Consider the following 53,101-nt stretch of genomic DNA (forward strand, 5'->3'; position numbering starts at 1 on the left):
TTATATAGCGCCAAATACAACAAAAGTCATCTCAAGGCACTTAGATAATAAAGTCCAATTCAAGCCAATTGGAATTCAATTAATTGTAATCATAATTATTCATAAAATAATCCAATTTGTTCATATAGAGCCAATTCAAAAACAATTTCCTAGCTAAGGAAATTCACATTGCACTGAAACTTTGTTTTCGGTCCAATCTCCCGTCCTGAGCGTGCCAGATACAGATTCCAGATGTGCTTTTGGGGTGGAAACATCGCTCCTTTTTAAAATCGGATGGAAAACCTATTTTGAATGCTAGACAGGTGGCAGATCTTTTGGATGCTATTTTGTTGCCCAGACATATTTCTGTAGTTAAGTGTTCTGCACACACAGGACAGTTTGACTCTGTTTCTAGGGGGAATGCGGCAGCAGATTCAGCAGCTAAAGTTGCCGCTCTGAGACCTCTGAATGAAACTTTCTTCTCTCTAACTGATCCACGTGCTGTTACGGTCCCTGAACTGTAATCATTTGCTACCCCACGGGAAAAAGAACGATGGCGGAACGCTGGCTGTACTTTTGACAGCGGTTCTGGCTGGCATTTTTCTGATGGTAGGCCATGCCTGCCTAAACATTTGTTCCCTGGTTTGCTAAGTGGACGCACGGATTAGATCATGCGTCCAAAGGAGTGATGCAGGATATGGTTAAAAAACATTGATATTGGTTATGTTAACTTTTGTGGGAGCTCTAATAAAATAAATTAAAATACAGTCCATGCCCATGGTTCTATGAGATTAATTAAATTAATTTGGCAAAGTGAACTATTGATTAAAAATTCAAATGAAAGATATATTATCAGGGATATAACGAGGAAGAGAAGGAAGGAATAGAGGATGTGAAATTCTGGTTGATTCAAGCAGAAAAGAAAGAAGGAACTAGAGAAAGTAAACGCAGGGAAAGAAAAAGTCAAACCGAAGTGATGTTTCACAGAAAGGAAGATGATGAAATGGTGGTTTGTGCGCGGAGAATGCAAGTGGAGGAAGAAAGTGATGATTATGGAGATTATGATGGACAGATTGTTGTGAAAAGGAAAAAGGAATCAAGGAAGAAGACTTCTTTGTTCTCAAATGAGCTGGATCACCCCTTTATTGTTACAAATTAAATCTGCTAGAGAAAGATCCAGCTGGTACAGCCACAGCCTTTTTAACTGAAGGAAAGAATGTAGTTTCCAGATTACAAGACTATATGTCAGCAGAAGCCTTGCATGTTACTCTTTGGTATAAAAATACCCCAGGACCCGATGAAGATTATGAAAAACAATTAAAAAGAGTAACCCAGTAAAAATAATTTTGTTTCTCATGTATATGCGGATGAGAAATAGATCCAGAGCTAATTTGAGTCCTTTCGAATTCCTTTTTGGGAGACCCGCAAACACAGGAGGAGGACCCAATACTAACTTAAGCATGCTAACAACTGCTCATTTTGAACATTCCATGTTGGAATATTGTAAGGTTCTGTCACGTTCTGTTACTCTCTCTTATCAGACAGTGAAACCCTAACCCTAATCCTACCCCTAGTGGCTGATAGACCCCTGCACCAGTTCCAGCCAGGACAGTGGGTGCTGATCAAAGACACCAGGAGACGTCACTGGAGAGACAAATGGTGGAGAGGTCCTTTCCAGATTCTGCTGGTGACTCACACTGCCGTGAAGGTCCAGGGAAGAGACGCCTGGGTTCATTCAACGCACTGCAAAAGGTTCACTACACTATCTGAGAAGGATCCTGGTTCTGAATCCTCTACCTGAGAAGGATCCTGGTTCTGAACCCCCTACCTGAGAAGGATCCTGATTCTGAACCCCCTACCTGAGAAGGATCCTGGTTCTGAACCCCCTACCTGAGAAGGATCCTGGTTATAAACCCCTTAACTGAGAAGGATCCTGGTTCTGAACCCCCTACCTGAGAAGGATCCTGGTTCTGAACCCCCTACCTGAGAAGGATCCTGGTTCTGAACCCTCTACCTGAGAAGGATCCTGGTTCTGAACCCCCTACCCAGAGGGGCTTCCAACGACCGCCCACCTGCACCAGACTGGTAACAGGGCAGCTTGAAGCTTGAAGCCACTCAGGAGAGGCAGCAGAGATTATTTATTATTATTATTATATTGTTTTATGATAGTGTTTCTTCTGTTTTATTACAAGAAAGGGCATCCCACTCCGAGATTTGTTCTTTGTTCCCAACCTGAGGTTGAGATGACCCCCGCACTATATATTGGCTGTGTTGATTCTGTTCGATGCTCTGTTTTCTGACTGCTCAGACGGAGACTTCAAACGCTGTATGCCTTTGAATAAACTTAAGACAAAATGCCCCTCCAAAAATAAGTAGAAAAACAACAAATAAAAGACTTTTTTTGCTTGAAATAAGCAAAAAATCTGCCAATGGAACTAGTGAAAATTGGCTTGTCAAGATTTCTTGAAATAAGATGTGATATTTAGGACTTTTGAGATAAAAGTGACCTTGAAATTTGAAGCTTAAAAACCTCTTCAAATGTAAAAAAAAAGCTTGTTTCATATGATATGTGACTCAAAACAATTTGTTTTTAAGACTTTTTCATGTAACAAGATATTCCAGATGTATTGTCTTCAAACAAGTCCCTATATCTGGCTGAAATGGTAGTTGTTAGGCAGTTGTGTCTCATATTAAGTGTAATGAGATATTTTGACTGGAAATGAGACAAATATATTTGGTAAGACTTTGATTTTTTCCCGTGTATGCTTTAGATATTTCTGCTGGGATGAATCCTGAGCGGCTGAAGCAGGTCAAAGTTTACTTTCAGTTTTCCTCCTCACGTTCAGACAACAGTGACTCAGCCGTGCCTTCGAGGATTTAACTCGAGCAGTTTGTAGTCTGACAGACACTCTGAGTCACGGCTGCATTAATCCATAAATACCACAGAGCTAAATCAGTCACATATAACAGCTTCCTTCATTGTTCCTGCAGGTTGGAACAAGTCAAAGAGAAGGTGAGTAAACTCGGCTTTGTCTGACTCCACCGTTTCCTCTCAGGCGGTTTGCTGCTGAAAACAAACACGAATGAACATCGAATATTGACTCATGTCGTTTATTATCAGACAGTTTCTCTGGTCTCACACACATTAACCCTACATCATATAAAACATCACAGCACCGTGGAACACACACAGAGTGTTCATTCAGCCCAGAAAACATGCTGCCATGTTACGCTTTACTAACTGTGTATGTCTCTGACAGTTCTGCACAGAGCTGCTTCAGACTGTCGGGGAAACCAGTCAAAAACATGAAGCTAAGAGACCAGAAACACCAGCAATGGGAGGCCATCTGAAAACATGAAGCAAAGAGACCAGAAACACCAGCAATGGGAGGCCATCTGCCCCCCGATACCTGCTGCTTGGTGGGTTGGTAACACGGACCCAAAGTCCCTCCTGCATGTGACCCAAAAGTGAGAAAAGTAACATTAACAGGTGTGGAGCTATAATTCGATATTTTGTCACACCTAGAATCAAACGTAAACAGATAAGTACCCACCAGCCATGCTGGAGATTGTGTAACCACATGGATTCAGATCACACACACATCTTTTGGAAATGCAGAAATATACAGCCCTTCTGGGGGAATGTTCACTCAGTTCTCTGCAATGTGTTGGGATATGGGATTCCTAAATCCTGTCTTGTTTTGTACCTCGGACATTTGAATGGATCGGTGCATGTAGGAGACCAATATCTGGCAAAGATTCTACTGGTGGCTGGAGAGAAGACCACTACTAAAAACTGGCTCAAGACTGACACCCCTAGCAACAAACAATGGATGTCAATTATAGACGATATACTAGCGATGGAACATCTCACATATATGATGAAAGTGAAAGAAGACCTAAAATGGTTGTCATATAAGGAAAAACTTGATTTTATATAATTATATACAGGCTCTGTTGAGGCTATTACTGCCTTTTTGTTTGTTTGTTTGTTTGTTTGTTAGATTCTCTTTTTTTGTTTTCTTTTGTTTATTCTCTCTTTCCTACTCCGCAATTCAGAGTTAATTGTCTTGCATTGTATTGTCAATATTGTTAACTAAAACAAATAAATAAAAATTGTTAAAAAAAAAAAAGGTGTGGAGCTATGGTCCCATGGTTAAAAAAAGACATCAAATACCTGTAGTAAAGTGGTGATGATGATGAAGATAAAGATAGATATCTATGTTTGGTTCTCAGATGGCTGATGTCCAAAAGTTCAGTCTTTCCATTGTAAAGGTTTTCTACAGGAAGTGGTGGAAACAAGCGGAGTGCGTTGGATTTCAGGCACTTTTTATTTCCAGCTAAGACTAGCCAAACAGCACTTAGCCTCTCACTGCTAACAGGCTAACGGTTGCTGCAGACGGGCTTCATCAGTGCTTTAAAATGTAAAATCTGTGTTTGTTGATGTTCGTTTACTTTTAAAATAAAACTCTAATGAATGAGTTTCTGGAATCACATTCTGGACTGTGATTGGCTGCTGAGGGAGAAGACAAGCCTCTTCGTAGAGCGTCATCATCAGACAATAAAACTGCTGTTTGGGATCAAGTCTGCTGTTTTAAAGTGTCTGTGTCTGTGTCAAGTCCCTGAACGCATCACAACAAGGCTAATCGAATATAACCACTGAACAGAAACTACCCAGCAGTATTTAAGCCCCGCCCCCATTAGAAAATGGGCGGGGTTTTACTCCTCAGTGGGCGGAGCCTCTACAGGCTCCTGCTGATTGGGGTCGACGTAGTCCTGGTTGAAGGTGACGGAGTCAGCGCCCAGTTTGAACTTGTAGACGCCTAGAAGACCCTGCAGCGCCTGAAGAGACAGAAGAAGACCGGGTCACGTATGTAACACTAAGAGAGAACACGTGAAATATGTTAACATGTTAGTGAGAACACCTGAAATGTGTTAACATATCAGAGAGAACACGTAAAAGATGTTAACATGTCAGAGAGAACACGTGAAATATGTTAATATGTCAGAGAGAACACGTGAAAGATGTTAACATGTCAGAGAGAACACGTGAAAGATGTTAACATGTCAGAGAGAACACGTGAAAGATGTTAACATGTCAGAGAGAACATGTGAAATATGTTTACATGTCAGAGAGAACACGTGAAAGATGTTAACATGTCAGAGAGAACACGTGAAAGATGTTAACATGTCAGAGAGAACACGTGAAAGATGTTAACATGTTAGAGAGAACACCTGAAATATGTTTACATGTCAGAGAGAACACATGAAAGATGTTAACATGTCAGAGAGAACACGTCAAACATGTTAACATGTCAGAGAGAACACGAGAAAGATGTTAACATGTCAGAGAGAACATGTCAGAGAGAACATGTGAAAGATGTTAACATGTCAGAGAGAACATGTGAAAGATGTTAACATGTCAGAGAGAACATGTGAAAGATGTTAACATGTCAGAGAGAACATGTGAAATATGTTTACATGTCAGAGAGAACATGTGAAATATGTTTACATGTCAGAGAGAACACGTGAAAGATGTTAACATGTCAGAGAGAACACGTGAAAGATGTTAACATGTCAGAGAGAACACGTGAAAGATGTTAACATGTCAGAGAGAACATGTGAAAGATGTTAACATGTCAGAGAGAACATGTGAAATATGTTTACATGTCAGAGAGAACACGTGAAAGATGTTAACATGTCAGAGAGAACACGTGAAAGATGTTAACATGTCAGAGAGAACACGTGAAAGATGTTAACATGTCAGAGAGAACACGAGAAAGATGTTAACATGTCAGAGAGAACATGTCAGAGAGAACACGAGAAAGATGTTAACATGTCAGAGAGAACATGTCAGAGAGAACACGTGAAAGATGTTAACATGTCAGAGAGAACACGTGAAAGATGTTAACATGTCAGAGAGAACATGTGAAATATGTTTACATGTCAGAGAGAACACATGAAAGATGTTAACATGTCAGAGAGAACACGTGAAAGATGTTAACATGTCAGAGAGAACACGTGAAAGATGTTAACATGTCAGAGAGAACACGTGAAAGATGTTAACATGTCAGAGAGAACACGTGAAAGATGTTAACATGTAAGAGAGAACATGTGAAATATGTTTACATGTCAGAGAGAACACGTGAAAGATGTTAACATGTCAGAGAGAACACGTGAAAGATGTTAACATGTCAGAGAGAACATGTGAAAGATGTTAACATGTAAGAGAGAACACGAGAAAGATGTTAACATGTCAGAGAGAACACGTGAAAGATGTTAACATGTCAGAGAGAACATGTGAAATATGTTTACATGTCAGAGAGAACACGTGAAAGATGTTAACATGTCAGAGAGAACACGTGAAAGATGTTAACATGTCAGAGAGAACACGTGAAAGATGTTAACATGTCAGAGAGAACACGAGAAAGATGTTAACATGTCAGAGAGAACATGTCAGAGAGAACACGTGAAAGATGTTAACATGTCAGAGAGAACATGTCAGAGAGAACACGTGAAAGATGTTAACATGTCAGAGAGAACACGTGAAAGATGTTAACATGTCAGAGAGAACACGAGAAAGATGTTAACATGTCAGAGAGAACATGTCAGAGAGAACACGAGAAAGATGTTAACATGTCAGAGAGAACACGTGAAAGATGTTAACATGTCAGAGAGAACACGTGAAAGATGTTAACATGTCAGAGAGAATACGTGAAAGATGTTAACATGTCAGAGAGAACACGTGAAAGATGTTAACATGTCAGAGAGAACACGTGAAAGATGTTAACATGTCAGAGAGAACGCGTGACTTCGGTAGCTTACTGTGGCAGTCGTTCACTAAATCAGGACCAGGGTCAGGACCAGTACCAGATACTAAACCATAAGAACTCGTAGACCTGGACCCGATAAAACTGTGGGACATGCAAACAGGTACCGAGGTGCAGAAGTAAGATGTTTCAGATCCTGAGGAACGATTGGACGATGAGCACCAGGTGAGCAGATGGTTTCCAGGTAACTGCCGGACCACCTCTGGATGAATAAGGGTCTGACTGGACAGAACAGAAGAAGGGTGGTCCACCACTGAAGCTGACCACACTCAGGTTCTGAGAACCAACGGTTAGGGTTCTGCTGTTGGTTCAGTTTGTTGGGTTAGGGTTAGGGTTCTGCTGTTGGTTCCGTTAGTTGGGTTAGGGTTAGGGTTCTGCTGTTGGTTCCGTTGGTTGGGTTAGGGTTAGGGTTCTGCTGTTGGTTCCGTTAGTTGGGTTAGGGTTAGGGTTCTGCTGTTGGTTCCGTTGGTTGGGTTAGGGTTAGGGTTCTGCTGTTGGTTCCGTTGGTTGGGTTAGGGTTCTGCTGTTGGTTCCGTTGGTTGGGTTAGGGTTAGGGTTCTGCTGTTGGTTCCGTTGGTTGGGTTAGGGTTCTGCTGTTGGTTCCGTTGGTTGGGTTAGGGTTGGGGTTGGGGTTCTGCTGTTGGTTCCGTTGGTTGGGTTAGGGTTCTGCTGTTGGTTCCGTTGGTTGGGTTAGGTGTTAGGGTTAGGGTTCTCCTGTTGGTTCCGTTGGTTGGGTTACAGTTAGGGTTAGGGTTCTGCTGTTGGTTCCGTTGGTTGGGTTAGGGTTAGGGTTCTGCTGTTGGTTCCTTTGGTTGGGTTAGGGTTAGGGTGATCTGCAGGTTAGGGTTAGGGTTAACCCTAACCCCTACACTGTGATCACAGGTGGGTTTACCAGGTTAGGTTTAGGGTTCTGCTGTTTGTTGGTTGAACACTGAGGTCAGATCAGATGATGTGACAGTGACCTGTCGGCCAAGGTGTGCAGGTGATCGGCAGGTGATCTGCTCACTGAAGCATTTTAAGCAGCACACACTTCAACTGTTAATGGGTTTAATGTTTATGTTACATCATCATTACATCAGAACACAAGAGCATCAGCATTTCTTCACCGTAACACAACACTTTACAGACTGCATTTAGAAGATGGAAACTCCAGGGTCTGGTTCTACGGAGCAGGTTCAGCATGTCCAGGTTACCTGCTGGTTATCTGGCTTCACTAACCCTAACAGATGGGATCATAATGCTGGTTATCTACCTTCACTAACCCTAACAGATGGGATCATAATGCTGGTTATCTGGCTTCACTAACCCTAACAGATGGGATCATAATGCTGGTTATCTGCCTTCACTAACCCTAACAGATGGGATCATAATGCTGGTTATCTGCCTTCACTAACTGAACAGATGGGATCATAATGCTGGTTATCTGCCTTCACTAACCCTAACAGATGGGATCATAATGCTGGTTATCTGCCTTCACTAACTGAACAGATGGGATCATAATGCTGGTTATCTGGCTTCACTAACCCTAACAGATGGGATCATAATGCTGGTTATCTGGCTTCACTAACCCTAACAGATGGGATCATAATGCTGGTTATCTGCCTTCACTAACTGAACAGATGGGATCATAATGCTGGTTATCTGGCTTCACTAACCCTAACAGATGGGATCATAATGCTGGTTATCTGCCTTCACTAACTGAACAGATGGGATCATAATGCTGGTTATCTGGCTTCACTAACCCTAACAGATGGGATCATAATGCTGGTTATCTGCCTTCACTAACTGAACAGATGGGATCATAATGCTGGTTATCTGGCTTCACTAACCCTAACAGATGGGATCATAATGCTGGTTATCTGCCTTCACTAACTGAACAGATGGGATCATAATGCTGGTTATCTGGCTTCACTAACCCTAACAGATGGGATCATAATGATGGTTATCTGCCTTCACTAACTGAACAGATGGGATCATAATGCTGGTTATCTGGCTTCACTAACCCTAACAGATGGGATCATAATGCTGGTTATCTGCCTTCACTAACTGAACAGATGGGATCATAATGCTGGTTATCTGGCTTCACTAACCCTAACAGATGGGATCATAATGCTGGTTATCTGGCTTCACTAACCCTAACAGATGGGATCATAATGCTGGTTATCTGCCTTCACTAACTGAACAGATGGGATCATAATGCTGGTTATCTGGCTTCACTAACCCTAACAGATGGGATCATAATGCTGGTTATCTGCCTTCACTAACTGAACAGATGGGATCATAATGCTGGTTATCTGGCTTCACTAACCCTAACAGATGGGATCATAATGCTGGTTATCTGCCTTCACTAACTGAACAGATGGGATCATAATGCTGGTTATCTGGCTTCACTAACCCTAACAGATGGGATCATAATGCTGGTTATCTGCCTTCACTAACTGAACAGATGGGATCATAATGCTGGTTATCTGGCTTCACTAACCCTAACAGATGGGATCATAATGCTGGTTATCTGGCTTCACTAACCCTAACAGATGGGATCATAATGCTGGTTATCTGCCTTCACTAACTGAACAGATGGGATCATAATGCTGGTTATCTGCCTTCACTAACTGAACAGATGGGATCATAATGCTGGTTATCTGCCTTCACTAACTGAACAGATGGGATCATAATGCTGGTGATCTGGCTTCACTAACCCTAACAGATGGGATCATAATGCTGGTTATCTGCCTTCACTAACTGAACAGATGGGATCATAATGCTGGTTATCTGGCTTCACTAACCCTAACAGATGGGATCATAATGCTGGTTTCCAGCATCAGTTGCCACACACCTGTAAGAACCAGACCCTGGACTGATGATCCAAAAACCCACATTCTATCTTTTACAGGCAGACTGAAAGTCCAAGAAGCAGCATCGGCCTGTTACCATGGTAACAGGAAGGCACTTTGGGTGACAGGCACTTCGAACAGCCAATCACAGTCCACAGTGAGCTGATAAGGAACTGGGTGCAACAGCAGTGCTCTTCTCTGATTGCCAGGTTGTGTTTGTTTCAAGCAAGAGGAGCGATGCAGAGTTTGCTGTATTCTTCCTCAAATGAGACTCGCTTCAGCTGCTCCAGCAACAGCAGAGTGAGACCTGCCTGCACACAACACGCAACACAACATGCAACACAACACCCAACAAGCAACACAACAGGCAACACAACACGTAATACAACACGCAACATACAACACGCAACACAACATGCAACAAACAACACAACACGCAACACAACATGCAACACGTAATACAACACGCAACACGCAACACGCAACACGCAACACAACATGCAACACAACACGCAACACAACATGCAACACAACACGCAACACAACACACAACACAACACGCAACAAGCAACACAACACGCAACACAACACGTATTACAACACGCAACATACAACACGAAACACGCAACACAACATGCAACACAACACGCAACACAACACGCAACAAGCAACACAACACGCAACACAACACGCAACACAACATACAACACAACACGTCACACAACACGTCACACAACACGCAACACAACACGTAACATGCAATACAACATGCAACACAACACACAACATACAACACGCAACACGTAACACAACACGCAACACAACACAACACAACACGCAACACAACACGCAACACGTAACGCAACACGCAACACAACACAACACTCAACACAACATACAACACAACACGTCACACAACACGTCACACAACACGTAACATGCAATACAACACAATATGTCACACAACACACAACACGTAACATGCAACAAAACACGCAACACAACACGCAACACGTAACACACAACACAACATGCAACACAACACGCAACACAACACGTAACACGCAACACGCAACACAACATGCAGCACAATACGCAACACGCAACACACAACACGCAACACGCAACACAACACGCAACACAACACGCAACACAACACGCAACACGCCCGTGAAGACAACATGAACACCAGGGAAAAAGACATATATTCCAACATCATTAACCTGGTATTTGTGTGCTGTTGTTTTTAGCACCACCAGGTTTCCATATTTATTTTACTCTACATTTTTTTGCCATGTTGGCCAGTTTGTGTGTCTGTGTGTGCAGGTGTGGCTGTAACAGCACAGTTCCACCAGCAGGGGGCAGGTACGTACCCAGGTGAAGATGGAGAAGAAGGAAAAGACGATGGTTGCTCTGGCAGCGTCAGCTCCTTCATCCAGAGGGTTGTCCTCAGAGTTAGAAAACTGCCACTGATTGGCCAGAAAACAGAAGCCCACGAACCAGATGAGAGACCATAGAGCTGCAGGTTCAGAGGAGAGGGGTCACACACACAGGTACAGGTGGGTTTACCTGTGACCCGGTGGGTTTACCTGTGATCCGGTGGGTTTACCTGTGACACAGGTGGGTTTACCTGTGATCAGGTGGGTTTACCTATGATCAGGTGGCTTTACCTTTGATCAGGTGGCTTTACCTGTGATCACAGGTGGGTTTAACTATGATCAGGTGGCTTTACCTGTGACCAGGTCGGTTTACCTGAGATCACAGGTGGGTTTACCTGTGACCAGGTGGGTTTACCTGTGATCAGGTGAATTTACCTGTGATCAGGTGGGTTTACCTGAGATCACAGGAGGCTTTACCTGTGATCACAGGTGGGTTTACCTATGATCAGGTGGGTTTACCTGTGATCAGGTGGATTTACCTGTGATCAGGTGGGTTTACCTGAGATCACAGGTGGCTTTACCTGTGATCACAGGTGAGTTTAGCTATGATCAGGTGGCTTTACCTGTGACCAGGTGGGTTTACCTGTGATCAGGTGGGTTTACCTGTGATCACAGGTGGGTTTACCTGTGATCAGGTGGCTTTACCTGTGACCAGGTGGGTTTATCTGTGATCAGGTGGCTTTACCTGTGACCAGGTGGGTTTACCTGTGATCAGGTGGGTTTACCTGTGATCACAGGTAGGTTTACCTGTGACCAGGTGGGTTTACACCTGTGATCACAGGTGGGTTTACCTATGATCAGGTGGGTTTACACCTGTGATCACAGGTGGGTTTACCTATGATCAGGTGGGTTTACACCTGTGATCACAGGTGGGTTTACCTATGATCAGGTGGGTTTACCTGTGATCAGGTGGGTTTACACCTGTGATCACAGGTGGGTTTACCTGTGATCAGGTGGCTTTACCTGTGACCAGGTGGGTTTATCTGTGATCAGGTGGCTTTACCTGTGACCAGGTGGGTTTACCTGTGATCAGGTGGGTTTACCTGTGATCACAGGTGGGTTTACCTATGATCAGGTGGGTTTACACCTGTGATCACAGGTGGGTTTACCTATGATCAGGTGGGTTTACACCTGTGATCACAGGTGGGTTTACCTATGATCAGGTGGGTTTACCTGTGATCAGGTGGGTTTACACCTGTGATCACAGGTGGGTTTACCTGTGATCAGGTGGCTTTACCTGTGACCAGGTGGGTTTATCTGTGATCAGGTGGCTTTACCTGTGACCAGGTGGGTTTACCTGTGATCAGGTGGGTTTACCTGTGATCACAGGTGGGTTTACCTATGATCAGGTGGGTTTACACCTGTGATCACAGGTGGGTTTACCTATGATCAGGTGGGTTTACACCTGTGATCACAGGTGGGTTTACCTATGATCAGGTGGGTTTACCTGTGATCAGGTGGGTTTACACCTGTGATCAGGTGGCTTTACCTGTGATCAGGTGGATTTACCTGTGATCAGGTGGCTTTACCTGTGATCACAGGTGGGTTTACACCTGTGATCAGGTGGCTTTACCTGTGACCAGGTGGGTTTACCTGTGATCAGGTGGGTTTACCTGTGATGACAGGTGGGTTTACCTGTGATCAGGTGGGTTTACCTGTGATCACAAGTGGGTTTACCTATGATCAGGTGGGTTTACCTGTGACCAGGTGGGTTTACCTGTGATCAGGTGGGTTTACCTATGATCAGGTGGCTTTACCTGTGACCAGGTGGGTTTACCTGTGATCAGGTGGGTTTACCTGTGATGACAGGTGGGTTTACCTGTGATCAGGTGGGTTTACCTGTGATCACAAGTGGGTTTACCTATGATCAGGTGGGTTTACCTGTGACCAGGTGGGTTTACCTGTGATCACAGGTGGGTTTACCTATGATCAGGTGGGTTTACACCTGTGATCAGATGGGTTTACCTGTGATCAGGTGGATTTACCTGTGATCAGGTGGCTTTACCTATGATCAGGTGGGTTTACCTGTGATCAGGTGGGTTTACACCTGTGATCAGGTGGCTTTACCTGTGATCAGGTGGATTTACCTGTGATCAGGTGGCTTTACCTGTGATCACAGGTGGGTTTACACCTGTGATCAGGTGGCTTTACCTGTGACCAGGTGGGTTTACCTGTGATCAGGTGGGTTTACCTGTGATGACAGGTGGGTTTACCTGTGATCAGGTGGGTTTACCTGTGATCAGGTGGATTTACCTGTGATCACAAGTGGGTTTACCTATGATCAGGTGGGTTTACCTGTGACCAGGTGGGTTTACCTGTGATCAGGTGGGTTTACCTATGATCAGGTGGCTTTACCTGTGACCAGGTGGGTTTACCTGTGATCAGGTGGGTTTACCTGTGATGACAGGTGGGTTTACCTGTGATCAGGTGGGTTTACCTGTGATCACAAGTGGGTTTACCTATGATCAGGTGGGTTTACCTGTGACCAGGTGGGTTTACCTGTGATCACAGGTGGGTTTACCTGTGATCAGGTGGGTTTACACCTGTGATCACAGGTGTGTTTACCTATGATCAGGTGGGTTTACACCTGTGATCACAGGTGGGTTTACCTATGATCAGGTGGGTTTACACCTGTGATCAGATGGGTTTACCTGTGATCAGGTGGATTTACCTGTGATCAGGTGGCTTTACCTGTGATCACAGGTGGGTTTACACCTGTGATCAGGTGGCTTTATCTGTGATCACAGGTGGGTTTACCTGTGATCAGGTGGCTTTACCTGTGATCACAGGTGGCTTTACCTGTTATCAGGTGGCCTTACCTGTTATCAGGTGGCTTTACCTGTGATCAGGTGGATTTACCTGTGATCAGGTGGCTTTACCTGTGATCACAGGTGGGTTTACCTATGATCAGGTGGGTTTACCTGTGACCAGGTGGCTTTACCTGTGATCACAGGTGGGTTTACACCTGTGATCAGGTGGCTTTACCTGTGATCACAGGTGGGTTTACCTGAGATCACAGGTGGCTTTACCTGTGATCACAGGTGAGTTTAGCTATGATCAGGTGGCTTTACCTGTGACCAGGTGGGTTTACCTGTGATCAGGTGGGTTTACCTGAGATCACAGGTGGCTTTACCTGTGATCACAGGTGGGTTTACACCTGTGATCAGGTGGCTTTATCTGTGATCACAGGTGGGTTTACCTGTGATCAGGTGGCTTTACCTGTGATCACAGGTGGCTTTACCTGTTATCAGGTGGCTTTACCTGTTATCAGGTGGCTTTACCTGTGATCAGGTGGCTTTACCTGTGATCACAGGTGGGTTTACCTATGATCAGGTGGGTTTACACCTGTGATCAGAGGTGGGTTTACCTATGATCAGGTGGGTTTACCTGTGATCAGGTGGGTTTACCTGTGATCACAGGTGGGTTTACACCTGAGATCAGGTGGCTTTACCTGTGATCACAGGTGGGTTTACACCTGTGATCAGGTGGCTTTACCTGTGATCACAGGTGGGTTTACCTGTGATCAGGTGGCTTTACCTGTGATCAGGTGGATTTACCTGTGATCAGGTGGGTTTACCTGTGATCACAGGTGGGTTTACCTGTGATCAGGTGGGTTTACCTGTGATCACAGGTGGGTTTACACCTGTGATCAGGTGGCTTTACCTGTGATCACAGGTGGGTTTACCTGTGATCAGGTGGCTTTACCTGTGATCACAGGTGGCTTTACCTGTGATCAGGTGGGTTTACCTATGATCAGGTGGCTTTACCTGTGATCAGGTGGCTTTACCTGTGATCAGATGGGTTTACCTGTGATCAGGTGGGTTTACCTGTGATCAGATGGGTTTACCTGTGATCAGATGGGTTTACCTGTGATCACAGGTGGGTTTACCTGTGATCAGGTGGGTTTACCTGTGATCACAGGTGGGTTTACACCTGTGATCAGGTGGCTTTACCTGTGATCACAGGTGGGTTTACCTGTGATCAGGTGGCTTTACCTGTGATCACAGGTGGCTTTACCTGTGATCAGGTGGGTTTACCTATGATCAGGTGGCTTTACCTATGATCAGGTGGGTTTACCTGTGATCAGGTGGCTTTACCTGTGATCAGATGGGTTTACCTGTGATCAGGTGGCTTTACCTGTGATCACAGGTGGGTTTACCTGTGATCAGGTGGGTTTACCTATGATCAGGTGGCTTTACCTATGATCAGGTGGGTTTACCTGTGATCAGGTGGCTTTACCTGTGATCAGATGGGTTTACCTGTGATCAGGTGGGTTTACCTGTGATCAGATGGGTTTACCTGTGATCACAGGTGGGTTTACTTGTGATCAGGTGGGTTTACACCTGTGATCACAAGTGGGTTTACCTGTGATCAGGTGGGTTTACACCTGTGATCACAGGTGGATTTACCTATGATCAGTTGGGTTTACCTGTGACCAGATGGGTTTACCTGTGATCAGGTGGTTTTACCTGTGATCACAGGTGGCTTTACCTGTGATCAGGTGGCTTTACCTGTGTTCACAGATGGGTTTACCTGTGATCACAGGTGGGTTTACACCTGTGATCAGGTGGCTTTACCTGTGATCACAGGTGTGTTTACCTTTGACCAGGTGGGTTTACCTGTGATTACAGGTGGCTTTACCTGTGATCAGGTGGGTTTACCTATGATCAGGTGGCTTTACCTATGATCAGGTGGGTTTACCTGTGATCAGGTTGCTTTACCTGTGATCACAGGTGGGTTTACCTGTGATCAGGTGGGTTTACCTGTGACCAGATGGGTTTACCTGTGATCACAGGTGGGTTTACCTGTGATCAGATGGGTTTACCTGTGATCACAGGTGGCTTTACCTGTGATCACAGGTGGGTTTACACCTGTGATCAGGTGGGTTTACCTGTGATCACAGGTGGGTTTACCTGGGATCAGGTGGCTTTACCTGTGATCACAGGTGGGTTTACCTGTGATCAGGTGGGTTTACCTGTGATCACAGGTGGGTTTACCTATGATCAGGTGGCTTTACCTGTGATCACAGGTGGGTTTACCTGTGATCAGGTGGGTTTACCTGTGATCACAGGTGCGTTTACCTGTGATCAGGTGGGTTTACCTGTGATCACAGGTGGGTTTACACCTGTGATCAGGTGGCTTTACCTGTGATCACAGGTGGGTTTACCTGTGATCAGGTGGCTTTACCTGTGATCACAGGTGGGTTTACCTGTGATCAGGTGCAGACCAGCACAGCAGCAGTCTCACCTGACACCCCGATGTCGGCCATGACGGCCTTCTTCCGGTCATTCACTGCGCTGATCTGAGGAAAATAAACATCCAGCGCCAGGAAGCAAGAACTGCAGAGGAAGCACAGCGTTCCCATGGCAACCGCGTAGTTGCACGCATGCTGGTTGCGATTGAAGACGCAGAACTCCTCCACCTCCTCGGGCCGGTTAACGTAACCCTCGTTAGCGACGCAGGCCAGGATCACCATGGAGAAGAGCTGGACACAGGGAAGGGGCAGTTAGCTCGATGCTAACAGACAACACAGGGAAGGGGCAGTTAGCTCGATGCTAACAGAAAACACAGGGAAGGGGCAGTTAGCTCGATGCTAACAGACAACACAGGGAAGGCGCAGTTAGCTCGATGCTAACAGACAACACAGGGAAGGGGCCGTTAGCTCGATGCTAACAAACAACACAGGGAAGGGGCAGTTAGCTCGATGCTAACAGACAACACAGGGAAGGGGCAGCTAGCTCGATGCTAACAGACAACACAGGGAAGGGGCCGTTAGCTCGATGCTAACAAACAACACAGGGAAGGGGCAGTTAGCTCGATGCTAACAAACAACACAGGGAAGGGGCAGCTAGCTCGATGCTAACAAACAACACAGGAAAGGGGCAGTTAGCTCGATGCTAACAAACAACACAGGGAAGGGGCAGTTAGCTCGATGCTAACAAACAACACAGGGAAGGGGCAGTTAGCTCGATGCACTTCCCCAGGGGAACTGTTTCAGTCTGCATTCCCACATGAGTCAGACCTAATCGGGACTGATGCGGCGCAGCCGTCTGCGACAGCGACGTGTTACTTTAGCTCCCGTGTCAGTGCAGTCACATGAGCGCTTATTCAGGTCAGTCTTATGGACCAATCAGAGCAGCGGCAGCAGCCTGGAACAGCGAGCATTTGTTCCACCGGGCGGACGCTGAGCCTCAGGAATGTTAACGCCGGTCTCATGACCGCGAGACACCGAGCCTCCTCAGCAGATCTCTGAACCAACGCTCACTTCCCCCCACATCCTCCAGCTGTCATCCAACACTCAACCAGCCAATCAGGTGGCAGCCAATCAGGTGGCAGCAGAGCAGGTGGAGGTTCTACAGGTCCGGTTCCCCTTACAGAACCTTTCATTATAATTTCTGCAGGTAACTCTGGACCACCTGAGGTCCACCTCCTTCAGGTGGTTCAGGTTCCCTCAGAGGGACCTGTTGCCACCTGCAGGTAACTCTGGCCCACCTGAGGTCCAACTCCTTCAGGTGGTTCAGGTTCCCTCAGAGGGACCTGCTGCCACCTGCAGGTAACTCTGGCCCACCTGAGGTCCAACTCCTTCAGGTGGTTCAGGTTCCCTCAGAGGGACCTGCTGCCACCTGTAGGTAACTCTGGCCCACCTGAGGTCCAACTCCTTCAGGTGGTTCAGGTTCCCTCAGAGGGACCTGCTGCCACCTGCAGGTAACTCTGGCCCACCTGAGGTCCAACTCCTTCAGGTGGTTCAGGTTCCCTCAGAGGGACCTGCTGCCACCTGCAGATAACTCTGGCCCACCTGAGGTCCAACTCCTTCAGGTAACTCTGGACCACCTGAGGTCCAACTCCTTCAGGTGGTTCAGGTTCCCTCAGAGGGACCTGCTGCCACCTGCAGATAACTCTGGCCCACCTGAGGTCCAACTCCTTCAGGTGGTTCAGGTTCCCTCAGAGGGACCTGCTGCCACCTGCAGGTAACTCTGGCCCACCTGAGGTCCAACTCCTTCAGGTGGTTCAGGTTCCCTCAGAGGGACCTGCTGCCACCTGCAGGTAACTCTGGCCCACCTGAGGTCCAACTCCTTCAGGTGGTTCAGGTTCCCTCAGAGGGACCTGCTGCCACCTGCAGATAACTCTGGCCCACCTGAGTTCCAACTCCTTCAGGTAACTCTGGACCACCTGAGGTCCAACTCCTTCAGGTGGTTCAGGTTCCCTCAGAGGGACCTGCTGCCACCTGCAGGTAACTCTGGCCCACCTGAGGTCCAACTCCTTCAGGTAACTCTGGCCCACCTGAGGTCCAACTCCTTCAGGTAACTCTGGACCACCTGAGGTCCAACTCCTTCAGGTAACTCTGGACCACCTGAGGTCCAACTCCTTCAGGTAACTCTGGACCACCTGAGGTCCAACTCCTTCAGGTAACTCTGGACCACCTGAGGTCCAACTCCTTCAGGTAACTCTGGACCACCTGAGGTCCACCTGGACCAGAACCATCGTGTCTCTCAGCAGAAGTTCTTCTTGGACACTTAAAGGTTCTGAAGGTTCTGGAGGTTCTCCGTAACATCTGGTCCAATGAGAGCAGGAAGGCCAATCAGGGCTCTTCTTTCATCAAACACACATCATGTGACCAGCAGGTCAGAGCCAGACGACCCGAACAAACCAAAGAGTGAAAGTTTCTGACATCATGATGACATCATGAGGACATCATCAGACTCACCCAGCAGAGGATCCTCATCACGGTCTGAGGCTGCCTGATGAAGGTCAGCGGGTCGAAGGCTTGGCCGGCCTTCCCCGCCCCGTAGGCCTGGAACCCGTCCATCCAGCCCAGCTTCTGTCCCCAGACCGCTTCAGACTGCTTCAGACCGCTTCAGACTGCTTCAGACTGCTTCAGACCGCTTCAGACCACTTCAGCCCTGCTCCACCTTCCTCCGCCCACTGGTCCAGTTGGCCTCTGTGCCGGTGTGAGTGTTCTTCTTCTCTGCCGGTATAAACTGCTCTATAATCTGCACTAATCCTCTTCGTCCTCCCTGGCATCGAAGCTTTTAACCCTGAGCCTGATCTCACAGGTCGCAGAGTTTTACTCCACCAATCTCACAGGTCGCAGAGTTTTACTCCACCAATCTCACAGGTCGCAGAGTTTTACTCCACCAATCTCACAGGCCGCAGAGTTTTACTCCACCAATCATGCGTTCATATTCATCACAGTGGAGCTCACTGTCATCCAATCAGAGTGAAGGAGGCGGGATTAGAGTTCCTGAGAGGAGACACTGCCTGAGAGGCATGACTGAGGGTAGCAAAAACCCACAGACCATCAGCTGTCTTCTCAAGAGGTCCTTCCTTCCTTCCTTCCTTCCTTCATCACCTTCCCTCCTTCCTTCCTTCTTACCTTCCCTCCTTCCTTCATCACCTTCCCTCCTTCCTTCCTTCTTACCTTCCCTCCCTCCTTCCTTCATCACCTTCCCTCCTTCCTTCCTTCTTACCTTCCCTCCTTCCTTCATCACCTTCCCTCCTTCCTTCCTTCTTACCTTCCCTCCTTCCTTCCTTCATCACCTTCCCTCCTTCCTTCTTATTCCCTTACGTCCTTCCTTCCTTATTCCCTTACCTCCTTATTAACTTCCCTCTTCATCACCTTCCCTCCTTCCTTCCTTATTCCCTTCCTTCCTTCTCACCTTCCCTCCTTCCTTCCTTATTCCCTTCCCTCCCTCCTTCCTTCTTTATTCCCTTACCTCCTTATTCCCTTCCCTCATCATCACCTTCCCTCCTTCCTTCCTTATTCTCTTCCTTCCTTCTCACCTTCCCTCCTTCCCTCATCATCACCTTCCCTCCTTCCTTCCTTCTCACCTTCCCTCCTTCTTTCCTTATTCCCTTCCTTCCTTCTCACCTTCCCTCCTTCCTTCCTTACTCCCTTAGGTTAGGTCCGTTCTGTGTTGAAGGGTTGAACACATGATGTTCCGGTTCTGTCCAGCAGAGGGCAGCAGAGACTCTCTCATACTGAGCTCCTCTTCCAGAGAACAGCAGATAGGGTTAGGGTTAACCCTGATCAATAATCACTCTGATCCATGACTGGAGTCCCCTCAGTGAAACGTGTGACAGAGACAGAAATCTGGGCTGTCACTTGACATTAAACTGGGCATTGATTATTGGTTGTTGATAGATCATTTCTGAAATTTGTGTGTGTGTCTGTCCCCTCCTCTCTTCTGATTGGCTGAAGCTCTGCAGCAGCCTCCTTGCCGGCTGCACGCGCTGCTTGGTCCGTCAGTTTGCCCGGTTAGGGTTAGGATAAACCAGGATAAACCAGGATAAACCAGGATAAACCAGGATAGACCCGGATAAACCAGGATAAACCAGGATAGACCCAGACTGCCCTGGACCAGGATAGACCCGGCATGAAGTGGGAGCTGACCCGGACCAAAGCGCGCGGGACGCAGCTGTGAACCTCAGGAACGCGGCGTGCCAGAGCGCGTGCATCCAAGGGATGGATGAGTGACAGAAATGGAGCAAAAACTACTGAGTCAGGTTGGAGGGAGTGTTTGTAACGTGTTTACACCAGTGATGTGATGTGTGGTTTAGGTTCATATGTGGCCAGAGAAGAAGAACATCACTGAGTTAGGTTCATATGTGGCCAGAGAAGGAGAGCATCACTGAGTTAGGTTCATATGTGGCCAGAGAAGAAGAACATCACTGAGTTAGGTTCATATGTGGCCAGAGAAGAAGAACATCACTGAGTTAGGTTCATATGTGGCCAGAGAAGAAGAAGAACATCACTGAGTTAGGTTCATATGTGGCCAGAGAAGAAGAAGAACATCACTGAGTTAGGTTCATATGTGGCCAGAGAAGAAGAAGAACATCACTGAGTTAGGTTCATATGTGGCCAGAGAAGAAGAAGAACATCACTGAGTTAGGTTCATATGTGGCCAGAGAAGAAGAAGAACATCACTGAGTTAGGTTCATATGTGGCCAGAGAAGAAGAAGAGCATCACTGAGTTAGGTTCATATGTGGCCAGAGAAGAAGAACATCACTGAGTTAGGTTCATATGTGGCCAGAGAAGAAGAACATCACTGAGTTAGGTTCATATGTGGCCAGAGAAGAAGAGCATCACTGAGTTAGGTTCATATGTGGCCAGAGAAGAAGAAGAACATCACTGAGTTAGGTTCATATGTGGCCAGAGAAGAAGAAGAACATCACTGAGTTAGGTTCATATGTGGCCAGAGAAGAAGAAGAACATCACTGAGTTAGGTTCATATGTGGCCAGAGAAGAAGAAGAACATCACTGAGTTAGGTTCATATGTGGCCAGAGAAGAAGAACATCACTGAGTTAGGTTCATATGTGGCCAGAGAAGAAGAAGAACATCACTGAGTTAGGTTCATATGTGGCCAGAGAAGAAGAACATCACTGAGTTAGGTTCATATGTGGCCAGAGAAGAAGAAGAACATCACTGAGTTAGGTTCATATGTGGCCAGAGAAGAAGAAGAACATCACTGAGTTAGGTTCATATGTGGCCAGAGAAGAAGAAGAACATCACTGAGTTAGGTTCATATGTGGCCAGAGAAGAAGAAGAACATCACTGAGTTAGGTTCATATGTGGCCAGAGAAGAAGAAGAACATCACTGAGTTAAGTTCCTATGTGGCCAGACTGGTTTCTTGCTGATCCCAGACTGGTTAATACTGATGCTGGCGGGCTTCTAACTGAGGCGGGGATGTCTGAAATGTGTAGATTTACTGACATAGTTTCAGATTAAAGTGTGACACTGCAGGGCACAGCATTCACAGAATGAGCAGGCGTACTCAACAACGCACATGAATCAGCCAATCAGAGCAGAAGGTTGCCACGTTGGACATAAATCATCATGAGGGTCACACTGAGCAGATGTCACAACACAGCCACCTCCAACACAGCCACCTCCTGCTTCCATTCCTTCAGATCTTTGTTTAGATTTTTCTACCGTGCTGGATCTCTGTGTGTGGTTTAACTCGTTTCCAGAAGAGTGTGCTGCTTCAGGCTTTGACCTTCTGATTCAGACATACCTCCACGGACTGATGAACCAGCAGAAGGATTGAGAGTGGTGAGGATGATGCTGATGAAGCAGCACGGGGAACCTGCGATATTTAATCACAGAGCAGAGAATCTCAGTAAAATCCATCTTCCTATTTTACTCTGACCAAGAATCGGACTCACAGTTACCCAGCATTTTTGTTTCATTCTTGGTAGAAATGATGGTCCATGCCTTGTTTCATTCTTGGTAGAAATGATGGTCCATGCTTTGTTTCATTCTTGGTAAAAATGATGGTCCATGCTTTGTTTCGTCCTGTGGTGATTACTGTAATTCCCTTTTCACTTGTCTGAGCCGCACATCTCTGAACCGCCTACGAGCGGTCCAGCTGCCCGGCTGCTGACGAACACATCAGAAGCTCTCACACCGCCCACTCTTTGCTTCTTCACACTGGGTCCTATCATGTTCGGATTCCACTTTAAGATCCTGGATTCTTCCATCAAGACTGCTTCTGGTGCAGCACCAGCAGGACTCTGGCCAGATAGATACCCTGTGCGATTTAAACTCCTGGCCCAGATAAACTGGTGTTCAGGTTCAGACACTTTTAAAAGGCCTTTTAAATTTAACTATGAGGTTGTGTTTGAAACTACATACTACATACTACATACTGCATACTGCATACTGCATACTACATACTGCATACTAAATACTGCATACTACATACTGCATACTACATACTAAATACTACATACTGCATACTGCATACTAAATACAACATACTGCATACTGCATACTACATACTGCATACTGCATACTACATACTAAATACTACATACTGCATACTACATACTGCATACTAAATAATAAATACTACATACTGCATACTACATACTGCATACTGCATACTACATACTACATACTGCATACTAAATACTACATACTGCATACTAAATACTACATACTGCATACTGCATACTACATACTGCATACTACATACTACATACTGCATACTGCATACTACATACTGCATACTAAATACTACATACTGCATACTGCATACTACATACTAAATACTACATACTGCATACTACATACTAAATACTACATACTGCATACTAAATACTACATACTGCATACTGCATACTAAATACTATATACTGCATACTGCATACTACATACTGCATACTGCATACTACATACTGCATACTGCATACTACATACTGCATACTGCATACTAAATACTACATACTGCATACTAAATACTACATACTGCATACTGCATACTAAATACTACATACTGCATACTGCATACTGCATACTAAATACTACATACTGCATACTACATACTGCATACTGCATACTACATACTGCATACTAAATACTACATACTGCATACTGCATACTACATACTGCATACTAAATACTACATACTGCATACTACATACTGCATACTGCATACTACATACTGCATACTACATACTACATACTGCATACTACATACTGCATACTATATACTACATACTAAATACTACATACTGCATACTGCATACTACATACTGCATACTGCATACTACATACTGCATACTAAATGCTACATACTGCATACTACATACTGCATACTAAATACTACATACTGCATACTAAATACTACATACTGCATACTAAATACTACATACTGCATACTGCATATTAAATACTACATACTGCATACTGCATACTACATACTACATACTGCATACTGCATACTGCATACTACATACTGCATACTGCATACTGCATACTACATACTGCATACTGCATACTAAATACTACATACTGCATACTGCATACTACATACTGCATACTAAGTACTGCATACTGCATACTGCATACTACATAATGCACACTAAGTACTGCATACTGCATACTACATACTACATACTGCATACTAAATACTACATACTGCATACTAAATCCTACATACTGCATACTACATACTGCATACTGCATACTAAATACGATATACTGCATACTACATACTACATACTGCATACTACATACTGCATACTACATACTACATTCTACATACTACATACTGCATACTACATACTGCATTCTACATACTGCATACTACATACTACATACTGCATTCTACATACTGCATACTGCATACTGCATACTAAATACTACATACGGCATACTGCATACTGCATACTACATTCTACATACTGCATACTACATAATACACACTACATACTGCATACTACATACTGCATACTACATACTACACACTACATACTGCATACTGCATACTACACACTGCATACTGTATACTGCATACTAGTATACTGCATACTGCATACTACATACTGCATACTGCATACTACATACTACACACTGCATACTGCATACTACATACTGCATACTGCATAGTATATACGGCATACTGCATACTACGTACTACATACTGCATACTGCCTACTACATACTGCATACTACATACTACATACTGCATACTGCATACTACGTACTGCATACTGCATACTGCATACTACGTACTGCATACTACATACTACATACTTCATACTGCATACTACGTACTACATACTACATACTGCATACTGCCTACTACATACTGCATACTGCATACTGCATACTGCCTACTACATACTGCATACTGCATACTGCATATTTCATACTACATACTGCATACTGCATACTGCATACTACATACTGCATACTGCATACTTCCATACTGCATACTTCCATACTGCATACTACATACTAAATTCTACATACTACATACTACATACTGCATACTACATACTACATACTACATACTGCATACTACATACTGCATACTCCATTCTGCATACTACATACTACATACTGCATACTGCATACTACATACTGCATACTGCACACTGCATACTGCATACTGCATACTACATACTGCATATTGCATACTACATACTACATACTGCATACTACATGCTGCATACTACATGCTGCATACTGCATACTGCATACTGCATACTACATACTACATACTGCATACTGCACACTGCATACTACATACTGCATACTGCACACTGCATACTACATACTGCATATTGCATACTGCATACTACATACTGCATACTGCATACTACGTACTGCATACTACATACTGCATACTACGTACTACATACTACATACTGCATACTGCATACTACGTACTACGTACTGCATACTGCATACTGCATACTATGTACTGCATACTACATACTACATACTTCATACTGCATACTACGTACTACATACTGCACACTAAATACTGCATACTACATTCTACATACTACATACTGGATTCTACATACTACATACTGCATACTGCATACTACATACTGCATATTGCATACTGCATACTACATACTGCATACTACATACTGCATACTGCATACTGCGTACTACGTACTGCATACTGCATACTGCGTACTACGTACTGCATACTGCATACTGCATACTGCATACTACGTACTGCATACTACGTACTACATACTACATACTTCATACTGCATACTACGTACTACATACTACATACTGCATACTGCCTACTACATACTGCATACTGCATACTGCATACTACATATTGCATACTACATACTGCATACTGCATACTACATACTGCATACTGCATACTTCCAAACTGCATACTGCGTACTTCCATACTGCATACTACATACTAAATTCTACATACTACATACTACATACTGCATACTACATTCTACATACTACATACTGCATACTACATACTACATACTGCATACTCCATACTACATTCTGCATACTACATACTACATACTGCATACTACATACTACATGCTACATACTGCATACTGCATACTACATACTGCATACTGCACACTGCATACTACATACTGCATACTACATACTACATACTGCATATTGCATACTACATACTACATACTGCATACTCCATACTGGATACTACATACTACATACTGCATACTACATACTGCATACTGCATACTGCATACTACATACTGCATTCTGCATACTACATACTATATACTACATACTGCATACTGCATACTACGTACTACGTACTGCATACTGCATACTGCATACTACGTACTGCATACTACATACTACATACTACATACTTCATACTGCATACTACGTACTACATACTGCATACTACATACTAAATACTGCATACTACATTCTACATACTACATACTGGATTCTACATACTACATACTGCATACTACATACTACATACTCCATACCGCATACTGCATACTCCATACTCCATACTACATACTGCATACTACATACTGCATACTGCATACTACATACTGCATATTGCATACTGCATACTACATACTGCATACTACATACTACATACTGCATACTGCATACTACATACTACATACTGCATACTGCATACTACGTACTACATACTGCATACTGCATACTACGTACTGCATACTACATACTACATACTACATACTTCATACTGCATACTACGTACTACATACTACATACTGCATACTGCCTACTACATACTACATACTGCATACTAAATACTACATACTACATACTGCATACTGCATACTGCATACTACATACTACATACTGCATACTGCATACTTCCATACTGCATACTGCATACTACATACTACATACTGCATACTCTGTAAACTTTAGCAACATTTGAAACATTTTCAGGTGAGAAAGTAGACGTTTAGATCCCCAACGTGTTGAAAACCTGACAAAATACCGGCTGTTTACAATTTTATTCCCACGAATTCGGCGCTACTAAAGCTAGCCGCATTGAGCAACGCACTTCCGTTTATTTTCACAAAATAAAATACCCGTTGCCTTTTATCATAGGGAAAGCCATTATGATACAATTGGTGCTTTTGTTTTGAAAATAGGAAGTGAACCTACCCTCGTTTTAGCTAGCTTGAAACTGCCGTTTTGACAGGAAATGACGATTGGCGACGTCACGTTACATTGCATCTTGGGTAGTTTGAGTATGAGTAGTATTCTCATGATGCATACCCAACATTTAGGAGAATCTAGTATGCATCCGGGAACTTAAAAAAGTTGAAGTTAGTAGGAGAAGTAGGAGTAGTAGGCGGTTTCGTACACAGCCCGTGTTTTCTGTTTTTTTTATATCTGTCATTTGTTTATGTGTTTTTATCACTGAGTCGCTTTGTGAGGTTGGTTCTTCAGAATAAATCAGATTTACTGTGCTGAAGTCCCCGTATTTAACAACTACTGCTGTGGTAACTTATTAACTAAAAGAACCACGAAACACCGATTGCCGAGTTTTCACCTTTATCCAAGTGTAAGCCATTTAAACATACAGCACGGTTTCTGAGAGAACTGTCACAACTTGCCAACGTAACATCTGGTCTTTTCTTCTTCTAACTGGCTGCCCTCCTTAATACACCTCCATACCTTCTAGTGGTTCCCGAGCGCCACCTCTTGGTAATAATAAATATTTCCCATATTTACATCATTACAACAACTGCCATATAGTGGTCTGGTTAGAGATAACAACCCAGCAGCAACACACTGCATGTCCACCTGGAGGCTGATTACCTGATTACCTGCTGTCAGACACTGATTTCCATCAAAGCCACGCCTCTTCATCTTTTCATTTTTTAACGAGGTCTATGTTCGTTATGTGTTCCATGTGATCCCCTCAAACTTCTCCTGATGCAACATCCACTGGTCCCTCTACAAAGTGGTCCCTCCACTTTCTTCTTCTGCCTGTATTCTTCTTCTACACGTCATTTATGGTAGTAATATGACACAAACAGATATAAATAGTTCCTTCTTGGGTCATAAAAACCTGCTGAGAAGCTGTTAGATACCAACAGAAACAGTTCAAAGTCATCACTCCTCACGGATCTTTTTTTACATTGACCGTGATGTTCTTCTTCTATGGCCGTGATGTTCTTCTTCTATGGCCGTGATGTTCTTCTTCTATGACCGTGATGTTCTTCTTCTATGACCATGATGTTCTTCTTCTATGGCCGTGATGTTCTTCTTCTATGATCGTGATGTTCTTCTTCTATGACCGTGATGTTCTTCTTCTATGGCCGTGATGTTCTTCTTCTATGGCCGTGATGTTCTTCTTCTATGACCGTGATGTTCTTCTTCTATGGCCGTGATGTTGTGATGTTCTTCTTCTATGGCCGTGATGTTCTTCTTCTATGACCGTGATGTTCTTCTTCTATGACCGTGATGTTCTTCTTCTATGGCCGTGATGTTCTTCTTCTATGACCGTGATGTTCATCTTCTATGGCCGTGATGTTCTTCTTCTATGGCCGTGATGTTCTTCTTCTATGACCGTGATGTTCTTCTTCTATGGCCGTGATGTTCTTCTTCTATGGCCGTGATGTTCTTCTTCTATGACCGTGATGTTCTTCTTCTATGGCCGCGATGTTCTTCTTCTATGGCCGTGATGTTCTTCTTCTATGGCCGTGATGTTCTTCTTCTATGGCCGCGATGTTCTTCTTCTATGGCCGTGATGTTCTTCTTCTATGACCGTGATGTTCTTCTTCTATGACCGCAATGTTCTTCTTCTATGGCCGCGATGTTCTTCTTCTATGACCGCGATGCTCTTCTTCCATGGCCGTGATGTTCTTCTTCTATGGCCGTGATGTTCTTCTATGACCGTGATGTTCTTCTATGACCGCGATGTTCTTCTTCTATGGCCGCGATGTTCTTCTTCTATGACCGCGATGCTCTTCTTCTATGGCCGTGATGTTCTTCTATGACCGTGATGTTCTTCTATGGCCGCGATGTTCTTCTTCTATGGCCGCGATGTTCTTCTTCTATGACCGCGATGCTCTTCTTCCATGGCCGTGATGTTCTTCTTCTATGGCCGTGATGTTCTTCTATGACCGTGATGTTCTTCTATGACCGTGATGTTCTTCTTCTATGACCGTGATGTTCTTCTTCTATGACCGTGATGTTCTTCTTCTATGGCCGTGATGTTCTTCTTCTATGACCGTGATGTTCTTCTTCTATGACCGTGATGTTCTTCTTCTATGGCCGCGATGTTCTTCTTCTATGGCCGCGATGTTCTTCTTCTATGGCCGCGATGTTCTTCTTCTATGGCCGCGATGTTCTTCTTTGGCGTGTTTAATGACTCACTGGTTCTGGGTTTTCTTTGTGTCCTGTAGGTTTCACTCTCTAACCGATTCCTCCCCCCTGTTAAAGCTTTCTCTTCTGTACTGATGCTGCTGTAAATGAACGTTTTCTGTGTTTTCAGTGCCGTAAATGAACGTTTTCTGTGTTTTCAGTGCCATAAATGAACGTTTTCTGTGTTTTCAGTGCCGTAAATGAACGTTTTCTGTGTTGGCAGGTGCTCTGTGTGTGTCTGCTGCTCAGTGGAGGAGTCTCTCCAGTTGAATTAACCTGTGAAACTTTGATCCTTCTGTCCACCAACCTCACAGGTAACTTCCTGTCTCCATTTTTAGATCTCAAACATCAGAGAAACTGGTTAAAAGAACTGATTTATGCTTTTCTCTTTCTCTTTGTCTCTCAGCCAGGACGTTGGTGTTACTAAACCAGACATTCACCATCAGCAACTCCTCAGGTATGAAGCCCCTCAGCCCACCTCGGGCTGGGCTTCTTACTGTTACTGCCCTCCTGTGGGTTAGATGTTCACCCTGCCTGTACCTTTGGGACAGTGCTGATTAAAAGTATGTCCTACTATTCAGGTTAAGCACAAGAGTCCATGAGGTACAAAAGTTTACCTTGAATACAAAAATTGCTCTTTTAGGTTTCCAAAACTTAAAATCTATTATTTTCTGCAGCTTTTTACATAACTGGAGAAATCAAAGAACATGATCCTCACAGTCCAGAGTTGAAGATGGGAGATGAACTCTAGTGGGGCCTGAAAGGTGTTCACTTACTTACTGAGGGGCGCCGGTAACAGTGACTGTGTTCGAAACCGCCTACTACATACTGCATACTACATACTGCATACTACATACTGCATACTACATACTATATACTGCATACTACATACTACATACTACATACTGCATACTACATACTGCATACTACATACTGCATACTACATACTGCATACTGCATACTGCATACTGCATACTGCATACTACATACTGCATACTACATACTGCATACTGCATACTCATCGATCAGACAGTATGCAGAGCGTTTACCCACAATGCATTTGGCTCCTGCCCGAGCCGAAATCAGCCGGGCTGAAGCTGATTTCCCTTAAGCTCTAAACTCTGTAAACTTTAGCAACATTTGAAACATTTTCAGGCGAGAAAGTAGTCGTTTAGATCCCCAACGTGTTGAAAACCTGACAAAATACCGGCTGTTTACAATTTTGTTCCCACGAATTTGGTGCTACTAAAGCTAGCCGCAGTGAGCAACGCACTTCCGTTTTTTTTCATAAAATAAAATACCCTTTGCCTTTTATCATAGGGAAAGCCATTACGATACAATTGGTGCTATTGCTTTGAAAACAGTTTGAGTATGAGTAGTAACCTCATGATGCATACCCAACATTTCAGAGAATCTAGTATGCATCCGGGAACTTAAGAAAAAGTTAAAGTTAGTAGGAGTAGTGGGAGTAGTAGGAGTAGTAGGCGGTTTGGAACACAGCCAGTCTCTCCGGGACTTTGATGATGTGGGATGTTAGGGCAGCTGGTCTTCAATCCCTGAGGGCAGATAGATGAGATTTCTACTGGAAACAAGGCAGCTTGTCCTCCAGATCTGTGGAACTTTGTTCTGACTAAGGTTCTGTAGAATCCCACATAGCTGTTCAGGTCTTCAGGACTCTGGGTCTGACACCATCTGTCTGTCTGCAGGTGTCTCCTGTCAACTGTCTGTCGATGGTATCGGAACCTGTTGGCCTCGTAGTCCGGCCGGAGAGTGGATCTCCAGACCGTGTCCTGAGCAGCTCAACGGGATCCACTACAACACCAGCAGTAAGTACCCGATCAGGAGGGGATCAGCAGTCTGAAAGGACGGCTGAGCTCACTGTGTGGAGGAGGGTTAGTTAAACATTACCCTGGGTTAGGGTTAGTGTTAGTTAAACATTACTCTAACCCTGGGAGAGTGTAACCTGTGTGTTCTGTGTACTCAGACCGGGTCTACAGAGAGTGTCAGTCCAACGGCAGCTGGGCTCCTCGAGGAAACTACAGTCAGTGCACCGAGATCATCGTCCTGGTGAGACTCATCACTACAGCTACAACACTCTGATCACATGTTCTGATCACATGTTCTGATCACATGTTCTGATCACATGTTCTGATCACATGTTCTGATCCTGGATCGGTTAACCCACATGGACCAACTTTACATCAAATTATTCTGTTCTTCTCGGGGTGAAATCACAGTTAGTGGCTCTTTCCTCAGCGAGTCAGCTGTTAATGAGAGTCCTGATGTAATCTAACGTTAAACACATTCAGGATCTGAAGTTGTCCTCCAGTCAGAACCAACATGACTGAAACATCCAGCCAAACCAACAGGAAACAGGGAAGCTGAGGCCCTGAAATAAAAGCAGCTGCACAACATGCTCAGAAAGTAATTATGGTGTTCTCTTACTTTATGCTGAAAGTCAGTTTGTATGTTAACGGCTGAATGTTAGAGGGGAGGTTAAAGGCTGATTTATGGTCGCCTACGGAGAGCCGGAGACCCTCCCGGAAACGCTCTCCTATCTATCCGTCGAGGAGGCGGAGACCTCAAGGGCTGTGATTTGTCGGCTAACATCATCATTTTCTGAATCACTTTTCCGGTTTAGCTCCTTCCTTTCAGAACAACAACACCGCCATGTTTGAAAGAGTTTACTGTGAGCCGGTCAACATTTGGTCAACGAGCTCCGACTCCACCAACAGTCTTTCTCTCTCGGTCGCCATCGTTCACTGTGAGGAGTGGAACGGAGCCGGAAGGTGAACAACCAATCAGCCACTTTCACCATAGACGTCGCCAGATTGGAACGTCTAACGTAGCGCCGCCTGCTGATCGGGAGGGGAACTGCCTTGGGTATCCTACAGCCCGACGGAGAACTTTGAAAGGTTTAAAGCCTCTGCGTGGCCACGGAGTCGGATTGATGGATAGAGACGGAGAAGCATATCGAGGCCTTAACTCATCCAGAGCAGAGCGTTTTCCAAACCGCTGGAGCTCTTTCTCCAGCAAGTTATTGGGAATGAAGGGCAGCACACCTGAAACAATCACCCGGGGGGAGGGCACTGCCAGCGGGGAACTCTCCGCCTATCGTCACCCCGCTGACAATCAACTGGGGAACAAATCGCTCCTCTTTCAGAAACATCACTACTCCCTTATTTATTCTTGAAGCATAATTTAAATTGATGTGACCAACAATATCTCCTACAGCCAAGAGAACCATCTCACCTGGGACTGACGGGTCAGGCTGAATCCATAGAGAGGGGCGGCGCCCCTGAGGACGCCATTCCCGCAAACAGCGCTACAATCACTACACAAAACTCAAATAACCCCGAGACGTAGAATCAGTATAAATAAAGAGTATTAAGAAAACCAACGCATGAAAGGAAAAGATCAGAGAAAAAAAAACTTTAGAGACAACTCTGTCACTCTCTCTGACTCACCCACCACCAACAGACTCCCAGCATGCAACGCAGAAAGAAAGAAAGAAAGAAAGAAAGAAAGAAAGAAAGAAAGAAAGAAAGAAATATAAACAGGACGAGGGGTCCTGACAGATTGTTTTTGTATTGTACTCTGCGAGTGTGTTAATTTCCAAACTGATGTCACCCAGGACACACAGTGTGGCACAAGCATGTGCATAACCATCAGGTGTGTTATCTGTGCAGGTGTTTGAGCGAGTTAGACCCATCCTGAACATCCTTTGTCCTATATAATGAGTTCTGAGAATAATTTTGTATTGTATGAGCTGCAAACTAGGATTTTGAAAGTGTGTCATCTGTCTTGGACAGTAATTTATGTCTTTTTGTTGCAGTTTTGGGGTTCAGATGCATAAAGATTCTGCTACCCTAAGGGGGAGTTGTAAGTCTAGTTGGTGGAGGATATATTTCTTAGTTATTATAGACTTAAGTTGTTGAAATTCTAGAAGTTTATTGCCGCCTGTCCCATGTTGTGATATGAGCACATTGAATTAAATCAAATTTCCATCTTGGATGATCTGTTCAAGATGTTTTCTTCCTTTGTTCTTGAATAGAGTAAAGTTTAGCATTTATTTTGTTTTGCAGGATGTCAGGATGGTTGCAGATGGGTGTAAACCTCCAGTCTGTCAGAGAGGAGCTGATGAATGCTTTCAGAACATTTGTGATGTGTTATGTTTGCCCTGATAAGTCAGTGTGTGTGTTCAGAGAGATTCAGACCAGCTGGCGTCCGCTCGGTCGGACGGACCTTCAGAGGCTGTTCCAGGGTTCAGGTGGAGACCGGGTCCTCACAAAGACATGAAACCAGCATGTGTGTGTGTGTCCATATGTTGGAACCAACCCCCCCTAAGAGAGAAAATCTGTTACCTCCTTCCTGCTGTGCTGTGATTGGACAGCAGGGCTGGCTGTAAGCCAATCACAGCTGAGAGGATTTCTGCATCGACAGTCACACACACACAGTTTACCGGGTCAGAACTGTTCTGATTGGTTCTGCTCGCTGATCATTAACATTGAATATGATCAATAAATAATCTCAAATTTACCAAATGTGTTTTAAATGAAACTTTCCAGAATTAAACTCTTCACCCAAAGAGTAGACCAAACAGAACCACCAAACAGAACACCACTTAAGTTCACAGGCCAGTACTTTTGGCAGTATAGGGTATCTGATCCCATTCTGGCTCAGGTCAGGAACATCATCATCAGACCAGAACACGTCTAGGATCAGTAGAACAGACATAACCCTGGTCTCAGTTTGTTTGGAAGTTCTGTTTGTACGTTTATGTCCGATTGTTTCTGCGTTTTCAGAGGAAGAGTAAAGTTCACTATCAGGTGGCTGTCATCATCACCTACCTGGGTCACTGCATCTCTCTGGGAGCTCTGCTGCTCGCCTTCACCCTCTTCATGAGACTGAGGTAACTCACCTTTCTGTCTGTTATCAGGTTTCATTTGGATTCTGCCTCACCTTCTGTGTTTATACTCATGTTTGAGCACGTTTTAATAAATAACTGCAGCTGTTTCCTGTTTTTATGGAAATATGTAAAGACCCCATAGACCCTAACCCTATAACCCTAACCCTATGGGGATCTAACCCTAACCCTATAACCGTAACCCTACACTATGGGGTTCTAACCCTACACTATGGGGTTCTAACCCTAACCCTATGGGGTTCTAACCCTACACTATGGGGTTCTAACCCTAACCCTATGGGGTTCTAAACCTACACTATGGGGTTCTAACCCTACACTATGGGGTTCTAAACCTACACTATGGGGTTCTAACCCTACACTATGGGGTTCTAAACCTACACTATGGGGTTCTAACCCTAACCCTATGGGGTTATAAACCTACACTATGGGGTTATAACCCTACACTATGGGGTTCTAACCCTAACCCTATGGGGTTCTAACCCTAACCCTATGGGGTTCTAAACCTAACCCTATGGGGTTATAACCCTACACTATGGGGTTCTAACCCTACACTATGGGGTTCTAACCCTAACCCTATGGGGTTCTAAACCTACACTATGGGGTTCTAACCCTAACCCTATGGGGTTATAAACCTACACTATGGGGTTCTAACCCTACACTATGGGGTTCTAAACCTACACTATGGGGTTCTAAACCTACACTATGGGGTTCTAAACCTACACTATGGGGTTCTAACCCTAACCCTATGGGGTTCTAAACCTACACTTTGGGGTTCTAACCCTAACCCTATGGGGTTCTAACCCTACACTATGGGGTTCTAACCCTACACTATGGGGTTCTAAACCTACACTATGGGGTTCTAAACCTACACTATGGGGTTCTAACCCTACACTATGGGGTTCTAACCCTAACCCCATGGGGTTCTAACCCTAACAACCTAACACTATGGCTTGTGTGTGTGCACTCCAGGAGCATCCGCTGTCTGAGGAACATCATCCATTGGAACCTGATCTCTGCCTTTATCCTGAGGAACGCCACCTGGTTCATCGTCCAGTTAACCATGAATCCCCTGGTTACCGAGAGCAACCAGGTGAGCACACACCTCCACGCTGATCTGATCCTGTGAGGACAGTAACCATGGAAACAAAGCTTTCATCTCTGGCCTCTTTCTCAGGTGTGGTGCCGGCTGGTGACGGCGGCGTTTAATTACTTCCACGTGACCAACTTCTTCTGGATGTTCGGTGAAGGCTGCTACCTGCACACGGCCATCGTGCTCACCTACTCCACCGACAAGCTCCGGGAGTGGATGTTCATCTGTATCGGCTGGGGTCAGCTCACCTGTACACCTGTCTGTCTGTCTGTCAGCTCACCTGTACACCTGTCTGTCTGTCTGTCAGCTCACCTGTACACCTGTCTGTCTGTCTGTCTGCTTACCTGTACACCTGTCTGTCAGCTCACCTGTACACCTGTCTGTCTGTCTGCTCACCTGTACACCTGTCTGTCTGTCTGTCAGCTCACCTGTACACCTGTCTGTCTGCTCACCTGTACATCTGTCTGTCTGTCTGTCTGCTTACCTGTACACCTGTCTGTCAGCTCACCTGTACACCTGTCTGTCTGTCTGTCTGCTCACCTGTACACCTGTCTGTCTGTCTGTCTGCTTACCTGTACACCTGTCTGTCAGCTCACCTGTACACCTGTCTGTCTGTCTGTCTGTCTGCTCACCTGTACACCTGTCTGTCTGTCTGTCTGTCAGCTCACCTGTACACCTGTCTGTCTGTCTATCTGTCAGCTCACCTGTACACCTGTCTGTCAGCTCTACTATACACCTGTCTGTCTGTCTGTCTGCTCACCTGTACACCTGTCTGTCTGTCTGTCTGTCTGTCTGTCAGCTCACCTGTACACCTGTCTGTCAGCTCACCTGTACACCTGTCTGTCTGTCTGTCAGCTCACCTGTACACCTGTCCGTCTGTCTGTCTGCTCACCTGTACACCTGTCTGTCAGCTCACCTGTACACATGTCTGTCTGTCAGCTCACCTGTACACCTGTCTGTCTGTCTGTCTGTCAGCTCACCTGTACACCTGTCTGTCTGTCTGTCTGTCTGCTCACCTGTACACCTGTCTGCCTGTCTGTCAGCTCACCTGTACACCTGTCTGTCTGTCTGTCAGCTCACCTGTACACCTGTCTGTCTGTCTGTCAGCTCACCTGTACACCTGTCTGTCTGTCTGTCAGCTCACCTGTACACCTGTCTGTCTCTCTGTCAGCTCCCCTGTACACCTGTCTGTCTGTCTGTCAGCTCACCTGTACACCTGTCTGTCTGTCTGTCTGTCTGTCAGCTCACCTGTACACCTGTTTGTCTGTCAGTCAGCTCACCTGTACACCTGTCTGTCTGTCTGTCTGTCAGCTCACCTGTACACCTGTCTGTCTGTCTGTCTGTCTGCTCACCTGTACACCTGTCTGTCTGTCTGTCTGTCAGCTCACCTGTACACCTGTCTGTCTGTCTATCTGTCAGCTCACCTGTACACCTGTCTGTCAGCTCTACTGTACACCTGTCTGTCTGTCTGTCTGCTCACCTGTACACCTGTCTGTCTGTCTGTCTGTCTGTCTGTCTGTCTGTCTGTCTGTCTGTCAGCTCACCTGTACACCTGTCTGTCAGCTCACCTGTACACCTGTCTGTCTGTCTGTCAGCTCACCTGTACACCTGTCCGTCTGTCTGTCTGCTCACCTGTACACCTGTCTGTCAGCTCACCTGTACACCTGTCTGTCTGTCAGCTCACCTGTACACCTGTCTGTCTGTCTGTCTGTCAGCTCACCTGTACACCTGTCTGTCTGTCTGTCTGTCTGTCTGCTCACCTGTACACCTGTCTGCCTGTCTGTCAGCTCACCTGTACACCTGTCTGTCTGTCTGTCAGCTCACCTGTACACCTGTCTGTCTGTCTGTCAGCTCACCTGTACACCTGTCTGTCTGTCTGTCAGCTCACCTGTACACCTGTCTGTCTCTCTGTCAGCTCCCCTGTACACCTGTCTGTCTGTCTGTCAGCTCACCTGTACACCTGTCTGTCTGTCAGCTCACCTGTACACCTGTCTGTCTGTCTGTCTGTCTGTCAGCTCACCTGTACACCTGTTTGTCTGTCAGTCAGCTCACCTGTACACCTGTCTGTCAGCTCACCTGTACACCTGTCTGTCTGTCTGCTCACCTGTACACCTGTCTGTCTGTCTGTCAGCTCACCTGTACACCTGTCTGTCTGCTCACCTGTACATCTGTCTGTCTGTCTGTCTGCTTACCTGTACACCTGTCTGTCAGCTCACCTGTACACCTGTCTGTCTGTCTGTCTGCTCACCTGTACACCTGTCTGTCTGTCTGTCTGCTTACCTGTACACCTGTCTGTCAGCTCACCTGTACACCTGTCTGTCTGTCTGTCTGTCTGCTCACCTGTACACCTGTCTGTCTGTCTGTCTGTCAGCTCACCTGTACACCTGTCTGTCTGTCTATCTGTCAGCTCACCTGTACACCTGTCTGTCAGCTCTACTATACACCTGTCTGTCTGTCTGTCTGTCTGTCTGTCAGCTCACCTGTACACCTGTCTGTCAGCTCACCTGTACACCTGTCTGTCTGTCTGTCAGCTCACCTGTACACCTGTCCGTCTGTCTGTCTGCTCACCTGTACACCTGTCTGTCAGCTCACCTGTACACCTGTCTGTCTGTCAGCTCACCTGTACACCTGTCTGTCTGTCTGTCTGTCAGCTCACCTGTACACCTGTCTGTCTGTCTGTCTGTCTGTCTGCTCACCTGTACACCTGTCTGCCTGTCTGTCAGCTCACCTGTACACCTGTCTGTCTGTCTGTCAGCTCACCTGTACACCTGTCTGTCTGTCTGTCAGCTCACCTGTACACCTGTCTGTCTGTCTGTCAGCTCACCTGTACACCTGTCTGTCTCTCTGTCAGCTCCCCTGTACACCTGTCTGTCTGTCTGTCAGCTCACCTGTACACCTGTCTGTCTGTCTGTCTGTCTGTCAGCTCACCTGTACACCTGTTTGTCTGTCAGTCAGCTCACCTGTACACCTGTCTGTCTGTCTGTCTGTCAGCTCACCTGTACACCTGTCTGTCTGTCTGTCTGTCTGCTCACCTGTACACCTGTCTGTCTGTCTGTCTGTCAGCTCACCTGTACACCTGTCTGTCTGTCTATCTGTCAGCTCACCTGTACACCTGTCTGTCAGCTCTACTGTACACCTGTCTGTCTGTCTGTCTGCTCACCTGTACACCTGTCTGTCTGTCTGTCTGTCTGTCTGTCTGTCTGTCAGCTCACCTGTACACCTGTCTGTCAGCTCACCTGTACACCTGTCTGTCTGTCTGTCAGCTCACCTGTACACCTGTCCGTCTGTCTGTCTGCTCACCTGTACACCTGTCTGTCAGCTCACCTGTACACCTGTCTGTCTGTCAGCTCACCTGTACACCTGTCTGTCTGTCTGTCTGTCAGCTCACCTGTACACCTGTCTGTCTGTCTGTCTGTCTGTCTGCTCACCTGTACACCTGTCTGCCTGTCTGTCAGCTCACCTGTACACCTGTCTGTCTGTCTGTCAGCTCACCTGTACACCTGTCTGTCTGTCTGTCAGCTCACCTGTACACCTGTCTGTCTGTCTGTCAGCTCACCTGTACACCTGTCTGTCTCTCTGTCAGCTCCCCTGTACACCTGTCTGTCTGTCTGTCAGCTCACCTGTACACCTGTCTGTCTGTCAGCTCACCTGTACACCTGTCTGTCTGTCTGTCTGTCTGTCAGCTCACCTGTACACCTGTTTGTCTGTCAGTCAGCTCACCTGTACACCTGTCTGTCTGTCTGTCTGTCAGCTCACCTGTACACCTGTCTGTCTGTCTGTCTGTCTGCTCACCTGTACACCTGTCTGTCTGTCTGTCTGTCAGCTCACCTGTACACCTGTCTGTCTGTCTATCTGTCAGCTCACCTGTACACCTGTCTGTCAGCTCTACTGTACACCTGTCTGTCTGTCTGTCTGCTCACCTGTACACCTGTCTGTCTGTCTGTCTGCTCACCTGTACACCTGTCTGTCTGTCTGTCTGTCTGTCTGTCAGCTCACCTGTACACCTGTCTGTCAGCTCACCTGTACACCTGTCTGTCTGTCTGTCAGCTCACCTGTACACCTGTCCGTCTGTCTGTCTGCTCACCTGTACACCTGTCTGTCAGCTCACCTGTACACCTGTCTGTCTGTCAGCTCACCTGTACACCTGTCTGTCTGTCTGTCTGTCAGCTCACCTGTACACCTGTCTGTCTGTCTGTCTGTCTGTCTGCTCACCTGTACACCTGTCTGTCTGTCTGTCAGCTCACCTGTACACATGTCTGTCTGTCTGTCAGCTCACCTGTACACCTGTCTGTCTCTCTGTCAGCTCCCCTGTACACCTGTCTGTCTGTCTGTCAGCTCACCTGTACACCTGTTTGTCTGTCAGTCAGCTCACCTGTACACCTGTCTGTCTGTCTGTCAGCTCACCTGTACACCTGTCTGTCTGTCTGTCAGCTCACCTGTACACCTGTCTGTCTCTCTGTCAGCTCCCCTGTACACCTGTCTGTCTGTCTGTCAGCTCACCTGTACACCTGTCTGTCTGTCAGCTCACCTGTACACCTGTCTGTCTGTCTGTCTGTCTGTCAGCTCACCTGTACACCTGTTTGTCTGTCAGTCAGCTCACCTGTACACCTGTCTGTCTGTCTGTCTGTCAGCTCACCTGTACACCTGTCTGTCTGTCTGTCTGTCTGCTCACCTGTACACCTGTCTGTCTGTCTGTCTGTCAGCTCACCTGTACACCTGTCTGTCTGTCTATCTGTCAGCTCACCTGTACACCTGTCTGTCAGCTCTACTGTACACCTGTCTGTCTGTCTGTCTGCTCACCTGTACACCTGTCTGTCTGTCTGTCTGTCTGTCTGTCAGCTCACCTGTACACCTGTCTGTCAGCTCACCTGTACACCTGTCTGTCTGTCTGTCAGCTCACCTGTACACCTGTCCGTCTGTCTGTCTGCTCACCTGTACACCTGTCTGTCAGCTCACCTGTACACCTGTCTGTCTGTCAGCTCACCTGTACACCTGTCTGTCTGTCTGTCTGTCAGCTCACCTGTACACCTGTCTGTCTGTCTGTCTGTCTGTCTGCTCACCTGTACACCTGTCTGCCTGTCTGTCAGCTCACCTGTACACCTGTCTGTCTGTCTGTCAGCTCACCTGTATACCTGTCTGTCTGTCTGTCAGCTCACCTGTACACATGTCTGTCTGTCTGTCAGCTCACCTGTACACCTGTCTGTCTCTCTGTCAGCTCCCCTGTACACCTGTCTGTCTGTCTGTCAGCTCACCTGTACACCTGTCTGTCTGTCTGTCTGTCAGCTCACCTGTACACCTGTTTGTCTGTCAGTCAGCTCACCTGTACACCTGTCTGTCTGTCTGTGTGTCAGCTCACCTGTACACCTGTCTGTCTGTCTGTCTGTCAGTCAGCTCACCTGTACACCTGTCTGTCTGCCTGTCAGCTCACCTGTACACCTGTCTGTCTCTCTGTCAGCTCCCCTGTACACCTGTCTGTCTGTCTGTCAGCTCACCTGTACACCTGTCTGTCTGTCTGTCTGTCAGCTCACCTGTACACCTGTCTGTCTGTCTGTCTGTCTGTCTGTCTGCTCACCTGTACACCTGTCTGCCTGTCTGTCAGCTCACCTGTACACCTGTCTGTCTGTCTGTCAGCTCACCTGTACACCTGTCTGTCTGTCTGTCTGTCAGCTCACCTGTACACCTGTTTGTCTGTCAGTCAGCTCACCTGTACACCTGTCTGTCTGTCTGTCTGTCTGCTCACCTGTACACCTGTCTGTCTGTCTGTCAGTCAGCTCAACTGTACACCTGTCTGTCTGTCTGTCAGCTCACCTGTACACCTGTCTGTCTGTCTGTCAGTCAGCTCACCTGTACACCTGTCTGTCTGCCTGTCAGCTCACCTGTACACCTGTCTGTCTCTCTGTCAGCTCCCCTGTACACCTGTCTGTCTGTCTGTCAGCTCACCTGTACACCTGTCTGTCTGTCTGTCTGTCAGCTCACCTGTACACCTGTCTGTCTGTCTGTCTGTCTGTCTGTCTGCTCACCTGTACACCTGTCTGCCTGTCTGTCAGCTCACCTGTACACCTGTCTGTCTGTCTGTCAGCTCACCTGTACACCTGTCTGTCTGTCTGTCTGTCAGCTCACCTGTACACCTGTCTGTCTGTCTGTCAGCTCACCTGTACACCTGTCTGTCTCTCTGTCAGCTCCCCTGTACACCTGTCTGTCTGTCTGTCTGTCAGCTCACCTGTACACCTGTCTGTCTGTCAGCTCACCTGTACACCTGTCTGTCTGTCTGTCTGTCTGTCAGCTCACCTGTACACCTGTTTGTCTGTCAGTCAGCTCACCTGTACACCTGTCTGTCTGTCTGTCTGTCAGCTCACCTGTACACCTGTCTGTCTGTCTGTCAGTCAGCTCAACTGTACACCTGTCTGTCTGCCTGTCAGTCAGCTCACCTGTACACCTGTCTGTCTGCCTGTCAGCTCACCTGTACACCTGTCTGTCTGTCTGTCAGTCAGCTCACCTGTACACCTGTCTGTCTGCCTGTCAGCTCAACTGTACTCCTGTCTGTCTGTCTGTCAGTCAGCTCACCTGTACACCTGTCTGTCTGCCTGTCAGCTCACCTGTACACCTGTCTGTCTGTCAGTCAGCTCACCTGTACACCTGTCTGTCTGTCTGTCAGCTCACCTGTACACCTGTCTGTCTCTCTGTCAGCTCCCCTGTACACCTGTCTGTCTGTCTGTCAGCTCACCTGTACACCTGTCTGTCTGTCTGTCTGTCTGTCAGCTCACCTGTACACCTGTTTGTCTGTCAGTCAGCTCACCTGTACACCTGTCTGTCTGTCTGTCAGCTCACCTGTACACCTGTCTGTCTGTCTGTCAGTCAGCTCACCTGTACACCTGTCTGTCTGTCAGTCAGCTCACCTGTACACCTGTCTGTCAGTCAGCTCACCTGTACACCTGTTTGTCTGTTAGTCAGCTCACCTGTACACCTGTATGTCTGTCTGTCAGCTCACCTGTACACCTGTCTGTCTGTCTGTCTGTCAGCTCACCTGTACACCTTTCTTTCTGATTACAGGTATTCCATTTCCCATCATCATGGCGTGGGCTTTTGGGAAGCTGTACTACGATAACGAGAAGTGAGTCACACTTGATTTGAACTTTTGTCACAGCCAGGACTGACAACCAATCAGAGTACAGGATTCATGCTCCTTATGACATAATTTTTAGAGGTTACATAAGTTTGATATAACTGGCTCTGCTGTTTTGATTGACAGGTGCTGGTTTGGGAAAAAAGCAGGTGTTTATACAGACTACATCTACCAAGGCCCCATGATCTTGGTCCTGCTGGTAAGAACACAGCCAGTCCACCTTAAATCCAGCCAGTCAGTCCACCTTAAATCCAGCCAGTCCACCTGAAATCCAGCCAGTCCACCTTATTTAAGGCTCACACATCATGATGTCAATAAAGCTCATCCATCTCACCTGAGGCTTTAATGCCATGTGACAAGGGAAAAGTCAGATTACCCATCATGCATCACGTCAGGACAGCACAAAGAAGACTCTTAAAATCCTCTTTGACCTGGTCTGTCTCTGACTGACACCTGCTCGTCATCACCACATAAATGCTTCTGAATAAACTTTATTTACAACCACTGACTGCACACATCTTCATCTCTTTACTCTCCTCAGATAAACTTTGTCTTCTTGTTCAACATTGTTCGGATCTTGATGACCAAACTGAGGGCATCGACCACCTCCGAAACCATCCAGTACAGGTAGGGACCTGGTCTGGGGGAAGTTTCTGTAAACCTGCGGCGAACAGTTTCATAGTTCTGATGGGAAGTGGCGAGTTGTTGGAGTTTCATATCCCAAACAGGAAGTGGTGTTGTCAGAGTTTCATACCCCAAACAGGAAGTGGCGAGTTGTTGTAGTTTCATACCCAAAAACAGGAAGTGGCGAATTGTCAGAGTTTCATACCCCAAACAGGAAGTGGCGAGTTGTTGTAGTTTCATACCCCAAACAGGAAGTGGCGAGTTATTGTAGTTTCATACACAAAACAGGATATGGCGAGTTATCAAAGTTTCATACCCCAAACAGGAAGTGGCAAGTTGTTGTAGTTTCATACCCCAAACAGGAAGTGGCGAGTTGTTGTAGTTTCATACACAAAAACAGGAAGTGGCGAGTTGTCAGAGTTTCATACCCCAAACAGGAAGTGTGAGTTGTTGTAGTTTCACACCCCAAACAGGAAGTGGCAAGTTGTTGTAATTTCATACCCCTGACAGGAAGTGTGAGTTGTTGTAGTTTCATACCCCAAACAGGAAGTGGCGAGTTGTTGTAGTTTCATACTCCAAACAGGAAGTGGTGAGTTGTTGTAGTTTCATACCCCAAACAGGAAGTGGTGAGTTGTTGTAGTTCCATACCCCAAACAGGAAGTGGTGTTGTCAGAGTTTCATACCCCAAACAGGAAGTGTGAGTTGTTGTAGTTTCGTACCCCAAACAGGAAGTGGCGAGTTGTTGTAGTTTCACACCCCTGACAGGAAGTGTGAGTTGTTGTAGTTTCATACCCCAAACAGGAAGTGGCGAGTTGTTGTAGTTTCATACCCCTGACAGGAAGTGGCGAGTTGTTGTAGTTTCATACCCCTGAAAGAAAGTGTGAGTTGTTGTAGTTTCATACCCCCAACAGGAAGTGGCGAGTTGTTGTAGTTTCATACCCCAAACAGGAAGTGGTGAGTTGTTGTAGTTTCATACCCCAAACAGGAAGTGGTGAGTTTTTGTAGTTCCATACCCTAAACAGGAAGTGGTGTTGTCAGAGTTTCATACCCCAAACAGGAAGTGTGAGTTGTTGTAGTTTCATACCCCAAACAGGAAGTGGCGAGTTGTTGTAGTTTCATACCCCTGACAGGAAGTGGTGAGTTGTTGTAGTTCCATACCCCAAACAGGAAGTGGTGTTGTCAGAGTTTCATACCCCAAACAGGAAGTGGTGAGTTGTTGTAGTTCCATACCCCAAACAGGAAGTGGTGTCAGTTTCATACCCCAAACAGGAAGTGGCGAGTTGTTGTAGTTTCATACCCCAAACAGGAAGTGGCGAGTTGTTGTAGTTTCATACCCCTGACAGGAGGTGTGAGTTGTTGTAGTTTCATACCCCAAACAGGAGGTGGCGAGTTGTTGTAGTTTCATACCCCAAACAGGAAGTAGCGAGTTGTTGTAGTTCCATACCCCAAACAGGAAGTGTGGCCCAGCTGAACTCACCTGTTGTGTCGTTGCTGTAGGAAGGCGGTTAAAGCGACTCTGGTGCTGCTGCCGCTGTTGGGCATCACTTACATGCTGTTCTTCGTGAACCCTGGAGGAGAAGACGAGCTCGCTCAGATCGTCTTCATCTACTTCAACTCCATCCTGGAGTCTTTTCAGGTTCGCTGCTGCTTCCTGTCCGTTGAACAGCTCATCACAAACCAGCTGCATCCAAATCTGCAACAAACTCACAGAACTCATCAGATTTTACACAACAGAGCTTCTCCCAAACAGATAGAATCTGATTTCAAACAGATGAAAGGCCGGAGCGTCTCAGTGTGAACATCACAGCTGGAACGAGCTGATGTCCGTGTGACAGTTTCCTGTCAGACGTTAATCAGGGTTTATTTCACACATTGGTCTGTTTACTTCACCTTCACCTGCAGCTGACTCCGCCCCCTCTGTGTCTCTTCTTCAGGGCTTTTTTGTCTCGGTGTTCTACTGTTTTCTCAACAGTGAGGTAACTCAGGGTTCCGTACTGGGCCCACTCTGATTCCAATTCATATGTGTTGAGCTGTGTGAACAGTAGTTTCCCTAACCCCTCTAACCCTAACCAGAGTTTACCTGTCTGCAGGTGCGCTCTGCAGTCAGGAAGCGCTGGATTCGCTGGCAGGACCGGCACTCCCTCCGCAGCCGGACGGTGCGCGCCACCTCCCTGCCCACATCCCCCAGCAGAGTATCCTTCCACAGCATCAAACAGTCCTCTGACCTCTGACCTCCAAGTCCTCCAATCACAAACTGCTGTGGTTCCACGGGGTCGCTGGCAGCCAATCAGACGTCCTGTTGGGCAGCTGGACTGTTCAAGTTCTTTGATCAATATGTTTATGTATTTATCTATTTATTGATAAACTACAACTTTCTATATTGTGATATAATATAATACATGTAATTATCACCAGCATCCACCAGAGGGCGCTGCAGCGGACAGAGTTCTGATTGGCTCTTCAGTTTCTGTCAGTGGGGAGGACTTTTAAAGACATCCAAGGACAGCTCATCAAACTGTGGAGTTCTTTTGGTCCAACACAAGCTAAACTGTCCTAAACTGTAAAATATCACTGCAGATTTGACATGTTTACGGGGAAATTAAACGTTTGTGGAGAAGTTCCTGGAAAATGATCAAATCTTTAGATTTTAATCAGATTAGAAATGACAAAATGAGAAAAAAAAAATCCTGAAAGTTTCTGTGATGACTTCTGATTTCAGTCCCAACTGAGAATGTGACGTCCTGCTGTGGAATTATGGGTAACTGAGGATCTATGCAGGGACCCCAGCACAGCATGGTATCATCGTATATCAGCATTCAGAGAACTGTTTGAGCTTCAAACTTAAGACTCCACCACACATTCGAACAGTTCTCATGAGTTGTAGATGCTGCTGTGGACAGTTCAGCTGTTGAACTTTATCTGAACTGAACCGGGTGCTGTGGGTCCTGATACATCCAAACCAATAGTCGTATTAACCACAGTAATCTTAGTAACCATAGTAACCACAGTAATCTTAGAGTAGTTAGTACCTGGAAAACCCTCGGGATGAAACAGACTGCTCTCTCCTGGACCCACCACTGTTACTGTGGGATTATTGGTTGATTAAAAGCTGTGGTCAGAGGCTTCATAAACTTTGTGTTCTTGTAAAGGTTCATTTTGGAAACATTAAATCTATTAATTGATGGTTGATGGTATGGAGGAGCGCTTCATTTGTTCACCTGTCACCACAGCAGCGGGCGGCTGGAGTCTGAGGATAATCAGATGCTTTACAGATAAATGTGACCCGTGTGATCCTGCTAATCTGTCACCAATAAACTCCTCCTCAGGACAAACGCTGTGTTTCTTCAGTTTTTGGCCTTTTGCCATAAACCAGCAGCACACCAGCTGGTCAGGAATCAGGACTCTGCAGGTTTCTGCTGCCACCTACTGGTTCAACACGAGCATTGAAGGGAAATAAGATGTTCTGTCAAAGGACCGTCCATCACTTCTCTGTAGATCCCCCCCCCCCCCCCCCAGCGGGTGTTTAGCAGTAGATTTTATACCACCACATACAGCTGAAAAAGCTTTTCTCGAGGTACAGAACGTCTCTGAAACCCTGGAAGACACCATGAGCCTAACTTCTCTGCTCTTCTTACGTTTTCCTGCCCAAGTGTCTTGATGTTTTTCATCAGTGTTTTACCTTCTCCGTCATCAAAATAAATATTTTCCAAGTTAAGCAATCATCTGTCTGCACTTTCATCTCCCCTCAAAGCAACGAGAGCAGGGACCAAGAAGTAGGAAACCGAGGTGAAACGGGGCCCTAACCAATGTGGGGCTTCACTTATCTGTTCATATTTCTTCTGATGAAGGGGAAAAAAAAATTAATTTTGTCATTTTAATTTTATCTACTCCTTATCTTTTTTTATTTGCTAAATTTTTTATTTATTTATTTTTTGTCACCCCTTTTGTGTTTTTATTTTCTTTGTGATTCCATTTTCTTGCTCTTCTTTTAATGTACCGCTCTTCGCCCTTCTAATTGCCCTTCGGGGATAAATAAAGTTTTTTCTGATTCTGATAGTTCTCTGTCTCGTTTCACTTTCTTTTTCTTTGCTCTCCCTCCTCCCCCCCAGGTTATATATTATTATATATATAGCCTATTATATATAAAGTATTGTCACAAAAATAAATAAATAAAGAAGTAGAACTTGGGAATCAAGGGAAGCTTAACATCCATAAAGCTTATTTTGGCAAAGTAAAAGTGTCATAAAACGGTGTTCAGATTACACAGAATGGGGGGGGGGTTTCATTAAATATATTTTTATAAAATTCAATGAATTGTCTCTTTTTATGATAAAAGGTAAAAAGATTCATGATGCATACCAAACACTGAATTTAAAAGAGCTTAAGCTCTTCAATACGGAAGCTTTAAGTTTTTGTTTGTGAATTTTCCAAATAGAATATGAAAGTTAACTGAATAAAGTTTAGTTTTCATCATTGTTATGGCAACAAATTCTGTCTTTTAACATAAAACAGTCATTTATATTATGTTAGTCATTTAAATCAAAGAATGAATGAAAGGAGGCAGCGACGCTGGAAGAACAGAGTTTACAGAGTTTACAGGGTAAATTTAATGTAAAGTTATGAATGAATGTATTTAGCTTGATTAAAAATATTACATTTTGGGGGTAGAAAACATTTTTTCCAATGAACATGTTCGAAGAATGAACAACAGGAGCCTACCGGCTGCCATTGCAGCGCAGGCGCAGTAAGCACTGATCACTGAGCCCTGAGTTGCCATGGCAACAGCAGCCTCCTCCCAGCATGCAGCAGCAGCCCCCCCTCCTCGGAGCGGCAGCAGGGTGGAGCAGCAGACGGACGGACCGCAACAGCAGCAGCAGCCGGAGGTAAGGCTCAGATTCCGCCCGTCCTCCTCCGGCCGCACCGGGGGCTCAAAGCTCTGCCGGCCGCCGCCGCCGGAGGTGCGGGCCGGGGGAGGTGCGGGCCGGGGAGGTGCGGGTTTCTGTAAAAACACTTTTTATTTGTTGCTGCATCATCATGGCAGACAGTTTCTGAGCATGCGCTCTGACTCCTCTCCTCTTCATCACTCCTCATCCTCCTCCAATCACTTCTGACCTACTCTTCCTCCACCTGTTCTCCTCTTCTGCCTCCACCTGTTCTCCTCCTCTGCCTCCACCTGTTCTCCTCTTCTGCCTCCACCTGTTCTCCTCCTCTGCCTCCACCTGTTCTCCTCCTCCTCTTCCACCTGTTCTCCTCTTCCTCTTCTACCTGTTCTCCTCCTCTTCCTCTTCCACCTGTTCTCCTCCTCTTCCTCTTCCACTTGTTCTCCTCCTCTGCCTCCACCTGTTCTCCTCCTCCTCTTCCACTTGTTCTCCTCTTCCTCTTCTACCTGTTCTCCTCCTCTTCCTCTTCCACCTGTTCTCCTCCTCTGCCTCCACCTGTTCTCCTCCTCCTCTTCCACCTGTTCTCCTCTTCCTCTTCTACCTGTTCTCCTCCTCTTCCTCTTCCACCTGTTCTCCTCCTCTTCCTCTTCCACCTGTTCTCCTCCTCTGCCTCCACCTGTTCTCCTCCTCCTCTTCCACTTGTTCTCCTCTTCCTCTTCTACCTGTTCTCCTCCTCTTCCTCTTCCACCTGTTCTCCTCCTCTTCCTCTTCCACTTGTTCTCCTACTCTTCCTCCACCTGTTCTCCTCTTCTTCCTCCACCTGTTCTCCTCTTCCTCCTCCACCTGTTCTCCTCCTCCTCCACCTGTTCTCCTCTGCCTCCACCTGTTCTCCTCCTCCTCTTCCACCTGTTCTCCTCTTCCTCTTCTACCTGTTCTCCTCCTCTTCCTCTTCCACCTGTTCTCCTCCTCTTCCTCCTCCACCTGTTCTCCTCTTCTTCCTCCACCTGTTCTCCTCCTCCTCCACCTGTTCTCCTCCTCCTCCACCTGTTGACCTCCTCCTCCACCTGTTCTCCTCCTCTGCCTCCACCTGTTCTCCTCCTCTCCTCCACCTGTTCTCCTCCTCTCCTCCACCTGTTCTCCTCTTCCTCCTCCACCTGTTCTCATCCTCCTCCTCCACATGTTCTCCTCCTCTCCCTCCACCTGTTCTCTTCTTCCTCCACCTGTGCTTCTCCTCTCCCCCCTCCTCCACCTGTTCTTCTCCTCTTCCTCCTGTTCTCCTCCTCTTCCTCTTCCACCTGTTCTCCTCCTCTTCCACCTGTTCTCCTCCTCCACCTGTTCTCCTCCTCTGCCTCCACCTGTTCTCCTCCTCTGCCTCCACCTGTTCTCCTCCTCTCCCTCCACCTGTTCTCCTCTCCCTCCTCCACCTTTTCTCCTCCTCTGCCTCCACCTGTTCTCCTCCTCTCCCTCCACCTGTTCTCCTCTCCCTCCTCCACCTGTTCTCCTCTTCCTCCTCCACCTTTTCTCCTCCTCTGCCTCCACCTGTTCTCCTCCTCTCCCTCCACCTGTTCTCCTCCTCCACCTGTTCTCCTCCTCTGCCTGTTCTCCTCCTCTCCCTCCACCTGTTCTCCTCCTCTCCCTCCACCTGTTCTCCTCCTCTCCCTCCACCTGTTCTCCTCCTCTCCCTCCACCTGTTCTCCTCTCCCTCCTCCACCTTTTCTCCTCCTCTGCCTCCACCTGTTCTCCTCCTCTCCCTCCACCTGTTCTCCTCTTCCTCCACCTGTGCTCCTCCTCTTCCTCCACCTGTTCTTCTCCTCTTCCTCCACCTGTGCTCCTCCTCTTCCTCCACATGTTCTCCTCCTCTGCCTCCACCTGTTCTCCTCCTCTCCTCCACCTGTTCTCCTCCTCTCCTCCACCTGTTCTCTTCTTCCTCCACCTGTGCTTCTCCTCTCCCCCCTCCTCTACCTGTTCTTCTCCTCTTCCTCCTGTTCTCCTCCTCTTCCTCCACCTGTTCTCCTCTTCCACCTGTTCTCCTCCTCTTCCTCTTCCACCTGTTCTCCTCCTCTTCCACCTGTTCTCCTCTTCCTCCTCCACCTGTTCTCCTCCTCTCCCTCCACCTGTTCTCCTCCTCTCCTCCACCTGTTCTCCTCTTCCTCCTCCACCTTTTCTCCTCTCCCTCCACCTGTTCTCCTCCTCTCCTCCACCTGTTCTCCTCTTCCTCCTCCACCTGTTCTCTTCCTCCTCCACCTGTTCTCATCCTCCTCCTCCACCTTTTCTCCTCTTCTTCCTCCACCTGTTCTCCTCTTCCTCCTCCTCCACCTGTTCTCCTCCTCCTCCACCTGTTCTCCTCTTCCTCCTCCACCTGTTCTCCTCTTCCTCCTCCACCTGTTCTCCTCCACCTGTTCTCCTCTTCCTCCTCCACCTGTTCTCCTCCTCTGCCTCCACCTGTTCTCCTCCTCTCCCTCCACCTGTTCTCCTCCTCTCCCTCCACCTGTTCTCCTCCTCTCCCTCCACCCGTTCTCCTCTCCCTCCTCCACCTGTTCTCCTCCTCTCCCTCCACCTGTTCTCCTCCTCTCCTCCACCTGTTCTTCTCTTCCTCCTCCACCTGTTCTCCTCTTCCTCCTCCACCTTTTCTCCTCTCCCTCCCTCCACCTGTTCTCCTCCTCTCCTCCACCTGTTCTCTTCCTCCTCCACCTGTTCTCATCCTCCTCCTCCACCTGTTCTCCTCTTCCTCCTCCACCTTTTCTCCTCTCCCTCCCTCCACCTGTTCTCCTCCTCTCCTCCACCTGTTCTCCTCCTCTCCTCCACCTGTTCTCTTCCTCCTCCACCTGTTCTCATCCTCCTCCTCCACCTGTTCTTCTCCTCTTCTTCCTTCACCTGTTCTCCTCTTCCTCCTCCACCTGTTCTCCTTTTCCTCCACCTGTGCTTCTCCTCTCCCCCCCCCCTCCACCTGTTCTCCTCTTCCTCCACCTGTGCTCCTCCTCTTCCTCCACCTGTTCTTCTCCTCTTCCTCCACCTGTGCTCCTCCTCTTCCTCCACCTGTTCTTCTCCTCTTCCTCCACCTGTGCTCCTCCTCTTCCTCCTCCACCTGTTCTCCTCTTCCTCCTCCACCTGTTCTCCTCCTCTCCCTCCACCTGTTCTCCTCCTCTCCTCCACCTGTTCTCCTCTTCCTCCTCCACCTGTTCTCTTCCTCCTCCACCTGTTCTCATCCTCCTCCTCCACCTTTTCTCCTCTTCTTCCTCCACCTGTTCTCCTCTTCCTCCTCCTCCTCCTCCACCTGTTCTCCTCCTCCTCCACCTGTTCTCCTCCTCTCCTCCACCTGTTCTCCTCTTCCTCCTCCACCTGTTCTCCTCTTCCTCCTCCACCTGTTCTCCTCTTCCTCCTCCACCTGTTCTCCTCCACCTGTTCTCCTCTTCCTCCACCTGTTCTTCTCCTCTTCCTCCACCTGTGCTCCTCCTTTTCCTCCACCTGTTCTTCTCCTCTCCCTCCACCTGTTCTCCTCTTCCTCCTCCACCTTTTCTCCTCTCCCTCCACCTGTTCTCCTCCTCTCCCTCCACCTGTTCTCCTCCTCTCCTCCACCTGTTCTCCTCTTCCTCCTCCACCTGTTCTCATCCTCCTCCACCTTTTCTCCTCTTCTTCCTCCACCTGTTCTCCTCTTCCTCCTCCTCCTCCACCTGTTCTCCTCCTCTCCTCCACCTGTTCTCCTCTTCCTCCTCCACCTGTTCTCCTCCACCTGTTCTCCTCTTCCTCCTCCACCTGTTCTCCTCCACCTGTTCTCCTCTTCCTCTTCCTCCTCCACCTGTTCTCCTCCTCTCCCTCCACCTGTTCTCCTCTCCCTCCTCCACCTGTTCTCCTCCTCTCCCTCCACCTGTTCTCCTCTTCCTCCTCCACCTTTTCTCCTCTCCCTCCACCTGTTCTCCTCCTCTCCTCCACCTGTTCTCCTCCTCTCCTCCACCTGTTCTCCTCTTCCTCCTCCACCTGTTCTCATCCTCCTCCTCCACCTGTTCTCCTCTTCCTCCACCTGTTATTCTCCTCTTCTTCCTCCACCTGTTCTCCTCTTCCTCCACCTGTGCTCCTCCTCTTCCTCCACCTGTTCTTCTCCTCTTCCTCCACCTGTTCTTCTCCTCTTCCTCCACCTGTGCTCCTCCTCTTCCTCCACCTGTTATTCTCCTCTTCTTCCTCCACCTGTTCTCCTCTTCCTCCACCTGTGCTCCTCTTCTTCCTCCACCTGTTCTCCTCTTCCTCCACCTGTGCTCCTCCTCTTCCTCCACCTGTGCTCCTCCTCTTCCTCCACATGTTCTCCTCCTCTCCCTCCACCTGTTCTCTTCTTCCTCCACCTGTGCTTCTCCTCTCCCCCCTCCTCCACCTGTTCTTCTCCTCTTCCTCCTGTTCTCCTCCTCTTCCTCCACCTGTTCTCCTCTTCCACCTGTTCTCCTACTCCTCCACCTGTTCTCCTCCTCCTCCACCTGTTCTCCTCTGCCTCCACCTGTTCTCCTCCTCTCCCTCCACCTGTTCTCCTCTCCCTCCTCCACCTTTTCTCCTCCTACTCCACCTGTTCTCCTCCTACTCCACCTGTTCTCCTCCCACTCCACCTGTTCTCCTCTTCCTCTTCCACCTGTTCTCCTCTTCCTCCTCCACCTGTTCTCCTCTTCCTCCACCTGTTCTCCTCTTCCTCCACCTGTTCTCCTCTTCCTCCTCCACCTGTTCTCCTCCCACTCCACCTGTTCTCCTCTTCCTCTTCCACCTGTTCTCCTCCTCTCCCTCCACCTGTTCTCCTCCTCTTCCTCCACCTGTTCTCCTCCTCTCCCTCCACCTGCTCTCCTCCTCTTCCTCCACCTGTTCTCCTCCTCTCCCTCAACCTGTTCTCCTCTTCCTCCACCTGTTCTCCTCTTCCTCCTCCTCCTCCACCACCTGTTCTCCTCTTCCTCCACCTGTTCTCCTCTCCCTCCTCCACCTGTGCTCCTCCTCTTCCTCCACCTGTTCTCCTCCTCTCCCTCCACCTGTTCTTCTCCTCTTCCTCCTCCACCTGTTCTCTCCCTCCTCCACCTGTTCTCCTATTCCTCCTCTTCCACATGTTCTCCTCCTCTTCCTCTTGTTCTCCTCCTCTTCCTCCACCTGTTCTCCTCTTCCTTCTCCTCCTCCACCTGCTCTCCTCTTCCTCCACCTGTTCTCCTCCTCTTCCTCCACCTGTGCTCCTCCTCTTCCTCCTTCTGTTCTCTTCTCCCTCCTCCACATGTTCTCCTCCTCTTCC

At 46.8% G+C, this 53,101-nt stretch overlaps 2 protein-coding genes across 3 annotated transcripts; one reads left to right on the plus strand and one right to left on the minus strand.

Annotated features, from left to right (window-relative positions):
* Window positions 1-3,993: 3,993 nt before the first annotated feature.
* syngr1a (synaptogyrin 1a) lies at window positions 3,994-18,889 on the minus strand. Of its 2 annotated transcripts, none has more exons than XM_075453446.1 (4): window positions 18,788-18,889; window positions 16,330-16,567; window positions 11,017-11,162; window positions 3,994-4,821 (listed from the first exon to the last, which is right to left on the minus strand). In XM_075453446.1, the coding sequence occupies exons 1-4, from the start codon at window positions 18,887-18,889 to the stop codon at window positions 4,699-4,701; spliced, it is 609 nt and encodes a 202-aa protein (XP_075309561.1). In that variant the 3' UTR covers window positions 3,994-4,698. The 2 variants fall into 2 exon arrangements, with proteins under 2 accessions (XP_075309561.1, XP_075309562.1); XM_075453447.1 differs by lacking the exon at window positions 3,994-4,821 and adding an exon at window positions 9,688-9,954.
* A 1,673-nt stretch (window positions 18,890-20,562) lies between these two features.
* Window positions 20,563-45,204, plus strand: crhr1 (corticotropin releasing hormone receptor 1). The gene is made up of 14 exons (XM_075453445.1): window positions 20,563-20,586; window positions 29,433-29,523; window positions 29,616-29,666; window positions 30,916-31,035; window positions 31,194-31,276; window positions 34,015-34,121; window positions 35,106-35,226; window positions 35,311-35,464; window positions 42,277-42,337; window positions 42,476-42,548; window positions 42,891-42,976; window positions 44,471-44,609; window positions 44,908-44,949; window positions 45,064-45,204. Exons 1-14 carry the CDS (start codon window positions 20,563-20,565, stop codon window positions 45,202-45,204), a joined length of 1,293 nt encoding a protein of 430 aa, XP_075309560.1.
* The last annotated feature ends 7,897 nt before the right edge of the window (window positions 45,205-53,101 follow it).

Source organism: Odontesthes bonariensis, chromosome 21 (assembly GCF_027942865.1).
Source record: "Odontesthes bonariensis isolate fOdoBon6 chromosome 21, fOdoBon6.hap1, whole genome shotgun sequence".
NCBI lineage: Eukaryota > Metazoa > Chordata > Actinopteri > Atheriniformes > Atherinopsidae > Odontesthes > Odontesthes bonariensis.

What these genes read in the sequence shown, in the direction of transcription:
- syngr1a (XM_075453446.1), bottom strand. Translation starts at nt 18,889, where the DNA reads ATGGACGGGTTCCAGGCCTACGGGGCGGGGAAGGCCGGCCAAGCCTTC. An exon ending in GGCCGACATCGGGGTGTCAG is followed by an intron (nt 11,163 to 16,329) that starts GTGAGACTGCTG and finishes CTGAACCTGCAG; the next exon opens with CTCTATGGTCTCTCATCTGG. An exon ending in TCTTCTCCATCTTCACCTGG is followed by an intron (nt 4,822 to 11,016) that starts GTACGTACCTGC and finishes CTGTCTCTTCAG; the next exon opens with GCGCTGCAGGGTCTTCTAGG.
- crhr1 (XM_075453445.1), top strand. Translation starts at nt 20,563, where the DNA reads ATGGAGCAAAAACTACTGAGTCAG. An exon ending in AGCAAAAACTACTGAGTCAG is followed by an intron (nt 20,587 to 29,432) that starts GTTGGAGGGAGT and finishes CTGTGTTGGCAG; the next exon opens with GTGCTCTGTGTGTGTCTGCT. An exon ending in TCTGTCCACCAACCTCACAG is followed by an intron (nt 29,524 to 29,615) that starts GTAACTTCCTGT and finishes TTTGTCTCTCAG; the next exon opens with CCAGGACGTTGGTGTTACTA.